Genomic DNA, 72,089 nt, shown 5'->3' with positions numbered 1-72,089 from the left:
CTTTGACTTCGATGTTTTGCATACTGCACAGTCCAAATATGTTTTGCATCCCTTCAAATTTAGCCCTTCTGCAAACTCTTGCATTTGCTCTAAAACTTTAAAGCTTGCATGGCCAAGTCTTCTATGTAGAAGATGAACACACGAATCATGCTCTGCAACATTCTTAAATATATGGGAACATTGAACCTTTTGTCCCTGCAATACATATAGTTTATCTGCCTTCTGCACAAATATTCCCATTCCTTTTGATGAGACACTTCCCATTTACAAAAATGATCTCAAAACCTTGTTTGTCTAAATTAGTCACACTTAACAAATTATGTTCCATCTCAGGTACACAAAACACATTGGTAAACTTTGATTCCAAATATGGAATTTTTACATTGCCTTTTCCGATGACTTTTGCTTTCTGGCCATTTGCCAAAGCCACAGCTTCTTGTGCTACTGGAACAAACCTGCAAAATAATTCAGTCAATAACAATTGTTTGACTTGCCCCATTATGTATTAGCCACTTGTCTCTGTTGTTGCTGTAGCAAACTTTTGCAACACCAGAATGTTCCTTTTGCAAATCAGTCCTTTTTGGTTGCACAAATGTCCTTCGCTGCAAATTGTTCCTCTGCAAACAGTTCCTTTTCAGATGTGTGTTTGCTCCACAAATGTAGCAATTCTTTTCTCGATGAGCAGCTCTCTGCTTATAAAATCTCTCCTTTGTTGCAACTTGGTCCGGGTCCGATCTGCTTGTTTCTTCTGCTCCGGAGACTTGCAGTCTGGAACCCCTCCTCAGGAATTTCACCTACTTGTGGCTGCTTCTAAAATGGCGCTTTATTTCTTCATTAAGCAAACATGCCTTTAAAGCTTCAAAATTTAATTCTTGCTCTTCTTTACACTCAAATATCGCAGAAACTGTGTCCCAGGTTTTATCTAAACTGTTCAACACCAATAAAACCTTCTGGGACTCAGGGAATTTAATCCCACGTTATTCTAAGTCCAAAAATAAATTTTGCATTTTATTTAAATGCTGTTCCACAGATTCACCTGGTTGCAAACAGGCCCTGTAAAGGTTTCTTGACAATTGCACTATATTGCATGAAGAAACATTCCCGTGCACAGCTCTCAACTTCAACCAAATCTCCTTTGCAGTCTTTAAATTTGCAACATTTAGAAATTGTTCATCATTTAAATTCAAGATGAGATTGATTGATCATGACTTTTCTGATGAGCACCTGCAACACTTGTGGTGGATTTTCTACGATAGACCACAGCTCTTTAGCTTTCAGCAAATATTCCATTTAGCAGCCCATACAATGTAATTCTTCTGCTTAAACAAGGCACACAGCTTTCCTTAAATTCCATTGCAGCCATTCTGCTAATTCTGCCTTGTTCTTATACTTTCTAAACACAGGCAATTTCTTTCTACAATGCAGTCCTTAGTAAGCTCTGGGCCCATAACCTGTTAGAGAATTTTAATTTCTCTATTGGTGAAAAAATAAATCAGAAGCTCTTACAGTTGACTGCATTTAGCTGATTCAAAATAACTTCTTTATATTCATATAAAAATATTTACAATACCATACATTCTTCTTCACAGCAACATAGCTCAATTGAAGACTTCTTACAGAGAGATACAGAGACAAACCTGAGACTGGAAATCCAGCTCCTTACTCAGTACCATTTTGCACAGAGTCAGTAGCACTTTCTTCACATTGGCTGACTGAGTTACCACATGAGTCTTCCTGCTCATGAATATTCCAACAGTTGTTGTTGTTGTTAACCCTGTAACCAGTGGTGAGATTCAAATAATTTAACAACCAGTTCCCACTGAAATCACAGAACCCTTTAAGAGGCGCATGCATAAAAACCAAACTAGGGCGGGGGGGGTGCCACATGCACTCCGCACCCAGGCCACTTCCTGCTTGTTGACCTCCCCGTTAGTTCAATGACCCAGCTGCCCGCCTGCCTCTTCCCTTTCACCCCCCTCCCAAGCCGGACTGCCATGCTATGAAGGATGAACCTTACCCAGTCCCTCTCTGCCGTTTCAGAGCCAGGGGGGAGTGACAGCGAAAGGCTCTGCTGCCACTGTGCAGCAACCACATCTGCCACTTGAAGGACTTTCTTCAGTCCTCACCACCCTTGGCGCCCCTGCTTCTCCCCACAAGTCACCTGCCCAGTGGTAGCCACCGCCTCCTTCTATGCTGACTTTCCTGTGGCTTGCACCATGATTGTGGGGCACAAACCTCCCCTGCCAGCTCCCTCTGCCAGCCTTGGTATCCGTCTCCCAGCCTTTAAAATCCAGAGCAGACACTCAAATCATACTGGTAGCTACCATATCCTCAGCTGATCAGGAGGAAAATATGTTTCTGGATTTTAAGGCAGAAAAGTTAAGGGAGGGGGACAATTTCAAAGGGCTTCCTCGAGAAAAAGAGCAAAGCTCTTCTGTTTGCCATCCAAAGCAGGTGCCGAGGCCAACCCTGCAGGAAGTGGATCCGCTTCTAAAGGGCTTTGCAGAACCATCAGGAAGAGGAGCCTGGCTTTTCTCACTCTGCTCCAGCTGGAGTATTTTCCTGGAGCTTAGCCTACTTCCATATGAAGCGTCCTTCCTTTCCTCCCTTCTGCTGGGAGAAAAGCAGTAGAAAATGGGGCTCCCATTTCCAGAAGGGAGACAGGAGATGCCAGCTGATGCAGGGTGGCAAAAAAGTGTGGTGGCAGTGACGGAGGGCTGGCGGAGGGAAACCAGAGCTGACAGAGGAAGGCAGCAGGGGAGGCTTGTGTAGATTTATCATAACCGGTTTATCGAACTCAACAAAAAATGAGGTATCGGTTCTACCGAACTGGTGCAAACCGGCTGGATCCCCCCACTGCCTGTAACCTGTTATAGGAGTGAACGATCGCTGGAACACTACCATGGCCATAACTTGGAAACAGAGTCATAAGTAGCTTTTGAGGAAGTTCTGTCATAATTTCAAAAGATCATTAAGCGACTGGTTGTAACTTGAGGATTACTTGTAGAGATACATTAACATTTTTGTCTGGACTATTTTCTTTAGGAGTGCACAGATATTGTATTTATGCTAAGGTGAGAGAAGTACACTGAGGAACTGAAGTGGAAAATAAGATATAGGAACTCGGTTGTCCCTTTGTATACTTATTACCATGGAAAATGTTCTAAGGGGTCCAGTCAGAAGGATACCACAGTAAAATTAGGAGCAGCTGAATATTCTATATTTGTTTCTTTTACATCTTGTTCTGAAGCATGCATTACAGGCTTTTATACACAGTGATTTCTGATTCACATAATACCATATTTAGGAAGGAAATCCTGTTTAAAAGATTTTTTCACCAACTCCCAAGGGTTCCTCATGCTAACCTTGTGCTGGCTATAAAAATAATATGTTTAAAAATAAGTGACAGATGTATATATAAAAGGCTTGCCAGCTGAGAACCAAACTAAAACTCTACTTTTATTTAGGATAAGCTCCACTGAACTCAATGAGACTTACATCTATATAGAAATATGTGGGATATCAGAGGATTGTGAATATCTTATATTCATTTCTCCATTGGCACAAGCAAGATGAACAGCATATTCATTTCATATAAATTTAATAAATAAAAATATAGGTGCTTCACACCCATCTTTAACATGCACATAACACTGTTTTTCATTTAAGCTGTTAAAGCAACAGTAAGCGGGGTATTTTTTGCATTCACAGAACTGAATCTGTGACTATCAAAGTAAACTGCAGAATGTAAAAAGGCATCCACAGATCAAAATATAAAGATGACTGTATGAAAGGACTTTGCTCATTTTTTTAATGTGACATTTTTATCACACTGCAAACATCTCTGAGGATGCAGGTTTCTAAAACAAAAATCAAATTTATGCATGTATGGAGAAATGTTTGGTGCACAAGCAGGTACATTTTTTAACATTTTGTTAAATGTGAAAAGAATTAACCTGAATGCTGAACTGAGTGAGCAGTCACAAGTATGAGATACTGAATGGCTTTCTGAGTGCCAAAGAATGAATATTTCTCAGTATTCTTGGAGAAAAAACAATTATGGTACATCACTTTGTAAACAGATCCAGTTTCCTAAGGAGCAGAATAACATGTCTTTATTTGTTCATTTAATTATAGTAATGTCTAGATTATTCTATTAGAAGTGGGGAGAATGCGAGTTAATCCAATTATTTTCCATTTAACCTACAATCCACCACACAGTTGGCCTTTCATGGACTAATATGTTTACAGGTTACATTTCAGGAGAATTAAATATTTAAAGAAAGAAAGAAATTTTCACCTAATTCATCACACTAGTGTTTACACTTAAATATATACAAGGAGTGGGAGCAGGAATCTGAGGGCAGTTTAACATCTTATTACCCAGGCAAAGAAGTGGGTTTTCCTACAGATACGCTAAACTGTTGGCTTCCATGCCAGGTTAGAGGCTCTCATATTGCAATTGGCTAAAAGCAATAACATCAAGAGCAAGACATTTTTACAAATGTCAAAAATAGAAAAACCACAATCATTTCTATAGCTTCTATGATAGGCATATCATCGCTACCCACCAGTTATGAAACTGCCTACTGGTGATTTTCTTGGCAATTGTCACATTACTTGGCATCTTCCATAAATGAGGAAGAATTAGTAAGAGGCTTTCACTAACTCCCCAGTAGACCACTATCATGTAGAGGTAGCAATTATTATATCAAGTTACAATGGTCATGGCTCCCTGCATCGGGAAACTCAACACCCTGGCAATGAAAACCACCACTTTACTAGTCAAACAGCCTGACATCTGCCAGGGTGAAGAGCACAAGAATAACATGCATGGCTTCATATCCCATTATAGGAACTATCATGAAAATTAAATGCAGAACTGGCTTCTATTTCTGTAGAACGTGATGGGAGTCAACATGGCATGGGATAAGAGATATAATTACCCCCATAAGATTTCAATGATTAGCTACCATGTTTCCCCAAAAATATAACCTGGCCATAAAATAAGACTTAGCTTGACCCTGGGCAAGCTGGATTGCTTACAGGGAGAGGCTGCACGTTGCAGGAGGACTGCAAAGAGCACGCCCGGATCCCTGCAGCTCCTGGAAGCTCCAAGCGCTGCTTTTCATGCCGTTTGGTTTCCCACTCCACCCCTACCAGGCTGATCTGGTGGGTGGGATTGCCTTCTATCTTCCCCACTGCTGCATTGGCAACTGACGCTGCCCTCCTGAGAAGTGGCATGGCAATTGGACGGCAGCCATACTGCGAATGGGGATAGATCATCCCCCCCAAAATGCCAAAACCAGCAAGGCAAACACTGTTTGCCAGACACAGCGCCAAAAACAGCAGCGCAAAAAGGGTGCACATGATTCCCTGCAGCTTCTCGCAAAGTTGGAATTGAAAGGCATGGGTGCTGATGGCAAGATGCCCACCTGCCTCACCACCCTGCCTCCCTGAGTCTCTGACACTCCATTTGCACCTTGGTGCCCTTCCTGCCGCTGCCCAGCATAGTCGCCCAGGGGCTTTAGGGGCTGGCCTGGCACAGGAAGGGCACGTGCCCCACCCGCCCTGGTACTGTACCTGGTCCGCCACCATGCTTTCATCACTGCGTTGCTTCTCCACCCTATGCACAGGCCCTGCCCCACCCCCATGTGCTTGCGGCCTACCGGTACAGGCAAAAAGTAAGCTCTCCCCAAAAGTAAATCCTAGTGCTTACTTCAGAGCCCAAAAGAAAATAAGACTGGGTCTTACTTTTGAAGAAACATAGTAATTATTTGGAAATTGCTATGGCAGAAATATGGAGTGTAAGCAGGATATGGTAGTGAAAAAGTAAGTTCAAAGTCCTGGAACATACCATTTTTGACCCTGGTATGATGCCACAAACAGCCCTTGTGCAGAATCTGGAGTCCTTTTAGACTCATAACTCCTGCTCAAAGAGCATAAGCAGTTACAGCTAGGAGGGCCTTCGCATAATTTCAGATTGCACACCAGTTGCATCTGTTCCCAGACTGGGAAACACTTTTCTCACTCATGTCCTGGTCATCTTCCTTGTATAGTACTGTAATATGCTCTTCATGGGGGGGAGGAGCATCCAGAAGCTTCAATTACGCAAAATGTAGCACTCAGAGTAGTTATATGCACACTTACATCAGTACATGCTAAAACTCTGCTCAGTGAGCTATACTGGTTTTCAGTTGAAATACAGGTGCAATTCAAGGTCCTGGTCATTACATTTAAAGCCCTACAGGGCATGAGACCAGGTTATTTGAGAGATTGCCTCTCCCTGGTAATATTTATCTGTCCCATCACGTCCAGAAGAGGTTTCTAAAAATCTAAGAAATTATTCTCTCCTTCCTTCACTCGGAATATATGACTGTCCCTGAAGAATTTATATTTTAAGCAATACATTTGAATTCCAGTTGATCTTCAGATTATAGAGAAGCAAAAGAGAGGGAAGAGAAATTATTCAACAGGGATTTAAAGATCTTGAATTAATGCCATCAGAAATTAAAGGAACAGTAAATGTACTGCTCAAAAAAATAAAGGGAACACAAACGTATAGGATCCTATACGTTTGTGTTCCCTTTATTTTTTTGAGCAGTATATATTCTCAGATGCATTATCAACATGCCTTTGCTAACACTGAATTGGGAACAGCAAGCTTTATTGTTTTGTGTAGAGTCAGGCTGGCCCCTAATGGTTATAAAAACTAATTACCAGCCTTGTAGCAAAATTTAAGAAAAAAGGTGGAACGAATTGAGCTTTATTGAACCATATGATTCAGTTTATATAGAGTTTATATCATTTGCATTTTATTTAAATGTTGTTCCACAGATTCACCTGGTTGCAAACAGGCCCTGTAAAGTTTTCTTGACAATTGCACTATATTGCATGAAGAAACATTCACGTGCACAGCTCTCAACTTCAACCAAATCTCCTTTGCAGTCTTTAAATTTGCAACATTTAGAAATTGTTCATCATCTAAATTCAAGATGAGATAAGCCAATGCTTGATCATGACTTTTCTGATGAGCACCTGCAAACACTTGTGGTGGATTTTCTACGATAGACCACAGCTCTTTAGCTTTCAGCAAATATTCCATTTAGCAGCCCATACAATGTAATTCTTCTGCTTAAACAAGGCACACAGCTTTCCTTAAATTCCATTGCAGCCATTCTGCTAATTCTGCCTTGTTCTTATACTTTCTAAACACAGGCAATTTCTTTCTACAATGCAGTCCTTAGTAAGCTCTGGGTCCATAACCTGTTAGAGAATTTTAATTTCTCTATTGGTGAAAAAATAAATCAGAAGCTCTTACAGTTGACTGCATTTAGCTGATTCAAAATAACTTCTTTATATTCATATAAAAATATTTACAATACCATACATTCTTCTTTACAGCAACATAGCTCAATTGAAGACTTCTTACAGAGAGATACAGAGACAAACCTGAGACTGGAAATCCAGCTCCTTACTCAGTACCATTTTGCACAGAGTCAGTAGCACTTTCTTCACATTGGCTGACAGAGTTACCACATGAGTCTTCCTGTTCATGAATATTCCAACAGTTGTTGTTGTTGTTGTTAACCCTGTAACCAGTGGTGGGATTCAAATAATTTAACAACCAGTTCCCACTGAAATCACAGAACCCTTTAAGAGGCGCATGCATAAAAACCAAACTAGGGCAGGAGGGGGGGCTGCCACATGCACTCCGCACCCAGGCCACTTCCTGCTTGTTGACCTCCCCCTGTTAGTTCAATGACCCAGCTGCCCGCCTGCCTCTTCCCTTTCACCCCCCTCCCAAGCCGGACTGCCATGCTATGAAGGATGAACCTTACCCAGTCCCTCTCTGCCGTTTCAGAGCCAGGGGGGAGTGACAGCGAAAGGCTCTGCTGCCACTGTGCAGCAACCACATCTGCCACTTGAAGGACTTTCTTCAGTCCTCACCACCCTTGGCGCCCCTGCTTCTCCCCACAAGTCACCTGCCCAGTGGTAGCCACCGCCTCCTTCTATGCTGACTTTCCCGTGGCTTGCACCATGACTGCGGGGCACAAACCTCCCTTGCCAGCTCCCCCCACCAGCCATGGTATCCATCTCCCAGCCTTTAAAATCCAGAGCAGACACTCAAATCATACTGGTAGCTACCATATCCTCAGCTGATCAGGAGGAAAATATGTTTCTGGATTTTAAGGTAGAAAAGTTAAGGGAGGGGGACAATTTCAAAGGGGTTCCTCGATAAAAAAGAGCAAAGCTAGGAGGGCCTTCGCATAATTTCAGATTGCACACCAGTTGCATCTGTTCCCAGACTGGGAAACACTTTTCTCACTCATGTCCTGGTCATCTTCCTTGTATAGTACTGTAATATGCTCTTCATGGGGGGGGGGAGCATCCAGAAGCTTCAATTACGCAAAATGTAGCACTCAGAGTAGTTATATGCACATTTACATCAGTACATGCTAAAACTCTGCTCAGTGAGCTATACTGGTTTTCAGTTGAAGTACAGGTGCAATTCAAGGTCCTGGTCATTACATTTAAAGCCCTACAGGGCATGAGACCAGGTTATTTGAGAGATTGCCTCTCCCTGGTAATATTTATCTGTCCCATCACGTCCAGAAGAGGTTTCTAAAAATCTAAGAAATTATTCTCTCCCTCCTTCACTTGGAATATATGACTGTCCCTGAAGAATTTATATTTTAAGCAATACATTTGAATTCCAGTTGATCTTCAGATTATAGAGAAGCAAAAGAGAGGGAAGAGAAATTATTCAACAGGGATTTAAAGATCTTGAATTAATGCCATCAGAAATTAAAGGAACAGTAAATGTACTGCTCAAAAAAATAAAGGGAACACAAACGTATAGGATCCTATTCTCAGATGCATTATCAACATGCCTTTGCTAACACTGAATTGGGAACAGCAAGCTTTATTGTTTTGTGTAGAGTCAGGCTGGCCCCTAATGGTTATAAAAACTAATTACCAGCCTTGTAGCAAAATTTAAGAAAAAAAGTGGAACGAATTGAGCCTTATTGAACCATGTGATTCAGTTTATATAGAGTTTATATCAGTTTATATAAAATAATCACTGATATTGGCCTAGAAAATTAACAGGTGTTTGTGGCAGCTGAGCCTGTCATCCAATTTTCTATTGGGTATGCATGTTGCACTAGGAAAAATGTCATTCTCCCAACATGTTCTTAATAAAAAATAAAAAGAATACAAGAATAAAAGAATACAATGACAATATATACTTGGAATTGGTAGCGGCAAATATTATTTTACTCTGTAATAGTAAAAATATAATAGAATGTATATAATAATATGAGAAACCAATGTGGCATAAATCAACTGTTCCAAGTCTTCTATATCAAACAATGTATTCAAATATTACTTTTGAAAACAATACACCAAATATTCTTGTCTAAATAAAAATTGCTGATGATATTATTCTGAAGAGATGAGTTAGCAAGTGGGGAATAACTTTGAATCATTCAGAATCTCTCAGCCCAGCTTAGTTCATATGATTGTTACAATAGTAAAAAAGAAAGGAAGATAACCTCTGCATTAGTTACTTGGAAAAAAGGAGACAAATGAATGTTTGTCTATAAATGAGTATGATTTTGCTTTTGCTGACTTGTATACCACTATAGAGATCGTTTATATTGCTATATTACTTTTCTACTAGACTTTGTTAATCATTATTTAAATTGGATATTCCTTCCTGAAAATTGCTACTGGACATCTTCATAAACCAGCCTTTCTCAATTTTAACTCCTCAGATATGTCAAAATTAAAGCTCCCATTGGCTATGTAAGGTTGGGAAACACTGCTATTGGCCACTGTTTCTTTGAGCTATCTGGATCCATATGTAGTCTGGACAGAAAAAAATAAACATCTTATGGTTATGAACTATTTCAAAATAGAAATACTGTCCCACAGCAGAAATAGGAATGGACTCAAACCCAAGACCAAGTTGATGTTCCAATTCAACATTCATATTGCCTACTTTGCTGTCTATGTGCATTCAGTTGCATATAGATCTACTCTGGTGTGTAAATATATCTCTTCAAAGTTATCACTCGTACTGTATTCAAAGAAAAATAGTGCTATTTTAAGGGCTATAATTCTACACTCATGATATGGGTATTCATAGTCATGTGTCAAAAAAGCCAAAATTGCACAACGATCAAAACTTCACACCTTGAGAAAAAGGGAATATTTGTGTTTCTTATCTAAAGAACATAGCAGACTTGAGACTTCGAGTAGTTGAAATCTAATTAATAAGAAATTAGTCTACAAAAATTCCTAAAAGTTCAGATTTATACTGAAGAATTCCTGCAGAATAATCCCTAAAGACTATTCCTAATTCTAAAATGTCAACTTCAGAAATAGTCTCTCGATTTGTCAAAGTGTTCATACAAACATCTTATTTTCTTTATTTTTTTGTTATTTCTAACATATCTAAGTGGCTTATTGTATCTCTAGTAAGCATACACCAATAGGTATTGTACAATGGGTTAATTATTTGTGTGTTAAAGCACTATTCCATGGTCATATAATAGACCATATATTTAGTTATTGATTGAGACTTCAAACTATTTAAGTGACTATAGTACTGTCAGCTTGAAGAAATAAATTGTTCTTAAAACCAAGCTTTATGTAGCAGAAAGTTCATTATCAACTGGGAAATACTTAAATACAGTTGGTCCCAGACCAACAATCACTTCCTTATTGGAGCAATTCTCTAGTACAATTAGCCTTAAAATACTTGTATACATTCAGCAATGGAATGCTGCACATAATCTAATATCTTATATAAAATGTACACATCTTACTTTTCAATTGGGAGTCACATCTTTATCATGTTAAATACTTGTGCTATGGGCCCTGCGGAACATTTCAGGAATGCACCAAACAGACAGGCAGAACAATTTAAAATTAGGATATGCATCTCTGTCTCACATTGGCCCACCAAGCCTTAGTCTGGCTAGAGACATAGTTGAATCCTTGTTATAGCAACAGATCAATGATCTAATAATAGTGTATTACAAATTACATCCATACAACTTGCATGGGTGGGTTATTTGTGGTTTATTGTTTTATGCAAATACTATATAACCACACTGCCCAGTGCTGGTGTATTGGCTAGATGATATAAACCTTTAATTTGCCAATTATCCTTTTGCATATGTAGAAACGTCTTTGCTTATTAAGGTATCAAACATGGTACATACATTCAAGGCACAGCATTGCCTTTCAAGTTCTAATACTAATCAAATGTTCAAAATGGACAGGAATTCAAGCAATGTTCTTAAGGTAAGATTTCAGGCTGAAAATTATAATATAGGCTGAAAACATTCCACATTTTAATTTCCAATGCTAATTGCACCCATTATCAAATTGGACAAGGAAGACGTAAATGCTATCCTTTAGCGTGTTTCAAGAACAAATGATATTAAAATGAAAGTTGTGGATTCTTCCTAAATTAACAGCTGAACTGTAAAGTATTACATCAAGAAAATCTCTCAATCAGGTCTAGCATTTCAGCACTTAGTGCCCCCCCCCCCCAAGATACATTGCTTTCTTGACAAGCAAGCCGTTAAAATCAATACAATAGATTTTTTTTTCCCCGGGACGTTGCACTTCACGGTTCCCAATAGTCTTCTATTGAGATATCAGGCTGATAGAATTTCAGAGTTCTTATTCACAGGCAGCCGGGTATACTTTGAAAAGATGGCAGATAATAGCCTAAATAGTTTCAGAAAAACAGTTTGTCTCAATGTCATGTCATATGGACTATTTATCCCCCCACAAAGCCTATTATTTTGTCATCGTTAGGAAAAAAAAATTGAACGCTAGAAATAGCAAATACTCCACAACACGAAGTAGTTTTAGATGAGGCGGGGGGGGAATAGGAGAAGACCATTTACTCAATTTAATCTTAAAAATACAAATCAGCAAAACGTGCTTTGAAGCACAGCATCGGCCTGTCTCTCGTCGCAACAAGCATAAAAAAGTAGATCCAGCTCTTTGGAACCAATAAGAGGCGGTGGAGGGTAGGGACTATCGTGTGCTTAACCAATGGGCAGAGTCGTTATGATTGTTGTAGGTTGTTTCAGTCCGCAACTGAATGAGGAAGTGGTGAGGTCGGAGCGGGTTGGTAGAAGTCTAGAGCCGGGAAAGGGGTGGAATTCAGGGTTGTTTGGGGACCTGATGGGTAGTTAGTGGTGTTTGTGTCGCAGAGGAAGCCCCGATCAGATGAAAGGAAGGAGACTTTCCACCGGCGGTTTCTTGGATCAAGTGATCTGTGGTGGGGAATATGTGTGTTAAGTGAGGAACCGGGAATCAAGAAGACGGAGGGTTGTAGGGTTGAATTGAAATCCTTCTGCTCCGAATCAGTGACCAGTATGTGCTTAATATTGAAATCTGCAAGTACCGGAAATAAAACATGACAGGGATATCTTAATTTCAGTTCTCACTGTGAGGAATTGGCTAAATCAGTGTGGATCGTCTTTCTTCTTTAAAAAGGACGAAATTTTTTGGCAACTTGGTCTCTCATCCTCTTGAATCTGAAAGGTTGAGGAAAAAATAGGGAAAGGTGGCTAAATGGATTAATGGCTTTCCTGCACTTCTCTATTACAGCCACTCAGCCTCAACAGAACATTACACTTGCAGCAAATGGGTTATCTCTTTTACTAATCCTTGCCCTATCTCTATTACCTCTCTTTCAGATCAAAGCAGTCAACTGGCTTCTCTCCAAGGTAATGAGCAATAAGTCCTAATAGATTTTATATGCCCAAAATTGTACTTGGACAGTGCCAGAATAAGGGGGATATATTGCTTTGGTATATGGGCATCAGGCTGTCTCATTCAGGGGCCTAAAATTAGTTAAAAGAAGTGTCATGGAAGCACATGTTCGAACATGTCTACACAATTACTTGTCTTTCCCTTAAGATGGCCAAATGCAACTAAGGAAATAAGATACAATTCTACTTTTTAAGGTAACTGGTGGTCCTTTGGATGTTTCTGAAGTACAGCCTCCAAACTTCCTCACCTTTAGGCTTGCTGACTAGAAGTTGCAGCTAGAAGCATCCAGAGGAGCATGGCTCTCTCCTTCCTGTCTGCCTTTTAGATAACTCTTGTTTGCATTGTAGTTATTGTGCAGCCTGTAGGAATGTTTCTGGATGTGCTTTTCTCATATTAGCAGTTGAGCTAGCTGAACTAGCACTTTGATATGAATTGGTTACTGTGTTTAGAAATGCATAGCCAAAAAGAATTCATTCTTTGTTGGGCTAAATTTCATTTTGAAACATGACAGTAGAATATCACAAGATAATAAACTGACCGCATATTCTAGGATGAGATAGAGTTATACTTCAGTAGAAAAAAATTGTGCTACTTTTAAAGAGCTGTAGCTCATTGCCAGGATATAAATGGTTTTGTTTGGAATTGTATGCTTACATCTTCTTTAGGGAGAAATTTGTCATATTTTGCAGCATTCGGGTCTTTTTTTGAAGAGATAAACTTCCTGAAGTTCATAAAACATGCTAAACCATTATGTAGTTTCTTTAGTTTTATTTTAATAAATCATTGTTGAGCAAATCACGGCTGAATGATATCTGAACATAGTGTATGATGTATGTGTATAATGGCTGAACAGTGTAAAACTAGATGATGTTTCCTTCTTACAAGCTAATCAGTCTGATTTTGAATTACTATCTAATACACGCATCCTGGTAAACAGTTTCAGTTCCAGTGAAAGCAATATCTGGGTCAAGGGCTGTTTTCCTCCCTCTTTCCTGAATGATGTCATGGTGAGGGTAAATGCTTGGTTTCCATTCACAGATGTCATATAGCTGTTAAGGAAGAATTGCTTCTTGAGTGTCTGGAGTATCTTGAAGTGATGCCTCCTTGATTGCCGCTGTTGAAGGCATTCCCCATTGAGAGTGTATTGAAGCACTATTTATCAGAGCTAGTGTTATTATTATTTCGCATCACAAACATACTGTGACATGACTGCTTGCATATGTTCACCCACAGATGTCAAACTCGATAGGTTATGTGACTTTTCCGCCTGCCGGGGGGGGGGCACCAGTTTGACACCCCTGTGCTAGCCACTTAGATGTGCTTGCTCCAACGATGATTTGATTTTCCTATGCTTTTTCTTTTGGAGAAACACCTGGAATACATCTGGAATCTGTGCCACATGTGAGAGTTCTTTCAAAGATCCATTCTGAGTTAGCTTTCCAAATGGGAAAATACAGGAACAAGAAATATAATTTTCTCTTTAGAGGGTTGGAAAGAGGTAGTGCTTAGAGATGGGATAAAAACTTGTTCCTGGAAGCCTCTCTAAATAAGTATAGGACCGGTTGAGGATCAAGAGAAAAAGCCATAGTTAAGATATTGATCAGATAAAAAATCTGAGTCGGAGCAGATGTAAATTTGAAAAAGAGTGTCCATTGTTGTCATTAAGATAAAGGGATGGAATGAAGTGCTTTCAGATTTTCAAGATTATGTTATTATAGTCTTACAACAAAATTAGTATGAGCTTGTACGTCTTTGATTTCCACATTTGATCTATTTTAGAGAACTGACACTATCTCATAGTTCTCAGACTAAAGATTATAGGCTTTATAAACAGCTATAGAATGGTGGAGAAAATAAATGTATTATTTACAGGTTAAATGTAAGAGAATTCTATGATATTCCATGCTGTTTCTATGATGAATTAGTTTGTATAAATTAAATGCCTAAGTAATGCTTTCTTTGGTTCAATTTCAAAAGATGGAAGCCTTTAACAATTGTACTGGACCAGGTGGAGATTTGGAACAGCAAAACTGCAAAAGTGAACATTTCTTCTATTTTGCCTATGGTAGTAACTTGTTGCGGGAAAGAATAATGTTAAGAAACCCTTCTGTGGTTTTTCTTACCATAGCACAACTACTGGTTTGTACTGTCTTTGACTCCTTCTTTTCTAGAAACCGATATTAATAAGAAATTAATACTTAAAGTTGTAACTATATAATGTAAGGGATGTATGTTGAATATTCACCTCTGCCTCTGTTGAGTTTGTTTCTATGATTATTTTTACCAGGAAAAAAAAAGGTTTAGCAATGTTTACCCATAATGTTTGAAAGCCAGTTAATTGCCCAATTATCTGTTTGTTATTGCAAGCATTCAAAATACAGATTTCAAATCAATTTCCAACTACAGAAATATGGCTCATTGTGACTTTTTCCCCTTTTTGATCTCATTTCTAATTATTTTTTTCTATAGATGGAATTTTAATTAGGTATGTGACCTAAGAAACAATTTTTCCAGTCTGCTTGTTTTGTCTTTCTAAATGTTGTTTCATTCACTACATTATAGAAAAACAAGAAACCTAAAACTGGAGATGACTGATCTTCCTGTTTTAATTCACAGGATTATAAACTTGCTTTTGGTTCTCATCAAGGGAGACTAAGTCATCAGTGGAAAGGAGGTACAGCTACTATTGTCTATAGCCCTGGTGAAGAAGTATGGGGGATAATATGGAAAATGAATACTAGTGATTTATGTTCTCTGGATAGGTGCGTTTATATTGTTAAGATCTTATTCTGAATGTTTGTTGTATACCTCTCAAGATTTGTCCAAGCTAAAAAAAACCTCTAATTACAGAGGTTCCCAGTATAGGTAGTCCTCGACTTACAACAGTTCATACAGTGACCATTCAAAGTGAAAAAGTGGCTTATGACCATTGCAGCATCCCCATGGTCATGTGATCAAAATTCAGATGCTTGGGGACTGACTCATATTTATGACTCAGGGTATCTCAGGGACATGTGATCTTTTGTGACCCTCTGAGAAGCAAAGTCAGTGGAAAAGCCAGATTCACCATGTTGCTGACTTAAAAACTGCAATGATTCACTGAACAACTGTTGCAAGAAAAGTCATAAAATGGGACAAAATTGGTTTAACAAATGTTTCACTTAGCAACAGAAATTTGGGGCTCAATTGTGGTTGTAAATTGAGGACTACCTATATTGGTATCAAAGTAAAATGCTTATTACAATTTGACCAGTATAATTAAACTTCGAAATGGACTCCTAGCGCTTGCCACATATTTTAAAAAATAATCTAGGGCTTGGTTTATTTATATCCCACCATCCTTCCCAGATTTCCAGATGATACCCATGTTATTTCTGCCTCCAATTTTATCTGCACAACTAGTACTGTAATGTCAGTGGAATTGAGAAATTGTCATCTGATGAGCTTCTGTGGCAGAGAGGTAATGATAGCGGTAGAACTGCATGTGGATCTTTCTAGTTCTAGCCCTAACTCTATTTAATTCATTTTGAAAGCATGCTAGGATGTATGCTTGGCTGGACCACAAATAACAGAAAATGAAAGGAGAAAATATTGCTGTCCTTTGCTCAAGTTGGTATTGATCATACTGCCTTGTGACATACTGAAAATAACTTATGTGAACTTTCATCTTAACTGGAATTGGGTTATATGTGAACTTTTCAAGCTTCTAGAAGAAGAAAATGTCAGGTTGGTTTTGAGTATAATTTCCACAATTCCTGAAGTTGGCCATGGAATTCTAAGTCCTGGGAATTGTAGTACAAGATGTCTGTAGAGAATCTAGTGGTCTAACTCTTTTTTAGACCCACATAGACTACACAAAGATAGTGCTGATCATATCTCCATTTGAACAAAAGTTAGAGTGTTAGTGGACTATTATCTCATAGGATTCCAAGGAGCAGTTCTAAAAAAATGGTATTAAAGATGTTTTGTTTCTTTTGTTCTTTCATGTACATGTAATTTTCATTGAGCAGCTGAGATTGCTATTTTCTGGATGCAGCCTTAACTATCCAATATTGGGCATTGTTTGCCTATTGTTTCAAGAATGATTGAGAAGTCTTTTAAGTCACTTACTAAGAGGTGTTACTTAATACTTTACTGAATAAGTAGCTGTTTCCAGGGGATAGATATTTACTTGGCATGGCATTTCTTTTTCCATTTCAGACAAGAAGGAGTAGAAAATGGCATTTATATTCCAATTGAAGTAACAGTTCGGACTCAGGATGGGAAAATAGTTAAATGTCGTAGTTATCAGATGAATGACTATGTCCACGATCTTCCTTCTCCACAATATCAGAGGGTACTGTATTGCCTTTTGCAATTCTATGGACTAAGGACTCATTTTCCTCCGGCAGTTCATCATCTATTGTAGAACAACATGCATAATATAAACGTAATAGAAGGAAACTAAAAAAAAGTAGTTTCACGTAAAAGATTAAACTAATTTGAATACTGTTGCAGTTAACTAATATGTGAGTATATTTGATTTATGACATTATTATCAAGGGTAGATTAATAATTATATGTACATAGCTGGACATATTGATTAATAATAAATTTTATTGCAAGCACTAAAGCTTTGCAATACAGTTTCCTTTGGCAGCATAACTCAGTTTCTTTTTTGTATAGGACTTTTACTCAGAATAAATTATAAAAGACTACTCTATGTTTACTATAAGTTCTCTTAAGCCCCTTTCTCTCTTTTTCTCTCATTGATATATATCTACGAAAGATTTGCTGCATTGAAATAAGGTGCTTCCATTTGCGTGTTACACTGGGGTTTACTGCTTGGTACAGGGGTCTAGCCAAACTTATTTTTCGTTCCTGAAAACTGGCAGAAACTGATCAGACATATGAAGTCAACATGCATCTTTCATCATGTTGGGCTAATGCAGTGTTTCTCAACCTTGACCATTTTAAGGCATGTGGACTTCAACTCCCAGAATTCCATAGCCAGCAATGCTGCTGTGGAATTCTGGGAGTTGAAGTCCACATGCCTTAAAATGGTCAAGATTGAGAAACACTGGGCTAATGGATTCTCAAAAACTGCTTCCCATTATTGTAACCATGGCTGTAAAGGAGGGATTTTCTGAAGCTTTGTACTTTTTACTGATCCCCCAGAAAAATATTTTAATAATCCTGTTGCCTTGAATCCATTGCAGAGCCATCTTAGATTGAAATCTTCATCTTACGTTCATATTTTTGTCCAGCACATAACTGATAAGATGTTTGGACTGTAAAGGATTTTGATGTAGAATTGGTTGCAAGGCTGAATATAGGTAGTCCTCGACTTACAACAGTTCATTTAGTGACTGTTCAAAGTTAAAACAGCGCTGAAAAAAGTGACTTATGACTATTTTTTATTGCAGCATCCCCAAGATCATGTGAAAAAAATTCAGATGCTTGGCAACTGACTCATATTTATGACCGTTACAATGTCCTGGGATCATTGATTACCTTTTGTGACCTTCTGACAAGCAAAATCAATGGGGAAGACAAATTCACCTAACAACCCTTAACTTAACAACTGCAGTGATTCACTTAAGAACTGTGGCAAGAAAGGTCATAAAATGGGACAAAATTCGCTTAAATGTTTCACTTAGCAGCAGAAATTTTGGGCTCAATTATGATCGTAAGTCGAGGATTACCTGTATACGTGTGGTAGTAAGAAAATGAATGGGATGGTTGAGAATATATTTTCAAGTAAGTTGACCCTGTAATTCCTTCCAACCTACACTTATCATTCTTGTCCATGGGGAATGGAAAGGTGGGTCTTCTGAATTCTAATCTGCAAAGCAAAAGATGAAAAAAAAAACTACCAATATTTTGTCTCTTCTCTATTCCTGTTTTTTTTTTTACCCAGGGGAATGGTGACAAAGAGGCCATGTCCAAACATTTCTGAAGATAACCTGCCAATATTTATATACGTGTGTTGCAGTGTAAATAGCTGAACTTGTATAACCTGCTATGAAATTTAATAAATGTTACTGCATGTCTGGAATAGTCTTGCTGGCAATCAGTTGCAAACTTCAATGTGGTAATTACAGATTAGCTTCATGCCAAGACAGTTATGCCCTGATCCTTGCATTTTGAATCTTTCCACATTATACTAACAGAGGCTGTTCTCTTATCCTGAAACATGCACAAGTCTATTCCTTTTCATTATATGTGCTTCCCATAATACTGGACCAACAGAAACATTCTTTTACATTCTAATATATAACTACAATTTCTGTCCTTTTCCCCATCATTCAGCTACTGAACTGTAAATATATAAAATAGAAATTATTTATGTTACTCAATGTCAGCAAGCATTCCCTTGCCAAGCTGATATTTTGGATTTTTTCCCCAAAGTATATACCTAAATTTTGATTTACACAAGTCCCTCCCCACCAAAACCCTGCCCTCTTGGAATTTGTTGGATTCTATGGAATGAATTGCAAGTGCTTTTGTATCTGTGTTGCTCAATCTACACCAATACCAAGAATGGTTTATACTGACTTCTTGATGGAGCTAATGAATGCAGCCAGGTGTCTCTTGTCACTATTTAATCTTCAAGTGAAGTTTATTTGAAGCAGCTATAATACATTTCCTCATCCTTCTTCCATTTATTTGTGTAAGTAATAGAAATCTAATGATGGAACCTTTCTATTTTTGTTCTTATAGGTCATCTGTTTGGGTGCAAAACAGAATGAATTGCCAATGGATTATCAAAAGAAATTAAATTCTATAGAGACTAACAACTATGCAGGACCTGTACCAGTGTTTGAAGAAATTAAAGCTGCTCTCAGTGTGTCAGGGAAACAAAATAATGAAGATCAATTTTAGCATAACTTGCTTTTACTGTCTTGGAATCTTGTGTGTCTATTTCTCTTGTATTATAATAGCCTAGATATATTTAATGTCAAAATGACCAGGGGATACCATATATACCATAAGGTGTAATATGATCCTTGATTATTCACTAATATAAAATTCATTGTTTTCCTTTAAGCTTTTCTGTTTCTGTATTCTCTGCAATATTCTCTGAGATTGGGAATGGTTTCCAAATTTTGCTTTAATTTGCAAGTTTCTGTACCGGTTGAATCCAGCTGCTAAAAGGTTATTACAGGCAATCTTGGATATTACAGGTAGCCCTTGTTTAACAATTGCTAGTTGAACAACCATTCAAAGTTACAACAGCACTGAACAAATGCTAGTTATGACGTTGCAGCATTCCTATAATCATGTGATTAAAATTTGAGCATTAGGCAGCCCATCCACCTTTATGACTACAGCATGAGCTTCAACTCACTCCACTTGTCTATCTCCCATTGTAAAGCTCAGCTGTCAAATGATGTTTCATTTACTTAGCAATGGAAATGCCATCCCAGTCTTAAGAATCCAATTAGGGTGGTTAAGCAGGGACTAAATATATGTTAACTTTGCTATGATGGACCGTTATTATCCCAGCCTCCAGTAATCAATCTTTTTAAACAGTTGATTTAATCACAACTTATTTTTCTGTATTAAATATATATTACTGAACTGGGAATTGTTTTTTGCTTTGTAAAAATATATATACTATTTATAATTCCATGAAATTCCCTTTTCATATTAGAGATGTCCCTATGTTGGACAATAATTCTAGGGTTTAGAATTCTTAGAAGGAATTGTAAGAAAAGATATTTAATACAGCTGCAGGACCTAATAAGATAAATCAAAACTATCTTTTTTTATAGATGCAGGAAGTCTTGTGCAGGATATTATATGAGTGCCCAACATGGATCTTTGTAAACGAACAAAAAGCATTAACTAATTCTCACCCCTTCACCTTGACCAGTGAGCCTTTCAAAACAGTTTTATTTTAAAACTTAGTAGCAGAAGTGTTCAAAGAGCAGCCTATAATGATATTCTGACTGACATTGGGAGTCAGGAGCCAGACTAGACAATGGTTTGTAAAAAATGTCTCAACCCACAGGAGGGAAGACATGGCTTTTGTCTCAGAAGGGACCCCATTCTAGTTTTGCAACGAGCAAAAGGAAACAAAGGAAAATACTTTTGATCTTGCAAGAGGCTGTTAATCTAAGCTCCCATGAAATCTAGGGCTAAGTATTAGTTGTCTTGTAGGGTAGCTGCATACTGTGATCGTATGACCTACAGGTAAGGTTTAAATTTTATAGAGACATAGACTACTTGCTTTTAGGCAACGTTGCTGGTCTTAAGAACAAGAACTATATACTATGGGAGCTTCCGGTGGGAGGCGTCGGCGATGGCGGCTAGCTTTTAGCCGTCCAGCTGGGGAAGTGTTAGAGCCGCGGAGCGCAGCGCGCATCAGCTGGCCCGCGGCTCGGAAATCCCTTCCCGGGCAAAGGGAAGGGATAGAGAACGCCAGAGTAGAGGTAGAACCCCTGAACCCCCTCTGGATTTATTTCTAGAGGGGGTGAAAGGAGTGTTCCCTCGGAGCTCTTGATGATCTCCGCCTCCCAGCTGTTTTTGCTTCCTTGGAAGCAAAAGAAACCGCCGCTTCTATCTCCGTGTTTACAGCATTTTGGTGAGTAATTTTTAAACGGACGGAGCAGTTTAAAGGACTTTTTCTTATAGTTTAGGTGTTTATTTTTTTATCTTTTGATTTTTACTATTTTTCCTCCTTTTCTTTGTTATACTAGTGAAAGGACTTAAGATGGCGTTTTGAAAGTGTCGGAGTTTTTTGTTCCTTTCTCTTTTGTTTTACTTTCCCTTTTTAAGGATTGTTTTTTGCTTTTGCTTTTGCTTTTGGCTTAGAATTTTTTTTTTGAATTGTTTGCTCTTTTATTAATTATTCTTGGGATTTATTCTGGACTTTTAATGATTATAGTTTGTCTCTTTTTAAAAATTCTTTTTTTCTTTTTTTCCTCCTCCCTTTTGGGCTGGAGGGGAAAGGGAAGTGACAATTGTGCTTTTTAAAATGGCTTCAAAGAGGCAGCAGCCTTCCTCAGTACCCAAGGTTATTTCTTCTCCTATAACTTCCACTGCACAGCTACAACAACAATCTAAACATGCACCACCGGCTCAGACACCACCCTCCCCTCCTCTACCTGGACTTTCAGTGCAAGAGGTTAGAGGCATAATGGGAGAGATTGTAGTTCAAATGAGAGAGGAAATGACTCAATTTGTTTCACAGATTAAATCAGAAATTAAATCTGATCTCAAAGAAGAGATAACGGGGATAAAGTATAAATTGCAAGAAAATAATAATGAATTACGACAAGATATACTGGCAGCTGTTTCAGGTTTGGCTACTGTGGTGGTTAAGCTCGATGCAAGGCTTGAGGAAGTGGAAGACAAAGTTGACTCTTTAGATGACACAATTCAAGACGTGGAAAGGAAGGTGGACTCCTCACAAGAAGATATTTTGATGTTTCAATACAGACAAATGGAGTATGCTCTGAGGATTAGAGGCCTCAAGGAAGATATGAATCAAGATTTGAGGGAGGTGGTTCTTAGTGATCTGGCGCTGGCTTTGGATATGGATAAAGGAGAATTACAGAGAGAAGTAGAAAAAATTTATAGACTCAACTCCTGGATTGCTAAGCAGAAGAATTTGCCCAGAGATGTGGTGATTTACTTTACAAAGAAGTCCCTGCGGAATGAGATTATACAAGCTTTGTACAACAAAAGATTTCAGATTGCCGCCCAAGATGTCATCATTCTAAAGGAAATCCCATCTAAAATTTTAAGAAGTAGGAAAGACTTTGCTTTTTTAACCAATGAGCTTAAAGCTAGATCGATGCCATTCAGATGGGAAATTCCGATGGGTATCGTTTTGAGCCATGCTGGGACACGTTACAGATTGAACACAGTTGATAAAGCTAGAGATTTCTATACTTCTGGTCCTGAGTGCAGGCTCAACTTCATCTGGTCGGAAATCTTTGAGTGCTAAGGAACCTGAGCAGCAATCTGAGGCACTAGATTTGGTTTCCGCAGGGATGATAGAAGTGGCAAAGCAACGCCAAACGGAGGCTAAAGAGCAGAGGATGACTCGTGCCGCTTATAAGCGTAAAGAGAAAGAGCAACGTAAAAAAGAGCCCAAAGAGAATTCTCCTGGAAGTGCATCACCGCCGGTGGGAGGAGCAAGACCCAAGAGGTATGCAACACACGCAGCTCTGTCAGAGTTTGATGGTGTCTTCTCCAGGCTGCGTGCCAAGGGAGATGGCAAAGTTTTTGACCTGGAATGTTAAGGGATTGAATTCTCCTCAGAAACGGAAAAAAATCTTTTATTATTTGAAACAACATACCAATGATGTTATTTGTTTACAGGAAACTCATATTCTACTTAAAGATCAGAAATATTTAGTTAATGCTCGGTTGGGATCTCATTTTATATCTCCTGCACCTGGGAAGAAAGGGGGAGTTGTTATATATGTCAAACAAAACCTGCCAGCTTGTCTGGTAGAATCAGATCCCCAGGGGAGATATGTGATGATTGAACTTGGTATGTATGGTAAGAAAGTACTTATAGTTGGACTTTATGCTCCAAATCAACAACAGGAACAATTTTATAAACAGTTACACCAAAAAATAACTTTGCTTGATTATAGATCGGTGGTATTAATGGGTGATTGGAATGGTGTATTAGATACACAAAGGGATAAGAAAGGTTCCTCTCCTTTTCTTAAACAAGCAAGGCTACCTAAAGCCTTTTTTGATATGAAAGAAGACTGGGAATTAAGGGACTATTGGCGGGAACGTAATCAAGAGGAGAGAGACTTTACTTTTTTTTTCTGACAGACACCAATCTTTCTCAAGAATTGACTTTTTCTTGATTACCACGGATTTGTATAATAAAGTAAAGAATGTAAAGATTTTTCCTAGATCACTGACGGATCATAGTCCAGTTTGGATGGAGTTGATTCAAGAGAAAGAGGAAAGAAGATCCTGGCGAGTTAATGAAAATTTGTTTAGACAAGAGAAGAATGTTCAAAAACTAAAGGAGTGTTTAAAGGACTATTTTGCTTTGAATATGTACAAGGGGACTTCAATGTCAATGGTATGGGATGCAGGTAAAGCATATATGCGCGGTGTTTTGATAAAAATGAATAATTTTTATAAGCGAAATCAGATTCAGAAACGTAGAGAACTTGAAGATGAAATTAAACTAAAAGAAAGGGCTTTGATTCTAAATCCTTCTGATGAAAGTAATAAAGAATCTGTAAAGTTATTAAGGTCACAATTTAATATGTTGATAGCAGATCAAGCTGCAACCAATTTATTATTTATGAAACAAAATACATTTTTTAATGCTAATAAGCCGGGGAGATGGTTGGCTTATCAATTAAGAAAGAAACAGAGACAGAGAATAATAGAGAAAATAAATTAAAAGGGTAAACTAGTTTCTCAGAAGGAATTAATTAAAAAATCTTTTTTGGATTATTATCAAAACTTATATAAATCTACTAATGTACAATTGTTAGATATAAATAAATATTTAGCTGAGGCACGTTTTCCTAAACTGACTGAGGATCAGAAATATGAAATTAATGGCTTAATTACTAAGGAGGAAATTGCCTCAGCAATTCAACAATTGAAATTAGGGAAAGCACCGGGTACGGATGGGTTAACAGCTGTTTATTATAAAGCTTTAATGGAGGAGATGATTCAACCATTAAATGATCTTTTTAATGGTATGTAAATAAGACTAAAATTTTACCTAAAAATTTGTCGAGTCAGGAGAAGCAGATTCTGGTTAACTCGACAGGTTTTGAGATTGTTAATAAGGTAAAATATTTGGGGGTGATGCTGTCTGTTTCTAATGCAAAACTATTTAAAAATAATTATGAAAGGTTGTGGGTCGGGGTACAGAAAGACTTGAAGAATTGGGAAAAGCTGCAATTATCCCTCCTGGGAAGAATTGCAGTGATAAAAATGAATATTCTACCCAAGTTTCTTTTTTTGTTTCAAATGTTACCAATTTTGAAAAATGAGATTAATTTAAATGAGTGGCAGAAGGGTCTCAATAAATTCATTTGGGCAGGGAAAAAACCAAGGGTTAAGTTCAAAATTATGCAAGACTTCCGTGAGAGGGGCGGACTCAAGGTACCAAATTTGAAATTATATTATGATGCGGTGGTTTTAACATTAATTAGTGACTGGGTAAATTTGACAAACTCTGAGATACTTGATCTAGAGGGATGGGATTTACTTTATGGGTGGCATGCCTATTTAATATTTAATAAAAAAATAGATTGGGCTTTTAAATCTCATATTTTAAGAATTTCTTTACTTAGGATCTGGAGAAACTATTATAAAAGTGATTTTAAAGTACCATTATGGGCTATACCTTGGCATGCGATAGAAGGAATAAAAAGAGGGGTTAAAATGGATATGGTGTCTTACAGACAGTTACTAAAATGGGATGGACAAAACTGGCAATTAAAATCACGGGAAGAATTAGCACAAGAAAATTTTACTTATTCTTGGTTCCAATATAGGCAACTACTAGATAGATGGAAGATGGATTGCAAGGTGGGTTTTCTTAGAGAAGATGAAAATCTTATTAAGCAACTGAAGGATCAAAGACAAACCCACATTAAGAGAATTTATGGGGTTTTAGTTGAATTGGACTCAGAAACGGAACTAATTAAAGATTGTATGATTAGATGGGCGCAGAACTTGGGTGAGCCAGTTTCATTGGACACCTGGGAAACTATTTGGGTGAGAAATGTCAAATTTACTCAAGCACAGAAATTAAGGGAGAATTTTTATAAAATGTTTTATAGATGGCACCTTGATCCACAAAAAATGTCTTATATGTATCCTGACGTGCAACCCAAATGTTGGAGATGTGGTTATAAGGAGGCTTCTTATTATCATATTTGGTGGTCATGCAGAGAGATAAAAGCATTTTGGATTAAAATATGGTGGAATATCAAGAGAATTTTTAGAAGGAGGGTAAAATTTACTCCGCAATTATTTTTGTTAGGTATTGTTACAGATTGTGATACAAAGGAGGTTGTATTGATGTTAAATTTGATCACAGCCGCGAGGCTGTTAGTTGGACAATATTGGAAGAAGGAATCTTTGCCTACATTGCAGGAATTGTTTTTTAAAGTAGCTTATCTGGCGGAAATGGCAAAGATTTCGGCTTTCTTAAAGCAACAAACGCAAGAGAAGTTTTTTGCTATTTGGGACAAATGGATAAAATTTATACAATCTAGATTGGGTATACAAAAATATCATATAGCTTTTTCATAAGTTTTATTTTCATATATATTATAGATATCTTTTTTTATATATATAAATATAAAGTTTTTATTTTAATTTTTATTTTTATTTCTTAAGCCTATATTCTGCTCTGGGAAGCTCAGGGGGGGGAAGGGAGGGTTTTTGGGAGGGGTGTGGGATGGGTTTTTTTTTTTTATATGTATTGTTTAATTTTTTTCTTTTGTATATGTTGTTTTTTGTTTTGTATTGTTTTTGTTTTTCTTGTAAAATTTATAAAACTTTTAATAATAAAAAAAAAAAAAAAAAAGAACTATATACTATGAAGTGAAATTCATAAAATTTCGGGTGCGACGATCTCTACCGTCTTCCTTCAAGTCCCGCGGAGGGCCTGGCGAGGCTGACCCAGGCCAGTTGGGAGGACTCGGAGGGCTGTCCTGGCAGGGATCTCGGGGGCGGGAGTTTCGAATGAGGAAAGGCAGGGCGTGGAGTCCCCCCCCCCCTTTGACGCTCAAGTTCCCGCCGCGCCCGCAGGAAACCCGATTGATGGGCCCCGCCTCTGCTACTTTTGCCTTCGCCAGCCCTGCCTATCCACATGCAGGTACGCTTGAAGTGTGTCCCGAGGTTGGTGGGAGTGTGCAGAACGTGTGAAATCAGACGGGTAAACAGGAAAGGAGGCCCCTGGGGTTGCGGGGACGGTAGGAAGTTGGACCTGAGGCCTGGCAAAGAAGGGTGAGTAGGGTTCAAATGACTTTCGCTTCATTGTAGTTGGCGCTGCTTCCACCCTCGTTGGGCGAGGCGGAGAAACGGGGGCTGCGTTAAGCATCTTGCAAACAGCCCAAATGCAACTCGGAAAAGGAGAGGTCGGTGCTCTTTTCGACACCGCTTAAGCCCTTCTCTACAGATCCTTGAATAGTTCTGAGCGTCGGGAAGAAAGTTGCCGTTCAAATTGGTACCTGGCACTGGAGACGCGCGCGAGTTAAGGTATGTGCCTTAAAGGTTCAAAACGACGAAATTGTTGATGGTCTAAGAGTCTGACAAGTGAAGGCATCTGTTCTCTCTCTTGGGTAGTTGCAAAAGGGAGGCTGTTAAAAGCGAAAGTGCGATTCCTACTTTGGAACGCCTGGCAGGAAACAAATGTGAACCCTTCATGGAAACGGAATAGAAGATATTGGGGGGGGGGGGAGGAATGTCAATTTCAGCTATCCGTGAACATGAGCAGGAGGAATGAAGACCCAAGAGAAAATTCTTGAGAAGCTTTTTCTGAAAGCAGCTGATAATAAGAAGGAGAGGGAAACAACCTTTCCCAAAATCAGTGGTGGGCTATTTCCTTTTCTCAGAAAGCCACAGTTTATTTAAAAGGCTATTTCCTTTTCTCAGAAAGCCACAGTTTATTTAAATATTGTCTGAGTTTCACCTGACATCAGATGCTAACAAAGTATGTTTTGATCAAAAGGTGGGATGTAGATAAAAATGATGCTTAAAAGCATGTGCCAACCCTCTCTAAATGAGAGCTCTGAAAATGTATTGGGCTGAAACTATTGTTAGATGCAAGTGGTAGCAAGATGTGTGATCGGGAGCCAGCATTGTGAAGCAGTGGCAGACTTATTGCTGATAAGAAGATAGTAAGTCAAATTCTATAAGGCATCAAGGAAATAGAAGGGAACTCTCTAGAGCAGTGGTTCTCAACCTGTGGGTCGGGACCCCATTTGGGGTCGAACGACCATTTCATGGGGGTCGCCAAACAACGCAGTCTGCCATTTTCCCCCCCTTTTCCTTAGCTGTGCTACTCCCTTTTATTATATTGGCTTTTGAAAGCCAATAGAATAGACTCTCTTGAATAGAGTCTAATTCTATTGGCTTTCAAAAGCCAATAGGAATTGTCCAGGCTGTCTCTGCCCTGCTGAGCCCGCCAAAAGTCCCATTCTGCAAACGGTGTTGCACCAGTTGAGTAGTCCTTGACTTACGACCGGTTGAATAGTTCTCAACTTATGACCGGTTAGGGGTCGCGGCATTAAAAAGGTTGAGAACCACTGCTCTAGAGTCTAGGTCTAGGAATATAATTCCAGTGGCAGAATGAGATTTTAACTTTAATTCTTAGCACAGGATCATAGCCACACAACCATGGAAAGGTGCATGAATTTTGTGGGTGACTTAACAGGTGGTGGTGAATAATCTACCACGTGACTCAAAATTACAAGCGATTGCTGCTGCAAGGTATTGCTGCTGCAAGGACACGAGCTGAGTGCAAGCTGAGATCTTAAGAAGGGGACAAGGCAGAGAGACTATTCCAGAAGACTGCAGAACTAACCTAATGTACTTTAGGGATAGGCAATGTAGTACTTAGCAGATACTTAAGACTACAGTACTAACAATCCCCTGTCTTTAATTGTATTAATTGAGGCTATTGGAGAGGAAATTCAAGACACCATGCATGCTATAGGCTAGTGCAGTAGTTAGACAATTGGACAAGACAGACCCAGATGAAACTCTATTTAGTCATGAAGTTGTCGGACTGAGTTTTAGTTTGAACTAATCACTATCTCTCTTAGGTAACAATGATTTCAGCACCACAACAGCAATCACAGATGTTAACTTTTACCTTTCTATCAGCTGCCTGCTTTCTAGAACAGGGGTCCCCCACTGGGCCGTGGACTGGTACCGGGCCGTGGCATGCCACCAACTGATCCACACAAACAAGCAAAGCCCCATCTGCGGGATGCAAGCAGCACACAAAACCACACACTCTCCGGTCTTTCCATGATGCCCAAAAGGTTGGGGACCTCTGTTCTAAAATAAATGTCTTTAAGCTATAAATTATGGTTAAACAGTTCAGCAAGACTATAAGCTGAGCAAAAGGCTAAGTAGAGTTTCTTATTGGCTAGGATGTACATGGAATGGATTTAAAGCTCTGAGTTAAGAGGAAACCCAAATTAGTCTTAACTGATTTAATTTTCTTGAGCATCAGCTGTGAGAAGCACTGTCTATATTGAAAAAATACAGCTCATCACAAAGACTCAGTTCACACAACTGATTCTCACTGCTAAATAATTTTATTTGAGAGCTTTCAGTGTAGAAAAGGTTTCCAAGAAAACTGGCTCCTGTGATTAAAAAAATACTTTATTTTCTTCTTATCCATCTTTCTCTGTGTGTAAAAATATCAGCAATGGAAAAATAATATTAAATAAGAATTGGAAACAACTTTCCTTCTGTTGTTGCTGTGTAGATGTAAGAATGACAACTCTCAGGATTTCCAGCTGACATAGGTTGGTACTTGATGGATGCCAGCTCAAAAATGATAGATATTTTGTTTTTAGCAAGCTTACATTTGAATTGCCTAAAGGATGGAAGGATTTAGCCCCCAGCTTTAATAATGGAATGAAAATACTGTTTCTAAAAGTTAGGAGCCTATGATTTGTTTAGCAGTCTGAATTTATAAACTTTTTCTTAATGTTACATTTTAACATCTAGCAGTTGGGCTATTAGAGTTTTTCTAACTGGAGGGCTTTCCCCCTCCCCACAACGTGGAAGAATGAACCTAGAAGAGCCAGTAGACTGTAGTAATCAGATTGTTAACTAGATATGGTAATATATTCAGTGATTCAGATACTTATTCTAAAGCTCTACTTGGAGCACGCACTGTCTTTCAACTCTTCCTATGTCACATATTTGCTATAAAAATAAAATAGGGAAAAGAAGATTGGCAATTCAGTAACTAGATCATGAATGACCATGGGAGGCCAAAAAAGCAGTGAGAGCACAAGCAACTTTCTACTGGCTTCCTCAAAAACTTTGCTTGTGGGAAGCTAGCAAGGAGCACTGAAAATCATGATCATGTGGCCATGGCTGACTGTGTGACTGCAGGACACGGCAGTCATCCGTAAGTGTAATCATGTGACTGAGGAATGGCAACCATTGGAATTTTGAATCCAGATTGTAAGTAACCCCAGGGAAGACCATCCTAATGTCAAAAGGTTGCTAAGTGACTGGTTGGAAGTCAAGAATTACCTGTGATTAAATAATTAAATATTTTGAATGTGCCCATTGTATCTCTATTCTCGGGATTTTTTTCCCCCTTAGACTTCTCACTCATTTACTAATATGTATATAATAGAAGATGTTGCTTAAATGAACTCCTCCCTGTATAAGTGCAACATGGTTATTGCCACAACAGTTGTGTTTGTTCCCCTTTTTTTCTTCCTTCTCTGTTCTGAAAAAAGGTTAGCTAAGTGGAAGCAGGGTCTGAGTAAATCAAGAAACTGATATATTTTTCTAAAATGACCAGAATCTTTTTCTGACAAGAAGTGAAAATTGTTAATGAAATTAAAGTAGTTCCACTTGTCCTATGCTCATAAAAACTAAAATGTGAGTATTTTAAATGTCTGTCCCTTAAAGAGTAAACCAATATAAAACAACTGGAACATTTTTTTTTTTTTTTGCCTACCATGTTTTATCAGTTCAGCTCCTGTGGCTTAAAAAAACATGGTTTATGTCTCAGTGAAACATATTAAGCCCTACATGTGAAGCCAGCCATTATGGCTTATTTGGTATATTAATTATAGTTTACATTAGCCATTGTACAGTGTTAACAGTAGTAGTTAAATAAGTATGAATAATTTACTTCCAGATGACTGAATCTAGATTTAATCATAATTAGGGTAGTGATATCACTGAAAATATGGGACAAATCAGAATTGATTTCAGCAGAACTGTTTTAGAGGTGGACATACCACTAGCGAGATGACCATTGATTCTCCAACCTTAATCTATAATATCAGAAATTGAAATTTTATTTACAGCCAGGGGCCTGCAATATAGTACAACACTAAAACAACAGCTAAAATCAAGCTCAAATAAAAGCAATAATGCTCTAAGAACATGCCAGTCAAACTTTATATAGATGGAAAGTAAGCAAAATAAAGCAGCAAGATAAAGTAAAGAAAGTAACTATACATTTATAAGGTGGGGGGAGAGAGAGCAATGTCTAAGTCTAAATCATTAGGTGTCCTGCTGGAGAGGGTGGCTATAATCAATTTAGTGAAATGAAAATAAGTAAATGGGTAATACCGGTAGGTGTTAAAGCCACAGCCAATACAAACTATGTATAAATTGAATGTTACCTTCCCGCCTCCCCAGTCTCTGCGCCTACTTAAATCTTCACTTTAGGTCAGGGATGTCAAACTGCCGCCCCACGGGCCAGACACGTCATCTGGAAGCCGCGCCCACCCCATTGCTGGCAATGGCAAATGGTCCCAATACGTTGTGCGACGTCACGTGACATTGCGAATTTGACATGTCTGATTTAAGTGTTATGGCTTATAAGCTATACTTTATTGCCTAACTTTGTATATGAACCTAGGCCTTACTTGTTCAACAGATCATGATTTAGTAGTGAGTGAAACCAGCTCCCCATTTACCCTGCAGGAGATGTGCCAAGCCCTTTTTTCATAGGAATTTGGAGATAAGATAATGATGAAGAAGTTAAGAACATTCTTGCAAAATATATTAGCCAATATGTCTGTTAGATACTTCCAAATGTTTCTTTTTAGTTTTGGTTGTATAACAACTATAACCACCTAGCATTGCCAGGTTTTAAAAAGCTGAATGTTATAATATACTATTATCTTTGCAGATTCACCAAGGTGAGGCATTGATTGTCTGTCTTGTTGAAATCGGCCCTTAACATATGTAGCTGCCCAAGTATGAGTTTGGAAAGCACAGCTTCTTATCATCATAATGGCAGAGCAACTAGCTGGTAAAACAAAAATCACACACAAAGGTACAGCAGGAGGAGATTCACTGTCCTTCGTAAACTTACTGAAAGTCCATAGAGAATTGCTAGTCAATCGAATCCGCAACACCCAGTGTTTGATTGACAACTTGATTAAGAATGACTATTTCTCCATAGAAGATGCAGAGATTGCTGCACAGTATTCTACACAAGCAGACAAGGTACAGTATATATTTTATTTCAGACTTTGGCTTAAGGGTAGTTTAATCAATAAACCAGGGGTGGTTTAATAATAAATCATGGCTTAGTACACTCTATAAACTGTCTTTACTCACAATTATTCATAAGGGCAAGTGAGCAAGGCTGGCTGGAGGAACTGGAACTGATTTTTTCATTTGTCTTCCACCAAATTAGGGATTAGTGCTGGCAATAGATAAAAGGAATTCTACCTAATCTTTAATTTTTTATTCCTGTCTCAGCATGTTTGATAGAAGGCATTTCCTTAACTTGATGGACTAATAGCATATATTTTTGTATGCTACTGATTATGATTATTTAAAAGACTATTGTAACAAATTGCTGTTGTTTATATAGAAAGGATCCAAAGCTAAAATTCCTTTTCCTCATAATCTTGACTTGTTTTGGAAATAATTTTATAGACAAAGAGAGAGTGTAGTGTTTCTTGCACTATCATACACATGAATAATTTTTCCCTTCACTCAATATTCCAATAAACAAAAAATCTGGATGGAAAGAGAATATCTATAGTTATTCAAACAATGAGAGAGAGAAAATGAACTTCTGGAAAAAAGTGTCCTTTTAAATGCTTTTCCCTATCTCTTAAGAATTAATTTCTGCAGAGTCTGATGATCTTTGAGCTGTTTCTGTAGTTAATAATTATTAGTTTCCAGAAGGTTCTGGCTGATCAGCTTGATGAACCAGTTAAGCAGCATCTGAAGCTTCAAAACTTTTGCTGTTATCTGTCAAGAAACTGATACACAGGAATCCTTCATTATAGATTTTCCTGGCTTCTGATTACTTTTTTTTTTGTGAAAATGCATTTATATTACCAATGTATATTACCACATGATAGTGATCTTTTTCTTTTTCCTATTAATGTTCCTGAATTTTTATTTTATTTTACATAGCTCTTTGTATTGTTACTTGCTTAAGGACATAAAATATATAGAAATAAACAGACTGGCCTGGTTGCCAGCTTCTCCTTTTCCTGAATTCTTGTGTAGGCATCATACTTGTGTAGGCATCTGAAATGGAGAGTTCTTCAAATGTAATATGGAAGCTTCCTTTGATTCTAGAAACTTTTTCAATCATATTCCGTGGAAGCTTCTATAGCTACCGGTAATAGTAAATACATAAAGACTCTCATGTCCCGTTATAAATATATTTGTACATGTGTGTGTGTGTGTGTTTGTGTGTGTGTGTGTAATAAAATAGTATTCCTCCAGAAATTGAGGTATATCACTTGTAGTTCCTGTCTCACTTGTCTTAGTGTAACATCTGGAATTCTCCAAAACTTATCACCAAATTATATTGGATGTTAGGAGATTGCTAAATATTCAGGGAGCAAGCACACTAATTGTAATTTAATTAATTGTAATTATATTAACATTTATGTAGAATGAATTTAAATTTGTTTACTGTTATAGCCATTTGTAGCATCAAGCAATTGTACCATGTATGATGGTGGTCCAGTGAATAGTTACATCTAGCCTAAATAATGCTTGAGACTTTTATCTCATCTTTACCTAAGGTCCGTAAAATTCTGGATCTAGCCCAGAGTAAAGGTGAGGAAGTTGCAGAGTATTGCCTGTATGTCCTGCAACAAGCTGATGATGCTTACTATGACTTACATCCCTGGTTGGAGGAGATTGGCTTCCACCCATCAGAAGTCATTTGTAGCAAAGCTGTGGAAAATACTGACCCAGGTAAGACATCCAGTTGCCCAAGTCTGTTCTTTTTCTTTTAATTTTTAAAATTAGCTTTTTCAATGTGAAAACCAAAGCATGATGATGATGGTGGTAGTGGTGATAATATAGAAAACTAGCCAGATAAAACCAAAACTAGTTAAAAAGGGAAGATAGACAGGTAGTCCTCAACTTAAAACCATTTTTTAGTGACTGTTTCAAGTTGCAACAAAATGACTTATGACTGGTTTTCACATTTACAACTGTTACAGCCGTCCCATGGTCACATGATCAAATTCTGGCACTTGGCAACTGGCATATATTTATGGCAGTTGTACTTTCCTGGGATCTTGTGATCACGGTTTGTAACCTTTCCAGCTGGCTTCAGATAAGCAAAGTCAATGGGGGAAGCAAGATTGATTTAGCAACTTCATGATTCACTTAACACTGCAACTGTCATAAATATGAACCAGTTTCCAAGCATCCAAATTTTGATCACATTACTAATAGATTACTATAATGGTTGTAGGTGCAAAAAATGGTCATAAGTCACTTTTTTCAGTGCCATTGTAACTTCAAACAGTCACTAAACAAATTATTGCAAATTGAGGAGTGCCTGTATTGAATTCCTTATAACTACTTGACACAAAACAAAATGATAGCATTATAACCATCACAAATATATATATAATTGCATATAATTGTTATTTTAATATTTATTATTGCAATTGGGTTCAGAATAAAGTAATCCTGTGGCAATTTGCAAGTTGGAAATATGCTAGCCTATGGAAAATGATGTTTAAACCTAATACACCTACATAAAATATCATCAGAAGAATTGTTAACCAAAGATAAAACTTTAGAATGTTGGAATAAAATCGAATACTACTAAAAGCAAGTCTAAATATTGCAATCAATCAATAACTGTGTATAAACACAAATACAATAATATGTACATTCACAAATGCACATATGCAATATAGTTTTCCAAAAAGAGTTTATAAACTTTAAAAAGAGAGCAATAAAATTAATGTGCATTTAGGATATGTAATGTGTGATAGTGTCGTACATGTGAAATTACACTCTGTATGTTTGGGGGGAGTAAGCTCAATTTCCCGGCACACATTTACAGCAATTTACTTATGTGGAGGAAGTCTATATGTGTAAAGAGAAGTTTATGATCTAAATGCTTGGTATTTATGAGTGCATGTGTGTTTTTTACTATTATTTTTTGAGTGCCAGTGCATAATTTTTAGAGTGCATAACTGCTTTGAAAATTCTCAATGTTCTAGAGAAACATGAAAGAGTAGAACACAATTTGGCTCCTAGTGATCTTTCTGTTAGATGAACTGCCTTAAATTTTCATTTAATAATATTCAGCTTTATCTTTAGTCAGCAGATATCAGCAGAAACTTAAAGATGAATTGGGTCGAGAAACAAAGTTCGTCATGTCATATGCCCAAAAGGAGGACATGTTGCTTGAAGAAATATATTCTGCCAATATTATGGAGTTTCTCAGTCACAAAAATGAGAAACTCAGTAATGTGCATGCCTTAGAAGATCTACTTACTGACAGTTTTGGGCTGATCAATGAAAATGGAGAGACCATCTATGTCTTTGGGGATGCTGGGATTGGAAAGTCCATGTTACTGCAAAAGATGCAAAATCTCTGGTCCAAGAATGCCTTTGACATAGGGGCCAAATTCTTCTTCCGTTTCCGATGCCGAATGTTCAGCTGCTTTAAGCAAGAAGAAGCCTTTTGTTTAAAGGATCTTCTCTTCAAGTATAACTGTTTCCCAGATCAGGATCAAGAGGAAGTTTTTGACTTCATTGTAAAATTCCCTCATACTGTCTTGTTTACATTTGATGGTTTTGATGAAATTCATTCTGATTTTGATCTCAGTAGTATTCCTGAAATCTGCTCTCCCATTGAATCTATTCACCCACTTGCTCTTCTGGTGGGCCTCCTCAGTGGAAAGCTTTTGAAGGGATCTAGAAAAATTCTGACAGCCAGGACAGGGACAGAAATTGATAAAAACATTGTTCGGAAGAAAGTACATCTCCGAGGGTTTTCCAATAGTAACCTGAAAGACTATACTAAAATGTTCTTCAAAGATGAAGGATGTCAAACTTTAGTTCTGAATCAACTGGAAGCCAACCCAAATCTAAGCAGTTTGTGTTCAGTGCCATTGTTTTGCTGGATTATCTTCAAATGTTTTGAACATTTCCACTCTGCGTTTGATAGCCATGAACTCCCAGACTTTACTGTCACTCTAACGGACATTTTCTTGCTTATGACTGAAGTCCACCTGAATCGTATTCAGAAGACAAATTTGCTAAAGAAGAACAACAGAAGCCAAGAAGAAACATACAGGTCGAATAAAGAGAAATTGTTTGCACTGAGTAAAATAGCCTACGTGGGGATGCAGAAATCTCTCTTTGTCTTTGAGCAAGAGGAAGTCCTCAGCAACCTCCTTGAGCAGGATTTACATTTAGGATTTCTCAGGGCAGTTCCTAATTATGAAGATAATATAGACCAATCTTCCTATGAATTCCTGCACTTGACGTTGCAGTCATTTTTTGCAGCTTTTTATCTGGTAACAGATGAGAAAGTGGGGGCCAGGGATTTGCTGCAGTTCTTTGCTGAATGCTCCATGCGAGACACTACTGTATCTTCATGCTTGCCTCTTTCCTGGTCAAAACATTACCACCCAACAGGAGGAGATCCTTTCCGAAATAAAGAGCATTTTCATTTTACTAATCTCTTCTTGTGTGGCTTGCTTTCCAAGGCAAGGCAGAAACTCTTGAGGCATCTGATTCCTCTGAGGACAGTCAAGAAGAAACGGAGGATTCTTCTGGCCTATTTTTTTGAAAGCATGAAGTCTCATCTGAAGGGTCTCTCTCGGGCAAGGCTGAAAGAATACAAACAGGTGCAAGTAATGCCAAACTTTGTTTGGATGCTGAGATGCATCTATGAAACTCAGAGTGAGAAAGTTGGTAAAGGGGTTGCCAAATGCATGCGTGCCAATTACATCAAGCTGACTTACTGCAATGCCTACTCTGCTGACTGTAGTGCCATTTCCTTTGTTATGCATCATTTCCAGAAACACTTGGCCCTTGATCTGGACAATAACAACATCAATGATTATGGAATTAAGCAACTGCAACCTTGCTTTAGCCATCTGGCAGTACTCAGGTACAGTAACACAATGATTTAATAGGTACTGATAAAAGGAAAAAAGCTACTTCTCCTTGAAAGAATCGGGGAGCAGACTTGTTTCCAAATATCATGGGTAAATAACATGGGTAAGTTTGACGTAGAAGAGAAGCATTTGAACCTCATCTCTTTATCCTTCCTTTTTTTCCCCCTTCTCATCTACATAGTGCTGGTAAAATTGTCCTTTGAGTGACTCTAGAATGTCTTAAAATATTACTTGTAGGAATTATAATCAGCTTCTTTTAGAGATTGGTTTACTTGTTTATGAATAAACTGCTTCAGTTAGTGGAAGAGAAAAGAAAGAGGCCATTTTGTTCTGTATTCAAACATTGATTAATGGTATTGCAAAGAAAGCTAAATCTGCTAGTGCCTCTTTGAATTAAAAGGATCATACTTCTCCCCCCCCCCGCCCCCATAAATGATGCTGTGAACCAGCTACTTTATCACATGTCTTTCTTTTACTTCAGGGTGAGTGTGAACCAAATCACAGATCAAGGTGTGAGAGTGCTTTACGAGGAGCTCTCCAAATTCAAAATTGTATCTTATTTGGGGTATGTACAAAGGATGAGCTCAGATACTCATTATGTGAAGGGCGTGTTCCAATTATCAAGGGGAATAATGTGAAAGAGTAATGACTCACATATTTCTAGATTATTACCAGATCATTTGATCCATTACTTGATTGCTATCAACACACATTTATTTATATCCTACCTTTAGTATTTTTATATTTAGTGCAACATAAGGAAGTAACAGAATAACAATTGGAAAGTTATTGAATGTAGATGAATTGAAGAGCACTTGCAAAACTAGGCTGAGGTGCAGTGAAGGTGCAGTGCCCGATTCACTACATGCTAATAGACCCATTCAACTTTTATTTGCAGAGGTTGAATTTCAGTGTCCACAAACATCCAGCATATCAAACTGATAAAAAGAGAATATATGTAGCTCAGGATTTAACTGTGGAATCTTTGATCCTCTCTGAGCTTAGTTATTTGCTTGCAGGTATTTCATTACTCAACTAGGTAACATTATCTCTGCTAGTTTGTGTGAGATTTGCTCTCTGTTTATATACTATAGCTTGCCATGCCAGTGGAATTGATGGTGGTAACGAAGTTGGGGTGGTGCTGATTGTGTGTGTGTGTCTGTGTGTAGTAATTTTCCTTGGTCAAAGAAGTAAATACAATTGATTTAAGAGGCAATGTTTTAAAACGGAGGTGTCAAACTGGCAGCCCACAGGCCGGATGCGTCATGCGCAAGCTACGCCCCCCCCCGGTTCCCCAAAGGCAAAAAACATTGTGAAACATCATAATATGTCACGTGACGCGATTATTTGACACCTGTGTTTTAAAAGAAAGTTATGTACCTCCTATCTTGTAGTTTCTGTTTTAATGGGGCAAACCTATACTCGTCCACTTAGAAAAAATTGCCTTAAATTTAATAGGTTTTATTCTAACGTCAATCCAAAAAGCAGTACAGGTAATCCTCGAGTTACGAGTGTAATGGAGCCTGCCAATTCCGCTCGTAACTTGAAAACTCATAGAGTAAATCTTGTTTGAGGCACAAGATCATTCCCTTGCTCATTAAAACGCATGCGGCTCGTTAAGCAAACATGAGGTACATGAGGTGGAGAAGGCCATGGAGGGCCTAGTGGTGGAACAGGCCCCCAAGGCCTTCCCGACCCACTAAGATACTGCATGCTTCCCCCTCCCTTCCTGCTGTGCCAGACTCACCTGGAAAAGATCCGTCCCCTCTCTGCCACGGTTCCTGCTACCGCCCAGATTTGAGGCTGTAGAACACTTCTGCGAACCCCCCCCCCCGCGGCCCAATCCGGGCTCAGAGGCCTTTTCCAGGCTGGTGCTACCTGGATTTGAGGCCAGGGAACGCTTCCGCGCACCTGCGTGGCCTGATCTGGGCTCCAGAGGCTTTTTCCAGGCCCAATTGGGCCATGTGGGGGCTGCAGAAGCATTCCATGGCTTCAAATTTGGGCAGCAGCAGTAGCCTGAAAAAGGCCTATGGAGCCTGGATTGGGCCGCGGGGGGAGGAGGGGGTCGTGAAAGCATTCCACAGCCTCAAATCTGGGCAGCAGCAGCCTGGAAAACATTTCCGGAGCCCAGATCAGGCTGAGGGGGGGCACAGAAGCCTCCCCCGGCCTTAGATCCAGGCCGCAGCGGCCTGGAAAAGGCCTCCAGAGCCCCAATTCAGCCTCCGGAACATGTCGAAGCATCCCCCAGCTTCAGTTCTGTTCTCTGTTGCAGAGAACAGAGGCCTAAAGTACCATGGGATCATGCGAGATCAGTAGCGTGAGATCTCACCCCACTGATCTCGCGTGATCTTGTGTTACTTTAGGCCTCCATTCTCTGCGAACAAACCAAAGGCCTGGAGTAGCCAAGAAAGTAAAGGATCTTAATCTTTGCAGGATGAGTATTGAAGGCCTGGTGCCTAGGGGCGGGGATGGGGAGGGAAGGAATAACCAGGGTGAATGTTGCAGAGCCTCTGCAGTCGCTTGTAAGGGCGAACGACTGCTGTGGTGCTGCAATATTTGTAACTTCGGGACTTGCTCATAAGCATTAGGGGCGCTTATCACGTAACTTTGAACGAGCGTTAAGTGAACGCCCGTAACTCAGGGATTACCTGTATATGCATCAAAGCTACTGAATGAGCAACAATCCATAACAAATCTTAAGAGGTCTGAAACTGTATGGAACTGCTTCTTTAATTTTTATTGATTCTTGTGCAAAGGAAATAAGCTTATGTCTCAATTAGCTTATAATTGGGAAATTGTATTTGTACTTTTTAAAATATATATATATATATATATATATATATATATATATATATGCTATAATTAACTTAATTAATTAATACCCTGCTATTATTCCTTCCAAAGCTTATATAACAACCAGATTACTGATATTGGAGCAAAATATGTGGCAAGACTCATTGAGGAATGTCCAAGCCTCATCTATGTTAAGTAAGTATATCTCTCATCCTTATACCATCCTAGTTCTCAAGTGATTAAGCCTTCAAAAATGGACTCTGCCTCTTCAATTACTCCAAGATTTTTCCATATAATCCTGCTGGATACAAAGGTTAAGTATCTCTGAGATTTGAAGCAATACAATTGTGCAGTATCCAGAGCCCCTTACATGGTGAATCTCGTTTGCATTACTCTACCAGCAGCTGCCATGATGGAGTGGGAGAAGAATAGGCTTGTTTGAACCCAGGGGTGACTGCTTGTATAGCAAAAAAGTACTTCTGAGTTACCCAGTGAGATTCTCATGAACACCAATATGCCCATAAATATTAGCCTTGGTACCCTCCTGCTGCCTGACCCCATCTGACTTTAAAAATAAATATTAGATTCTTTTAATTGATGATGATGATGATGATGTTATCCATTCAATCATGTCTGACTCTTGGCAATTCTATGGACCAGGTTTCTCTACATCTTCCAATCTTGCATTGCTCCTGTGAGTTGTTCTAAGCTCTAGCTAGTGTCACCTTTAATGGTGTCCAACCACTGTCCAACCACTGTGTTGTTTGGCAGTCTGGTTTCCTTTTGCCACTACTTCTTCCAAAATAATTGCTTTCTCCAGTGAATTCTCCCACATGACAAATCCAAAATAAGTGAGACTCAGTTTTGTGATTTTGTCTCTTTTAATTAGCAGTGATAAATAAATGAGAAATGCCACGCTGCAGTCTTCTTGATAGAAGATAACTGATTAGCAAAAAGTTCACCTATTTCCTCTGTTTGGTTTGGTGGTTTGTAGTGTAATGTGTGTACATGTATATTTATGTATGTATGTATGCATATAGGTGGGTAGGTAGGTAGGTAAATATCAGTCTTTTGTTAGAGTAGTATCTGCTACCCTAGAAAAAAATTGTTGGGATGGATAATAAGTATTTGGGTGGAGTAAGGAGATCAGTGAAGGGGAATAATTTTGGTTAAATGCATTTTTTTCTGGTTAGACCCATCATGGTAAAAGATATAGGAAAGAGTGAATCTTCCTATAGGAGCCATTTTATGAGAACATCCATGCTCTATCTTGAAAATCCTAAGATGTTGAGGGTCTTAGCTTGACTATTATTAGCCTTGCAGTTATCATTGGGTTCTTCTCAGATTAAATTATCACATGGGGGTCCAGTTAATCAAAATTTATCTGACATCTGGTAGAAGTTGAAGGGTAATTCTTATTCCAAGATCACTGGCCAGAGAGGATTTGGATGATCAGTGTTGAGCCACCAGCATGTAAGTATAACTCCTTGGCAGCTTTGGTGGGAAAATTCTCTTTTTAGATTAATTGCTGATATTTCTGGCATGAGAAGCCCCCCCAATAAAGGACAATGAGACAGTTCAGGAGTGGCTTTGGATTTGTTAAATCCAAGCTGCACAATTATGTCATCCTATATTTGAGGATTATTTGTACAAATTTGCATATATTTTATATCACTTCACTGTACCTCATTTTATTGTACTTTATTGTGGCTGATGCTCATGTTTGATATGGTCAATTGGCTAATCAGTGAAGTATATCGTATTATGTAAATGTGAGTAACCAGAAGTATCCCTGCAGACTTCTCTAGCAGTCCCACTCTATGAATGTCATGAATTGACAAGGTTTTGTAAGTGGCAGAATCAGCCACTCAATATACAAGTAATCCTTGACTTATGATTGATTGTTCAGCAACTGTTCAGTTACAGTGGCACTGAATGAAGGGACTTATAACCTTTGCCAAAGTCAATAGCCTCTACAGTGCTTTTGCAGTCATGCGAACAAAATTCAGCCACTTAGCACCTTTATGAACAACTGCAGGGATACTGTAGTGACTCCATATATATCCCCCTCCAAAATGGTGTCCACTTCTGGGATGACACCACATGGCCTCCAACGTATAGGAGAGCTGAGGGGTGTATCATTCATTGTGGGTGCTTCCAAAATGGGGATCATTTCCTATGGGACTATTATGTAGGAAGGCCATGCGACCGAGAGACTTCTTCCCAAAGGTATACCAAAAAGGTATATGCTCAATCTGTGACACGAATGGGGTTGGGAGGAGGGTATGGTATCCATAGGGTAGGAAGCAGGCCCAAAGCCTGTGGAGACCCAGTATGGCAGGAAGCAGAGGGTACCTCTAAATGGGAGATGCCCTGGCTACCTTTGAGCTAGAGAGGTGCTGCAATACAAGCCTGGGCCTGCACTGAATCTCCCAGGGCCTCCCCCACTCCTAAGGAGCCTTATGCTCCACTTAACCACTTGCCTGGTTACTTAATGACTACAACAGGGTGAGCAAAGACTGGGGTTAGTAAGCAAGGCAATCACATGGGTACCTCACTTAATGACCATAACTTGTGACTTGTAATGAGCAGGCTTCGTTATGGTTTTAAGTCAAAAACCACCTATATCTTATTTAACCATATTCTTCCCATATGAATATTTCCCAAAATTATTTTAAGATTGATTTTAGCTAGGATTCATCAGCTTTAGAAACTGTTTCCATATAAGCACGTTAGTGCAAAGAATGAAAGACCTTGTTCAATATTTTAATTGCCTTATTTTAGAAGGATAAGCAATTTCTTGTACCCATTAGATTACAATTTAATTTGTAATTAAATCACAAATTAATTTACAATCCTTCCAAAAAAGCCTCCAAGATTCAATTTGCATATGGTTTGTGTAATGTACAATATCTGTTTAGTTTTAATGAATCAATTAAAAATAGATGATAAGCCCACTTAAAAGTCTTCAATCATTTGATAAAGCAGCCCTTGTCTATTCCTTCATGGGTTTTTATGTAGGTAAAACATAAAATTGGCGGTGGAATTCCCCAGGCTTATGGTGCTGGGGGATTTCAATTTGCCGTCACTCGGCGAATCCTTTGGTGTGGCTCAGGAGTTCATGGCTTCCATGACAACCATGGACCTGACCCAGATAATTCAGGGTCTGACCCATAGGGGAGGACACACGCATGACTTGGTATTCCTCTCGGGGCAGTGGAGACGTGATTTCGATTTAAGGGGTATAGTCACTTCTCCCTTGTCATGGTCGGATCACTTCCTGTTGAGGTTTGATTTCTCGGTCCTACTCCCCCACCGCAGGGAGGCAGAACCGATTAGGTGGTTCCGCCCCAGGTGTTTAATGGACCCGGAGGGGTTCCAAATAGCGCTTGGGGGTTTTCCTGATTCCCTCCTCCACGAACTGGCTGAGTCCTTGGTCGCTGCTTGGAATAAGGCGGCATCAGGGGCGTTAGACCAGATCGCGCCTTTGTGACCTCTCCGTGATTGTGGATCCCAGAGGGAACCTTGGTTTACCGAGGAGCTACAGGAGATGAAGCATCAAAAGAGACGTCTAGAGCGACGCTGGAGGGCTAGTAACTCCGAATCCGACCGGACACTTCTAAGAGCCTATATTAGGACTTATTTAGTGGCGATACGAGCGGCAAAATGTTCGCATTTTTCCGCACTTATTGCGTCTGCAGACTCTCGCCCCGCCGCCCTGTTTAGGGTGACCCAGTCCCTACTTAATGTTCAGGAAGCTGGGGAGCCCTTACAGGGTAGAGCGGAGGAATTTGTGCAATTCGACTGGGGCAGGTCTTAGCTCAGTTTTATGGGATGAATTTGAGTCTGTGACCGCTGAGGATGTTGACAGAGCGGTGGGAGCAATGAGCGCCTCCGCTTGTTTATTGGACCCGTGTCCTTCCTGGTTGGTCTTGGCTGTCAAGGAGGTGACACGAAGCTGGCTCCAGGTGTTGATCAACGCTTCGTTGAGGGAGGGGTCTTTTCCACAATCCCTGAAGGAGGCGGTTGTGAGGCCCCTGCTCAAGAAGCCTACCCTGGACCCGGCTGATTTAAATGACTTCTGTCCAGTCTCCAATCTCCCCTTTGGAGAGAGAGTGGTGGCGCTCCAGCTCCGACGGTCTTTGGATGAAGTGGATTATCTAGACCCTTTTCAATCTGGCTTCAGGCCCGGCTTCAGCACAGAAACCGCTTTGGTCGCGCTGATGGATGATCTCTGGCGGGCCTGAGACAGAGGTTATTCCTCTGTCTTGGTGCTACTTGACCTCTCAGCAGCTTTCGATACCATCGATCATGGTATCCTTTTGCGACGACTCGAAGGGGTGGGAGTGGGAGGCACCGTTTTAAGGTGGTTCTCCTCCTGCCTCTCTGGCCGGTCGCAATCGATATTGGTGGGAGGGCAGAGGTCAACCCCGAGCCCCTTGAATGCGGGGTGCCACAGGGGTCGGTCCTCTCTCCCCTCCTATTTAACATTTATATGAAGCCGCTGGGTGAGATCATCAGACAGCACGGGGTGAGGTTTCATCAGTATGCTGATGATACACAGTTATATATCTCCTCCCCGAGCTCTCTCAGTGAAGCGGCCGATGTGATGGGCCGTTGCCGCGAAGCCGTGAGGGTCTGGATGGGGGTTAACAGACTCAGGCTCAATCCTGACAAGACCGAGTGGCTTTGGATGTTGCCTCCCAAGGATCATGTCGACTGTCCAGTGTTGACTCTTGCGGAGGAAAATATACCCCCTTCGGAGCGGGTTCGCAACTTGGGTGTCCTCCTTGATCCACAGCTGAATTTGGAACATCAATTGACGGCTGTGGCTGGGAGGACCTTTGCATAAGTTCGCCTGTTGCACCAGTTGCGACCCTACCTGGACCGGGAGGCTCTCCTTACAGTCACTCACGCCCTTGTCACCTCACGTTTGGACTACTGCAACGCGCTCTACATGGGGCTACCCTTGAAAAGTATTCGGAGACTACAGTTGGTCCAGAATGCAGCTGCGCGAGTGATAGTGGGTGCTCCTTGATACACCCATGTTACACCTATCCTCCGTGAGCTGCACTGGTTGCCTATTGGTCTCTGGGTCCAATTCATGGTGTTGGTCATTACCTTTAAAGCCCTATATAGCTCAGGGCCAGGCTATTTGCGAGACCGCCTACTACCTCATAGTTCCCTACGTCCGGTTAGATCCCACAGGCTGGGCCTGCTTCAGGCCCCGTCGGCCAAGCAGTGCCATTTGGCGGGGCCGCGGAGGAGGGCCTTCTCTGTGATGGCGCCCAAGCTTTGGAATCAGCTCCCCCCGGAGATTAGGACCGCTCCCACCCTGTTGGTCTTCCATAAGCTACTTAAGACCTGGCTTTTCCGGCAGGCCTGGGGTTTATAAAACCTTACCCCTGGATGATTGTTTTTGTATTGTTGTTTTGTTATGTTTATGTGTTTTTTATTGTTAGCCGCCCAGAGTCCTTCGGGAGTGGGGCGGCTTATAAATTTTAAAAATAAAATAAAATAATAATAAATAAATAAAAGCCCATGAAGGAATAGCCATGGTAAAAATTCTTAGTATTCCAGTCCTAAATGATTCATTAATCATAATTCCAGGGAGATTTCCTATTTCCTTCACCCTCAAGAAAAAAAGAATATATCAGAGTTGCTTATCTATTTTTCATTCCAAAATGTTGATTTTTTCAAAAATTTCCATAGGAACAATTTAAGAAAGCTAATTGTATAGTATTTGAACTATATTTTATGAATAGTAAAATTTATGAAGTAATATTTCTTGTTAGAACAATAAAGCAAAATAGTTGCAATAATACAGTTTTCAATATATATTTTAAAAAACAGGTCATATGACATAAATTCAGAATATCCACAGTTTCAGAAATAGAAAAAAATCTTGCATTTGGTCCATATGAATGGATGGATATTAAAAGAGCTACTGAAGCTTGAATTAGTTCACTGAGAAGTCTACCTATTGATCAAAATTACTGTAAGCACTCTGCTTTCAAAAATTCATAAAAGAGCAGAAATAGTACACAGTATGAATTAAAAGCATATTGTACTAGTAAAAAGCAAGTCATTGTGTTTAGATGCACTACTAAATCTTGGCTGAATGATATCAAGAGCAGACTAGTGTGCTGGCTTTTTCTTTGAAGAATGTTGGAAGTTTCCACTTTTTAAAAATTAACTACTACTTAGAATGTGGCAAATGTGAAACTGTGATTAATCATAACTGCAAAGTAGCAAAAACAGCCTAAGCTGGTTTAGGCATGTCTTCTCTTGCTGGATAGTTCTCTGCCAGTCACAGCAAAGATATAATTGATAGATATTTGCAAGCTGATGTCAGTTAGAAAGGAGAGGGACAGCAAAGCCAGATGGCTTAAACACACATCTGAAAGCAGGACATCAGCATGGAGCAGTAAGCCAGAATACAGGTAATAAAGAAGGATAAGGATTGGAAATGAGATTATCAAATTATATAGTGTAGGAATGGGGCATAAGGCTAACTGAAAGGTGAAAAGGCCAGTTTTTTCCAACACAATGTTAGGTATCTAAAACAGCATTGAAACAAAAATGTTTGTTGATTTGATTTCCAGGAAAATAATTTCTTTGCAGGATAGGAGCAAACAAAATAACAACCGAGGGAGGGAAAAGTCTTGCTTATGCCATCAAGAAAAGTAAAACTATGCATGAAATTGGGTAAGTATGGGATTTTTTTTTTTTTTTTTGAAATGTTCTGATCAGAAACCAGTACAGGTAGTCCTCATTTAATGATGCTAATTGGAACCAGAAGCTTTGCCATTAAGAGATATGGACATGGCTCTGTGACCTTGCTGCTTAGTGACAACACTTCCAGGAGTCCAGCTGTGGTCTTTAAGCAAGGACCACATGGGTCACTAAATGAGGACCTCACGTGACCGTGACTTCCTACTTCCAGCTGACCTCCTCATTAGGTTTGCTTGTGAGAAGCTGGCAGGGAAGGTCGCAAATAGTGACCATGACTGTGGGACACTGCAATGACCATAGGTATGAGGTGTGATCATAACTGCCACTCATTCAGCACCTTCAGAAGTTTGAACCATCGCTGAACAAGTAGTCATTAAACAAAGACCATCTGTAAATTCATTTTAATATTTATGTTGCTAAGAAGTCTAACTTTATTAATCCTCCTTTCTAATCCCATTGTTAGCTTCCTTTGTCTCCTATGTTTTAGAACTTTAAAAAAGATATCTAAATTTATTTATTAATTATTCACTGGACATAAAAGATAATGTATAAACAAAATAAAAAAGAAACGAAATAAACTGCACAGAAGCAAAAATAAATTAAATTCTGCATAATTGGGAACTATATTGGCAGCAACCCCTAAATAAATTTGATGAAAATTCCCAAAAGCTAATATCCATATAGAATCTCAGGATTGCGAGCTAAATTGGGACGCCAAAAAAACAGAAGAAGGGTGGCAAACTATTTTTGCCAAGAAAACTATGGGAGTGTGTTTACAGAATCACTAAAAACTGAACTTGATTGAAAAACTTTTTACATTTAAATATACTTTTGCAATCTTAAGGAGAAATACAAATTATAAGTATCCATAGTCAATTAATATGTTCAAAGAGAAATTTGCATAGATGGGGGATCTCTCAGGAATTGGTTTGTTGATGTATCTAAAAAATATCCAAATCAAATGTGAATAAAGCAATCTGTACTTAAAAGGTTGCTCAATATGTTGTGCTACTATATTAACTTTTCAGCCAAAGCTATTTTTCATGCATTTAAATATAGTTATAGTAAAGATGGCAATTAACAATGAAAATTTAATTAATTTCTAATTTAATTGGAATTGTATAAGCGTTAGTTGACAGAGCTCACTAGCTGACCTTGGGCAAGTTTTTCTCTCACAGGTTAATGTTGTAGGGATAAAACAAAGGGAGATGAGACTTTAGTCTTGAACTTCCAGAGAAAAACCAGGAAAGAAATGCAACATATAAAAATATGCACTTGCAAATTTGTTTTCCAAACAAATGAGTTTAGATTTTTAAAATTCATTCTGTTGTACAGTGTCTATGAAGATTCTCAGTCATCCAGGTCATGATTGTCCCAAAGGTGCTTTTTCAAGGAGCAACTGATTTCATATCCCTCCCCCTCTGTTGAACAATCTCCAGTTTACAACACAGTCCTTTCAGCAATTCCAAGAAGGCTCCACACCCATTTGCATCACTCAGGTGACTTTTACGACACAGATAAACCTCCAGGTGGCCTCAACAATTGTCTAAAAGAATGCAAATGACCAGAAGTATAAATCCTTCCATTCCCCACAATCCAGTCAGAGCTAAAGAAGCTTCTTGGACGAGAAGCAAAACGTCTTCAAAGAAAAACAAGAAAGTCCAGTTGTGTCTTGAAAAAGCACCTTTGGGACATCAGGAACAGGTATTCCTTGATTTATGGCCACAATTTGGGACCAGAATTTCCATTGTAAATCATTGCCATCATAAGGTGAGTCATCTTGTGACTGAACCTGATTTTACTGCCATTTTTATGACAGTCATAAGAATCGTGGTTATAATTTAAGCCATGCAGTTGTTAGTGCAAATCCAGCTAAGCAATAGTTTTTGTCAGAAATCAGCAAAAAACATTACAAATCTTGATCACAGGATATTGCAACAGATTGTAAATCAGTTGCTAAGTACCCAAAATATGATCACATGATTGCAGGGATGAGGCGACAGACATAAGTTCAAATTTAAGTTGTAACTGACTTTTTCAGAGATTGTCATTAATTCAAGCCATCATTAAGAAAATGGTTGTAAGTGAACGACTACCTGTATCTAACCTATAGATTATTGAAAAAGCCACAGTTGACCTAGTTCATATATTATGCTATGCCTGAACCAACTACTCCCATCCTAAGCACTTCCCCTGTATGAGGACTCCAACATCCTGAATTCTCAACTAGTATTATTATAATGTGTAAAGTTAGAAACTAGGAGGTGTGAGTTCTAGTCCTGCCTTAGGCATGAAAGCCAGCTGGGTGACTTTGGGCCAGCCACTCTGCCTCAGCTTAATTTATCTTAAGGGCTTGCTACTGTGGGGAAAAAATAGGGATAGGAGCATTAAGTATGCTTGCTGGATTGAGTTATTTATAAAAATAATAAAGGCGGGATTTTAAAAAATATTTTAAAAAGCCCGTGATGGTAATGTTCTTTAATGTACCTGGTCTTTTTGTCTTTGGCAGAATGTGGGGTAACAAGATTGGAGATGAAGGAGCAAAGGCTTTTGCAGAGGCATTGAGAAATCACCCCACTTTAACCAATATCAGGTCAAATATTTATGAGTAGACTGATATTCATGCCACATGTCCCCCCAAAGGCCCGCTAGATTTCAGTATTGTTCAATGTGCATTGCAAAACTAGCATGAACCTTTTATGCAGAATCTCAATATACTGGTGTCACTTCGATGTTACCTCTCTTTTCTTCTTCATCCTATCCTCCAGAGCAGCGGTTCTCAACCTATGGGTCGCGACCCCATTTGGGGTCGATCGATCATTTTTCGGGGGTCTCCAAAGGCGGCAATCCGCCATTTTCTCCCCTCCGGGGGCGCCGCCGCGCATGGGGGGCGCCGCGCATGCGCATAACATTTGTGTGACGGGGGGCACCGTCACACAAACGTTGAGAACCGCTGCTCCAGAGCATTACAAAGCCATTTTTTAAATTCCCCCCAATGCCTTTTCCAGAGCCCTACTTACACAGTTATAGTATTGGAAGAAATGCAAAGCCTGGCTAGGTAGAACAACCAAATACTCTTTGGAGAAATACCTTTGCGGACAGTTGGGTCACCTTTCTGCAGGCCTTGGATTCTACTCTGATCATGATCACTCAAAATTGCTATTAGAATTTCCTCCTATTTTGAGATAATTAAATATGAAAAATTAAATGGGCATATTAAAGCTAAAAAATAAAATTTCTCAAAGTTGCCCAAATATCCTTCTACCAACAGAAAATCTCTTTTCTGCCATCAAGTAATTGTCTCGATTTTTGCAACTTAGATATGATAGCCCAAAACATGAATTATACAGTCACACTCTGGGATCCCCCCCCCACATATCAGTACAGCTCTGAGACCCCAGTAGATCGACCAGTTCAAAAGAAGACATGAGCTTTTTTGAAAAGGAATTTTGGCACCTGTGGAAGTCTAGACCTTTTTGATTTGACAGCCCGGAAAGGGAGGCAGGCACCAGTATGTGCACGTGTGCAAATGGACCGTGTGCATGCTCAAAAATGAGCCCCATACGCATGTGCACAAATGGGTTGCGCATGAGTGCATGTGCATACATAAACAGCTGTCACGGGTGCATGCCCACATGTAAATGGCCACACACGAGCACATGCCCACATGCAAATTGGGCTGTGTGGGTGCTAGTGCTGCAAATGGGGTAGCACTAGCACTGGCGGGATGCTATGGGCGGCACTAGTACCTAGCGCTGGTGGATGCTCAGGGCAGCACTAGTGCCGGTGGGATGCTCGGGGGCAGGATTGCACTAGCGCCAGTGGGATGTCAGGGCAGCACTAGCGCCGGTGGGATGCTAGGGGTCGGGTGGCACTAGTGCTGTTGGGACACTTGGGACGGTGTGCTAGCGCCAATGGGATGTTTGGGCTGGCGCTAGCATGAGTGTGAGCCACAATAGTGGGCCATGTCCCACAGATTGGGGACCCCTGGTCTGGAGGAGCTGATAAACATTTGGCAATGGATTTTAAAGAATAAAGTAGAGCATCAACCATTTAAAACCTGAAATGTAAGTGATGTTTTACAGTGTGTCAGTTAGAAAATGATATTGTCAGTCTACATTTGACTATACAAAAACCCATTAAAACAAAATAGGCATTAGCATCCCCTCAAAATTTAACAAGGAGACTTTTAAAATATAACATTACATCTGCTGGTTTAAATAAGAAATATAGGCATTTCTAATTCCTCCACAAGATGGCAGGCTTTACGGGATTTCTTTTGGATAAATGCTGTCATTTAGCTATGCATATTTTTTAAAAAGGCAGACATGTAAGCTCAGTGGCATAAATACACTCACGGTAGGATGGCTTTCATATGGAAAAATATAAAAATAAAATTGGCTTCATTGAAGGAACATTCCCCCAGAGGAACCTATGCATTTTTTTTTATTGAAAGTTTTTTAAATTTTACAAAACAAATCCCCTCCCCGAAACCCCCCCACCCTCCCATACCCTCCCCCCCTCCCCAAACCACCCAAACCCTCCCCCAACCTTCCCAGAGTACAGGCTTAATTAAAATTTTTCAAAAAAAAGAAAAGAAAAACTTAAAACACATATAAATCCTAAACAAATCTAAATACCTTAAATTAAATAGGTTATCTTCTCTAAAAAAATAATAATTACAATCCTTAAACACATTATAATATACTCTAAACATTTTCTAATATCATACTTATAATATTATTCATCATTCTGTATAAACTCCCTCCAAAACACAAATTTAAACATTACTTTCTTTGAACATCTATACGTACAATATAAATCTAATCTCTCCCTCTTTCTTTATCATAAAACAAAAAAAAAATAAACATATAAACCTTCATTATACCATTGAAACAAAACACTTTGAATACTTAAGCTAAATACTTAAACTTAAACTTTAAACAAATTATCTTCTCTTAAAAATAATAATAATACTCTAAACCTTTTACTTATATTCCATCATTCTTTTAAACTCCCTCCAAAATACAAATTTAACATTACTTAAAATTTAAAACATTAAAATCCCCTTATACGGATTTAAATCTTTACCAATAACAAATACCATCTTAAACACATTGTAATATACATCTTTACCAATAACAAATTGCTTAAAAATAATAATAATAATAATAATTAAAAAAAACCCAAACATTGAAGACATTGTAATATACTCCAAACCTATTCATAACATACTTATATCAAATAAATACCTAAACAAAATACTTAAACTTAAACTTCTTATCTAAAATTTTCATTCAGTCTCCATATCAGTCTCTCTTGCCCATAAGCATCGAAAGAAATGCGTTAAAATCTGCCCTTGAAGATCGCTCCCAAAAATTTGTAAGTCCTGGTTCTCCCACAAACTCAGGAACCAATACCTGTGAAGCTTCCTCAAGCTCCTTCTTCTGTTGGTCTTTCTCTTTACGTTTATATGTTACTTTTTCTTTACATTTATATGTTACACAAGTCTCAGGAACCAATACCTGTGAAACTTCCTCAACCTCCTTTTCTTTACGTTTATATGTTGAACAAGTTGTCTTCTGGTCTTTCATCTCTTGTGGAACTTCCTTGAGCTTCTTCTGTTGATCCTTTTCTTTACAGTTATATATTGCATAGGTTATCTTCTGCTCATCCATCTCTACTTGTTGAGGCCTCCCATTTTTAATTAATATAGGCTCTTCAGACTGCAATTCTGGCATTAAAGGTTGCTCCAAAGAATTTATAAATCCTACTTCTCCCTCAGATTCAGGAACCAATACTCGTGGAACTTCCTTAAACTTCTTGTGTTGATCCTTTTCTTTACAATTATATGTTGCACAGATTGTCTTCTGCTCCTCCATCTCTACTTGTTGGGGCCCCTCAAACTGCAATTCTGCCTTTTTTTCTTCCAAAGCTTTAAGCATGGTAGGTGACGATGAGCATACCCCCAGGACCGAAGTATAAAAATCTTTTGCTTTAGAAACAGTATTAAGACTATAACGTATCCCCAGGTAGCTCAACACCATTCCAGTCGGAACATCCCATCTAAACAAAATTTGTCTCTTTTTAAGTTCGTCTGCTAAAAAAGCAAACTCCTTTCTTCTTCTTAAAATTTTTTGTGGGATCTCCTTTAAAATTATAACATCTTGTAAAGCAATTTGAAACCTCTTCTTATAAAAGGCTTGTATAATTTCATTGCGCAGGGATCTTTTCCCAAAGTAAATTACCACGTCTCTTGGCAAATTCTTTTGCTCTGCCACCACAGAGTTAACTCTAAATATCTGATCAATTCCACTAAGTATTTCCTCTTCTTCTCTATTCAGAATCACAGCAAAGTCCTTTGCCACCATCTTTCTCAAATCTCCTTGCACAGACTCATGTAAACCTCTGATTCTTAAGGCATATTCCATTTGTTTATATTGAAGCATAAGAGTCTCATCTTGAAAGTTTTTCATCTCTTTTTCCATACTTTCAAATTTTTCCTCCATCAATTCCAATTTTTCTACTACCTCTTCTACACGAGAATTCAACTTTTCAAGAACAGAGGCAACTCCTTTTAAAGTCAAAACTATCTCTTGCTTCAAAGTCTTATTTTTTTCCTCTAAAATCTCTTTCATTTCTCCCCTAATTTGAAGTATAACATCTCTCATCATATCTTGCATGTCCTTCACCATTGTTGACTGTGGCAAGGAAGAAGGTGAAACTATTAATTTAGATTGTTGCCCTGATGATAACACCGAAGAAGAAGCCACCTTGGAAGCTGTAGAGATTACTGGATGCTTTGGAGCCATCTTAAAAAAAAACTTTACTCCTTCTTAAAAATTGCAAGAATTAAGCAAAAAAAATAAGAAATTAGCTCCATAAATTAAAAAAAAAAAATCCTTGAAGAGGGGATCATTATGATAAAATAAAAAAAGGGAGTTCAAAAAAGAAAAAGGAGAAGAAAAAAAATAATTAAATAGAAAAAATCCATTCCATTTTTTAAAAGTACCAAAAAGTACAAAATACAAAACACAAAAATTAAACAAAAATAATAATACTAACACTCCATTCCAATCATAAAAAAAAACAAAAAAGAAAAAAGGAAAGGGAAAAAAAAAGAAACACCAAAAATGCTTCTAAAATCCATAAAAGCCGATCGCCATTTTCTTTTCACTTTCATCAAAATAAAAAGAAAAAAAGAATAAAACATCATTCCAATCATTAAAAGGAAAAGAAAAAAAAAGAAAAAGGGGAAGAAAAACACCAAAAAAACCTACCGATCACCATTCTAGCTTCCCAAAAGAAAAAAAAGATAGAAAAAACACCGGAAAGTCTGCCGATCGCCATTTTACTTTCCCTTTCAGCAAAAAGTAAAAAATAAAAAGAGGGAATATAAACGTAAAAATAAATCTTTAAACAAAATCCATATAAAGTCAAAGAAAGCAAAAGTTAAATCCTATAGTCAACTCTGTCCGCTTCTAAGAAAAACTCACCAGATCTCTTTAAACGCGGAGGTGGTTGCAACGGCTTGTTTTGTCCCTAGGAACAAAAGCAGCTGGGAAGCGGAGACAGTCTGAACTCCATGGGAGCACTCCTTTCACACCCCCCAAAAAAATATTGGGGGTGCGTAAGTGGCTCTACCACTATTCAGACAACCCTCTTCCCCCCCCTTTGCCCGGGAGGGGGATTTTGAACCGCTGAACAGCTGGTGTCGGCTGTTCATAGCGATTCATTACAATTACCCAGGAGGACGGCTACAAAGTACCTATGCATTTTTCTAAGGTGGCAGAGGTAGGTAGGACAAGAGATCACGACATCCAATTTTAATACTTATTGACTAAGCTAACCATTAGATGACAGCACAGATACCATATTTGCTGTCATCATCATTATCCAGATTTTTGGAGCCCAGGTCTTATTATCCTAGGACACACCCAATGTGTCACTCCAATAGAACATCCTAAACCATCATTGCTTCCATTTCTTACTAAGTATAAATCCCAATAATTGGGACAGGCCTGCTTTTTCCTGTCACCTTCTGCATTCCTGTCCCCTATAGATATTTTGAAACTACAACTGCCAGAATTCCCAGCTAGTGTGTAAAACAGCTGGAGAGGAAAATTACTGAATCTAGGCCCTGAGAATATACTCAGACATGTCACTCACCAGATACCTTTAGAAAGAGACATAATCTTATTAATGATGATGTACATTCTGTAAGCAAAGACATTTTCCCCCTAGGTTCCAATAAAAATACTTTTGCCCAAGGGCTCTGTTGAAGAAAGAACTCTTGGTGATTTCTACTTCATGCATGTTCAACCGGCAACCCACAGCCCACTTGCTGCCCTGAACAATTAGTTATGTGGCCCCACAAGATAATAAAATATTAAAAAATAAAGGAAGTTTGTTATTCATATACATTAACTATAATATATATGTGTGTGTGTGTGTGTGTATGTATGTATGTATATGTGTATATATATGTGTGTGTGTGTGTGTATGTATACACACACACACATACATACATACATACATACATACATATATCCTAAGACAATTCCTTTTCACTCACTGCAGCTCAAGCAAGCCAAAAGGTCAGACAACCATGCTCTACTTGGAGTTAATTCAAGTATATGAAAAAGGAAAAATCTGTGTCCTTCCATTTGTTTTTGTTCATATCACAATCAAGGATTTGCTATTGTTACAAAGAAATGAATCGTCATTAGTGCTGAAGAAGAGAGATTAAATTATCTTATTTTTAATCACTGGCTACCAGAGTATGGGGTTCCCAAGGTTTGTTTCTACCAAGTGAGATGTTTTCTTTTGAACAACAGACCTTCATCCTATTACTTTCACCCTTCATTCTTTAAAAAAAATGGATAAATTTTAGACAAAAGTTCTTTGACCTGACCTGAAGAAATATCCATTCTTTCCCCCTTATTTCCTTCAGAATGGTCTTGTGGTAAAAATCTGTCCTCCCTGTACGGCCCAGCAGGGGGGAAAATGCTCTAGATCAGTGGTTCTTAACCTTCTTGAAAGAATCGCCCCCTTGAGCCAAAGAAGAAGTTGTCATCGCCCCCTCCCCCAACATAACCTCTCAATCGCAACATAGAAATAATTCTTCAATTTATGCAAACACTTTTTTTGTTTTCTTTAAAATTGTCATCAGGACATACCGATGCAAATAATTTATTTCCAGTCTTTTTCCCATATCTCCCATATTCTGGCCAATGGCGTGCCACTGTGTGGGTAGAGGCTGCTGCGCAACGCACATGAAGATAAGCGATGCGTATTCACATATGTATGACATTCTGTACTGATGCTAGCTGGAGGAACATTTGAAAACACAATTCAATCCACTAATAGCGAGCAATCTGATGTGTTCGTACGACAGATACACAGCAATTCACTGAACGAAAAAGTCTCAAAAGTGTCCCCAAAACTTCTTGCTCCATCCCCTCCATATCGCCCCCTTTTCGTTCCTTCGCCCCTGTGTCACCCCTTTTCGTTCCATCGCCCCCCTGAAAAATGAAATCGCCCCCTGGGGAGCAATATCGCCCAGGTTAAGAACCGCTGCTCTAGATGCCCATCCCAAGAGAAATTTTTGGATTAGAAACCAGAGAAGGAGAGTTTAGGGTCCTTCCGGAAGAGCTTGTGCCCTGAGCCAAATACGACCCTCCCCTTATTTCCTTCAGAAAAAAATGGTAAAGATGCTACTCTCTTGGACGACATATTGGCAGGAAGTTCTTTTATCTAGTAATGGTAGCATTCTTTTTATTAATAAGAGCCAACAGCTCTGTTTTTAGTGAGTTGTTCTATTTCAATTTTATGAATATTTGAAAAATCTTTATGTAGTGCAAACCACCTAGAGCCCTATGAGTAAACAGCATACAAATATTTATGGAAGAAAAGAAAATGTTCCAGAAGGAAGTCTACCCTCAATTACTGTTTCCAGAATCTTGATGATTTCTAAGCTTGGGAATTCCCCCCCCCCCCCAGTTTTTGTACTTGGTTTTCAGAAGAAAACAGATGTGATTTGGGATAAATGTTAAGTCAGTAAACATTGGTAGACTGTTGTGTATTTGTCACATAGTTAATCTAATTTGTTTATTTTTAATCTCTTTTTTTCACAAACAGCTATTCAAAGACTTTGAAAGGTTTTTATTTTTCCAAAGCTCTTAGGGTGGTTTGTAGTGGCAATAAAAAGTGTGACTTGAGGAATTGGTTAATGAATTTCATTAGGGCACTTATTTTCCCAAGACCAGTAGCTATTATCAGTGACAATGGAACTTCTAGTCTGAGAACTTCATGTCTTTTGGTTTCCCAGTCAGCTGAGGAATGACACTAGTAAGCAGTTTTGATTTCTCATCTTCCTGATCGTTTTTTTTTTTTTTAGAGAAAGGTTTGATTAGAAAGGGCAGATACGATATTGTTGCCATTACGGAAACATGGTGGGATGAAACTCACACATGGAACACACAGCTAGAGGGATTTAAATTATTTAAAAGAAACAGACCAAATAAAAGAGGAGGTGGAGTTGCTCTCTATATAAGAAATAACTACATCTCCACAGAAATAAAGTACAACAATGATAAAACTGTCTTGAATGCATTTGGGTCAATATAAAAGGGGGGGGGAATGATATTGCCATAGGTGTATACTACAGACCACCCAACCAACAGAGGAATAGGATGAACTTGTTGCTAGTCATCTACTAGGATGTAGAGCACATCACAATAGTTAATGGGGAGACTTTAACTCCCTGACATCAACTGGGAGACAAACTCCGCACCAAGTGGAAGATCAAACAGTTTCCTGGCAAACCTAGCAGACAACTTTGTCTCCCAAAAAGTAGAGAAGGGAACTAGGGGATTAGCCATCTTGGATCTAATTCTCACTAACAGAGATGAAATGATAGACGGTGTTGAAGCCATAGGAACCCTGGGAGGAAGTGATCATGCAATATTAGAATTCAACATTATAGAAGCACAACCAATAGAACACAGTCCAACTAGAGTCTTGGACTTCAAGAGAGCTAATTTCAATAAACTTAGAGAGGGCTTGGGAAGGATTCCATGGATGAGAATCCTCAAGGGGAAAACAACTCAAGAAGCTTGGGAATTTTTGAAAAATGAGATAATAAAAGCACAGTCTAGCACAATACCAACAAAGAGGAAAAATAACAGCTCTCAAAAGAAACCAGCATGGCTGCTAAGAACTCTCTTCAAATTGAAGATAAACGGACAAGTAAGAAGTGGAAAGAGGGGAACATAACTAAGTCAGATATCAGCCAACATAGCCCGCCGCAAAGATGAAGTGAAGAAAGCCAGGCTCAAATGACTGAGGCTTGCGACCAAAGCAAAATAACAAAAAAAGCTTCTTTCAAACATGTAAAAAACACGAAAAACGTGACGTAAATGATTGGTCCGTTAGTGGGTGAAGTGCAAGAAGGTGACGCACAGGGGAGAACGCAGACACTATTTAACTCATTTTTTGCATCTTCTTTACACAAAGGGAAAAAACAGACCAACCTATCAAAAATAGTGCCACAAAAAACAAAACAGAAACACAAGTTAAGATAGGCAAGAAAATGGTTAGGGAGCACCTGTCCAGCCTAGATGAGTTCAAATCGCCAGGACCAGATGGATTACACCCCAGAGTTCTCAAGGAACTGGCAGATGTGATATCGGAGCCACTGAACTATATTTTTCAAAGATCCTGGAACACAGGGGAACTACCAGAGGACTGGAAAAGAGCTGATGTAGTTCCCATCCTCAAAAAAGGAAAAAAATGGATCCAGGAAATTACAGACCTATCAGCCTGACCTCAATACCTGGGAAGATCCTGGAAAAGATAATCAAACAACGAATCAACGAACACCTAGAGGCAAACAAAGTCATTACTAAAAGCCAACATGGGTTTGTCAAAAATAGATCATGCCAGACAAATCTTATTGCATTCTTTGACCAAGTGACAAAATTAGTGGATCAGAGGAATGCTGTGGACATAATTTACTTGGACTTCAGTAAGGCATTTGATAAAGTAGATCACAACCTACTACTTGACAAGATAGAAAAATGTGGGGTAGACAGAACCACCACCAGATGGATCCGTAGCTGGCTGACCGGCCGTACTCAGCGAGTGGTCCTCAATGGAACTGCATCTATATGGAGGGACGTGTGTAGTGGGGTGCCCCAGGGCTCTGTTCTGGGCCCAGTACTCTTCAACATCTTCATCAACGATTTGGATGAAGGGATAGATGGGGAACTCATCAAATTTGCAGATGACACCAAGCTGGCAGGAATAGCCAACACTCCAGAAGACAGGCTTCAGATACAGAAGGATCTGGACAGACTTGAACACTGGGCACTAACTAACAAAATGAAATTCAATGGTGAAAAAAGCAAGGTTCTACATTTAGGCAAGAAAAACCAAATGCACAAGTACAGCATAGGTGGCACCATGCTCAATAGTAGTAACTGTGAGAGGGACCTCGGAGTCCTAGTAGACAATCACCTAAATATGAGCCAGCAGTGTGCGCAGCTGCCAAAAAGGCCAACACAGTGCTAGCTGCATTAACAGAGGGATAGAATCAAGATCACGTGAAGTATTAATACCACTCTTCAATGCCTTGGTAAGGCCACACTTGGAATACTGCATCCAGTTTTGGTCACCACGATGTAAAAAAGATGTTGAGACTCTAGAAAGAGTACAGAGAAGAGCAACAAAGATGATTAGGGGACTGGAGGCTAAAACATATAAGGAACGGTTGCTAGAATTGGGTATGTCTAGTTTAACGAAGAGAAGGACAGGGGGGACATGATAGCAGTATTCCAATATCTCAGGGGCTGCCATAAAGAAGAGGGAATTAAGCTATTTTCCAAAGCACCTGAAGGCAGGACAAGAAGCAACGGGTGGAAACTCATCAATGAGAGAAGCAACCTAGAACTAAGGAGAACCTTCCTGACAGTGAGAACAATTAATCAGTGGAACAGCTTGCCTCCAGAAGCAGTAATGCTCCAACACTGGAAGTTTTTAAGAAGAGACTGGACAGCCATTTGTCCGAAATGGTGTAGGGTTTCCTGCCCGAGCAGGGGGTTGGACTAGATGACCTCCAAGGTCCCTTCCAACTTTACTACTATTACTAGATACATTTATTTGTCTCAAGGGCAACAATCTTGTGATAGCTATATCGGACCTTTAGTCCTGCTTCTAACTGCAACCTAGCTCTAGAGGTTCTGAATTAGTATTTTTCTTGAAGATGTGTGAACTTCAACTCCCAGAATTTCCCAGCCAGCTTACTTAAAGAAACACTGCTCCAAACTTGGAGAAAAAAAGAACAATACATTTTCCCTGAATTTGTCATTGCAGCCCCTGAAAACAGCAGGACCACTGACCTCTCTTTGAACTCGCATCAAGTGCATAGAAAATGAATATATGAATATAGTTCCTGGACTGCTCAGGAGACACAGGTTGAGGGACTTGGGAGCTGTATTCCTTTTCATATTTTCAAAACAGCTTGCCCTTTCACTTTGCTCCTGTGCTTGTCTTGCAGCCATGAATTTCTTCATTGATGCAGCTTGAGATGCTATGCTCAATATATTGTGAAAATGTGAGAGACTTTCTTTAGTTAGCTGTCTACAGCTAATTATGTGTTCTGCCAACAACTAATTGATGGTTACCAGGATCCATTTGCAGTACAAATAGAACTTAGGAAATCTTTCTAGTTTCTTCTTCTGTATTAAGATACCTGTAACTCCCTAAGATAGCATCTGCAGAATTTCATAGTTAATTAATTTGTTAAAAGTATGATTTAAAACCTAATCAAAATAGCTATTGCTGTTTAGTACTACTTTCTGGATTTTTAAAACTCTTTTTCCATCATTTTGTTTCACAGTCTTGCCTTTAACGGCATCACTACAGAAGGAGGTAAAAGCCTTGCAGAAGCGATGAAACACAACAATGGTGTAAATATATTTTGGTAAGGAACTTGGAGGAGATGGGGATAAACTTTACAGAGTCTTGAACATCCTCCTTTTGCAAAAATGGAGGAAGAAATCTGCTTCACAGCATCCTAACCTTCTGGGGAGGGAGGTTAAAAATGTCTTTCTGGCATGTTTGATTTCAGAAACAACCAGAAAAGCTAAGGTCCCATTAAGCTGGATTGATGTATAAGCTTACTCTGAACAACCTATGAAACTTTGGCAGTTTGAGAAGGGGATAGCTTGAAAGATAGCGAGAGATCATGTGTAAACCTGCCTCGATTATGTGTTAACCTGGACATCTTGATAATTTCAAGCTTGGAAAGGCCATGCCCCAGATGGTCACTATCTCTGTCCATCTACACAAAGTAAAACAGGTGACCTGAAACTGTACCCCAACTGATGCAATTCCAGTTGCCAGTATGATTTGGAACCCTACTTTATTTGGCATCCAAATCACATAGAAGACTGCAATTATGCTTATTTTTGGATTAAGCAATATCTAAGCTTTGCTGACATCTGCTTACTGGTTGTTATCAGAAAAAAAAGACACAATTCATTCTAACAGTTGTACTGACTGTATCCCTAAAGCATGTTTTAAAGCTGCTATCAAAAGGAGGCATTCATGTGGAAAGAGTAAACTGCCCAATTTATTTTCGCTGTCAACAAAGAAGGAGAGGAAAGGGGAACTGTGGGCCAAAGCATCATAGGGAGATGAGATCACAACAGTACCCAAGTTCTGGGGACATTAGCTAGGAATGTTGGCCAATCTAAAAGACAAATCACAAGAGGAAAAAGAAGAGGAAAACAAAGATACGCAGGCCATATTCTTATAGTTTTATAGACCCTATTACTTTTGTTATTATAATCTCTTGAGAATGGAAGCAGGGCTACTTGGATGATAACATCTATGAGCAATTGGGATAGAAGATTTGAAACAGAAAGTCTCTCCTATTATATAGGCTTTTATGTAGTTCAATACAGTCCATTTGTTTTGTATTTATTAGACTTTTAAACCATGCCTTTATTATTTTTACACATAACTCAAGGCAGTGAACATATACATAATATCCCTCCTCCTATTTTTTCCACAACAACCACCTGGGTGAGTTGGGCTGAGAAAGAGTCACTGGCCCCAAATCATCCTTTCAGATGGCTTTCATGCCTGAGGCAGGTCTAGAACTCATGGTCTTCTGGTTTGTAGGTCAACACCTTAATCCCTATCCCAAAGTGGCCATGAAATAGGAGTTTCTGATTTCAGACCTTCTGTTGTAGCACGCAGTACAGGCACTCTAAATTAGAATTGCATGTTAATGTGGTCGTTTGGAAGGGATAAGCTAAGGTTTCCCAGGTTGAAGAGAGTAGAAGAGTGGGTACTGAAAGAGTTGAGCCTGTATTCCCAGATCTTGTAATAAAAAAACCTTTCTTCACAAACCTGGAATCAAGAAGAGAAAAAATATCATTGTACTAAAAAAGAGGAAGAAACTGGCAGCTGAGAAAGAAACTGTACTTACTCAGGCTTGCCAAAACAAGGAAATATGCCTGAAGTAAAAGTTGGTGGCAGCTTTAAAAATGACAATAAAGGAATTAGGGCTCTTTCCTTTAAAAAAAAAAAATCCATTCCTAGTGACAAGGAACTTGGGACAGAAAAAAGCATCCTCTCCAAAAAATGTCATTGAAGCAGTTAGTATAAAATATCTTAAAACAATTGATTCTTTTTATTATGCCAAATGATTTCAGTTGTGCACTCAGACTGAAAGAGAACAATTTCCGATTGCTAGATGTTTTTTTATTTCACTCAGATCAGTCCTGAGCCAATACAATCAACAGCAAACTGAGGGAGTTACGATACATAAGATTTTCTTGCTTGCTTCTATATGAGACATGTTAACTTTTGTTGATGGGTTGCAGAAACAATCTGATGTATTATCTTCTACTATATCATACTGTACTGTACTATCTTCTTGAGATGCTACAGTATATATATTGGAAGATTATAGTTGGTGTTGGATTATAGTATCGTGGTAGGATTGGAATTCTTGAAGTCGGAGTTGTCTGAGATTATTGGTAGTTATACTCTGCCCTGTTTGGAAAGGATGAGGTTGGCACATTAGTTCTGCTTATGATACACTTCTCATCTGGGCAGCAGAAGTATGAAACACTTAAGTCTGATATGCTTAGTAAATAAATAAAAACCAGACCATTCTGCTCTTTTATTCTGCTGGAGTTCTAACAATGAATTGCTGATTGTGACCAGTACAATAAACAAAAGTTGTCTCTAGAACAGCCAGTCCTGTCACTACCAAAATGGGCAGATGGCTTTTAAAGATATCCTAAATGGTGCCCAGAATCTGGTGCAAAACTCTAGGGAACAATGGCTACAGCACTTGAACAATATGAACAAGAAGTTACTAGAGGTGAGACAGAATATATTTTTCCTTGGTGCAGCTACAGTCATTAGGAACTGTAAGTAGGTACGTAGATACTGTTCCTGATTCATCTGAATAATGTGTCAATAATAACATATTGAGGGTACATCAGAAATGAAAGCAAGAACAGAATCATGAGGAGAGGCAGAAGAGAGTGACCTGTTATAGGTCAGGATGGTCAACTGCTAGAACTTCAAGGGAGCATTGTTTTTGAAGTGAAAATATAGTGCAGTTTTTTTTTTTTGTTACTAGTCTTATATGTCCTCAGTATTCACATCCCATGAATAATTGAAGGTGATCCCTGCATTTAGATATTTTCTTTCTTTTTTCTGATCTATGGGCAGAAATAGGATCATGGCTTAGGAAAGGTAATAAGTCCCTGAGTTATGCTGTATTTGTAATGCTTTTCTGGAATGACTGGAAAAAAATATTTTCTTTGAAATGCCACATCAGATCATTGGAATATATCTACAGGGTAATTGAGGGAAAGCTAACTGGACTTGCTGATGTTTACTGGAAATTCTTAGACCCCTTCATTCCCATTTTTACCCCAGGCATTTTCCAAATCTTCTTTGAGTGATTTACATAGTTGTGTATAATAACAGTGACAAAAACAAAAAGTTTTCAGGACACATAGAAATGACTTTGAATGAGGGAGTAAGTTGGTTCTCTGGTCTGAGTGACCTCTTACTTTCTCAACCAAGCAGTGAACAAAATGAAACTGTGTCATCTAGTTATGCTTTCAAAGGCAGTTATACACAATAGAAATTGCATAGTGCTTGGCAGACAGACAGATTGGACTGAAAAGAGTTTTCTTTAAATCCATTTTGGCTTGCCAGGATTTTTGATAATATGGTATCAAAATTAGCAACTAAGACAAGAATGACAATGTTTTTAACTGCTCAACTATCATTCATTCACTTGACTGAAACCCTTTTGTTTTGTATTCTTGACTAGGCTAACAAAAAATGAGTTGGATGATGAAGCAGCTGAGAGTTTTGCTGAAATGGTAAAGGTTAACAAGAGATTGGGCCATCTGTGGTGAGTTACGCTGGTTTATGAAGAACGCATTTTTAGTCATGGCTGGGGGCAGTAAACCATATTTTAAGCACTAATAATAATTCTGTAGGAAGATCCATAATTGGTTATTTAAAGTATTTTGACTGAAAGATCCATTTAATGTTATATATTTTTGTATTTATTATTTGCAGTCCACGCTATCCCAGTGGATATCAGGACATGTTACAAATGAGAAAATCAAGAAAAACCAACATATGACAAACACAGAAAAACAACACCGAACAGTAATATCCTCATTACTGAAGCAAAATAGGGAAGACCATTTGATGGTCTTTAAAACTGTTAGTTGTTAACACAGGTGTTAAGTAACCTTTCTGGATGCATACCCCATTTGGAATTTCAGAAGCATGTCACAAAATGGCCCCTTCAGAGAAGCATACATGTTCACAAAATGCACATGGGCAATCTCCAAGCACTTTCCTAGCAAAATAGGTGAGCTGGCTCTCCATCCTTATCTCTAATGACAGACCTCAACCAGTGGGAAGGGAGGCAGGGGCGAGTAGCAAAAATGATCACAAATCACATTCTATCCCTTACATGCTTTTTGTACATATGTACAGATAGGTGAGGCTTATGACATAATGCTTCATCATTTTGGCATCATTATGGTGACAAAGAGGTGCTGGGGCTTCTAGGCTTCTCACCATCCCAGCTCATTTGGTCTTCCTTCAGGGTAGATGAGCACATTACCAGCATGAGAAGCATTCTTATAAATAGGACACTATAAGCTGCCCTTTGCTTTGAAGTGTGACAGCTTCCTATTTATCCATCTGTCTATATTTAAATTAAAATCAGGTGGAGCAGAGAGCTGAGCCTGGCAGGCACCAGCTTGCCTATCTCTGCACTCGTAAGATACCAAGTTTAGATAATCAACTGAAATGGTGGCTAGACATGTTGACATCATCTTCTTAAAAGCCAGGGATAAATTAGTGTTACCACTTTACATATGATTACATTATCAAAGGAGTAATTCTTCTTATGACTATTGTTAACTAATAGTTTGGAAGTCTGATGCCAGAGAGGAACAGCCAATGGTGGGATTCAGCCAGTTCGCACCACTTCAGCAGAACCAGTAGCTAGTTTTTTGTTGGCCAGGCCTAGAATGGACTTCCGGAAGCAGCATCCACACAGAGAACCGGTTGTTCATAAATTTAAATCCTACCACTGGGAGCAGCCCATAGACTTGAAATATTGTAGACCTTGAATCTGTCTCTCATCAATTCTTTTCTTCATCCAAGTTTCTGTCTGTCCCATTTTATACTATTGAGTTTCTGTCTCATACTTTCTCAGGACTTAATAATCTTTTTGTAAACCCCACCCCCCCTTTAACTGCTGGCTCACTCTGTCCCTACCCCAAAGACCAGCTCTACACTCCTTCACACATTTAACTCTGAAAGAAATCATATGAAAAGACGAAGGGATGACGAGGCAAAAAAAAAAAAACATTCTCCAAACTATACACCAGTTCTAAAAGTTTAATTCTAGTTCTTAAGTAATGTCCAGTTCAAGAAGGGGGAGAGCCTGATTGAGTTGATTTCTCAGCAGACTGGAGCTATTGCATTGCTTCCTCTTTATTCTCTTCTTTTCTCCTGCCTGATAAAATGGCTGTTGTTCTGCAGGCTGATGTACCTTTGGGCTCTGAGCTAGGTGACTCAAACCATTAGGTGTTTCTATGAATCAAACTGGCCACCAGGGTTAATAAATTTCAGTAACTTAGATGTTATTTCTTCTTCTTCACATCTGTCCCTTTGCTTGTTTTTACATTTCTGGTCTGCTTTTTAATTCAACTCAATCCTCAAGACCGTTTACAAAAACAAGAAGCAGAACAAAAGACAAACACCAGGCAAACAAGCTCCAGTAAAAACAGTCATTAAAAAGATTTGTACAAGGCCATAAACAATAATGGGGGGGAGGCTGCCCACTCATCATTTGTTTGTTATGCCTTAAGTCAGCAACTCTGTGACTTTCTCACCAGTATGACCAGAGGCAGGACAGGAAAAGATAAAACAGAATTTCTGGGTTCAGTTGGTCTGCTGGACTTATGACTGAATTTAGATTAAGCTACATCTAGGTGTACTGCCTTTCTGCCAATGCACTCAATCAAGATGGTTCACCTCTTAAGGGATAAGGATAAGTAAAAGGATAAGTAAAAAGAAAGATGAAGAAAACAAAGAACAAAGTGGACTCAATGTAGAAATATTTTGTAGTGTTATATGGCATATCTGCATATCTATATGTGGCCAGGGCAACCTCCTCATTTGGCCATTAAATCTGGAACCTGCTAGGGAAAAACTACATGGCAAAGCTCTACACAAGATGCCAGGGACTTCATGTAATTGGAAAATGTGGACCTCAAGGGGAAGAGCCAGGGAACAATGGGTCTCAGTCTAGCCAATGAAAAAAAAAAACTTTGGGAGGTTCCTGCCTATGAAGAAGATCCACCTGCTTCTCAGACTTGTCCCACCCAACAACATTTAAAATATCAAAAATGGGGCGTGATTTTTTTAAGGTGTGTTGTAAGAAAGAATCCCATTGAGAAGATAACCCCTGCAAAGCCCTGTACCTCATGATCATTAATCTGGCCACAAATGGAGGATGAGCATGGCATACATATGTGACTGGAATAGACAAGGTTCTCAGCTGCTGCAAAGGCAAACTACTTTTAAATTACTTTTAAAACATAGTCCAATTTAACTTTTCTTCAAGATCATCTTTCATAGGCTTCTGACAGAGTAGATGGTTAGAATCATATTTAATGATTTATTTAATTTAAATCCAACACATCTAGAAAGCACATGGATTATTAAAGCTGGGACAGAACCTAAACAGGAAGGATTTTGTCTCTGCTAGAAAAGATGCTCCAGTTTATTGTATCCTAACCAACTTTATAAAGCTATGCAAACAGTTCATAAAGGCAACTAGGTTACTGTTCAGAAAATATACTCTAAAGATTGTTTGGCACCCAAGAATTTCTTGTTTGCTTGGACTTGCTTGTCCCACTTTTTATTTCTTTGTGTCTGAAAAGCAGCATTTACCCAATGATGCTCCAAGATCAACACTATTGAGCTGTGTGTGTTCATATGCATACAGATAGTCCTTGACTTACAACCAGTCCTTTAACAATTGTTTGAAGTTAAGATTGTTTGGAAAGGTGTGTTTTATTTTCAGTGCTAATACATCATCCATTTGCTTTTAACTGGTTGCTTAAAGCCCCACAATCATGCAATTGCCATCTGTAATTTCTTTGCCAGCTTTCCCAGAAACTGTTGTAGCCAGCTAAAGAATTTCCCCTTGCTGCACGGGAGTGGTGGTGAGGTGAGGTCCTTCATCAGGCTGCAGAAACTAAGCTCAGATCCCACAAGTCTGAGTTCCATTCCTGCACTCCACTGCAGAATTCCCTTCTGCACATAGATGAGCTGCCTGCTCTCTTTTGCAGGTACTTCCTTTGCTTTGCCCACTTAATTTGCAGAGTTGCTTAATGACTGCAACTGGGAGAGGCAGGATCATAATTGTTGAGAAAAGCAGTCATGTGGGCATCTCACTTAACCACTTCACTCAATAAGCCAAGATTCTTGTTCCAATTATAGTTGTAAATCAAGGATTACCTGTATATATAAAATTCTAAGCATCGTTGTCTAACCAAGCTAAGAAACTGGCTATCACAGTTTCTTTTCCCTCCAGTAACAAGATCACAATTAGCTTAGCAGAATCTCTGCAATCAAATCACTTAGCAAAGCAGGCTAGTTGTCAACCATTATGTTCCAATGATTTTTTCCAATGACTATAGAAGATGTTTGCCTATATCAGGTTAGGATTTAGCCTGGTGTCCTTCAAGGATTTCATCTTTGCTGATCAGATAAGAAGAATTATGCTTCGCTGTTTTTTCCTGGCACATACAAATGGGGGGGGGGTCATCTATTTCTAGTGAGTGCTGTTATCCTGACTCAGAGTTCAAAATAGGTGCATTGTGGGTCCTGGTCATTCAACTCATAGCCCTGAAAATCAGTCTGGGAGAAGATACATTTATTCCCACCACATTTTTGTTTTAAAGCCCTTCTTCTCTTACCCTTTCAACTTCTTTTGAGCTTCACATTAGAAAAGATGCAAGTAGCATGTCATGAGATGAGATACAAATGAGGCAAGAAGGGAAAACAGTCTCCTACTACAGTCATCCTAGTTGACAACTCCCCAGAGCAAGTCTTTGGAGACATTCACTGAAGTGGTTCTCAGCCAGCACAATGTGGCCAGGGAATGGCCTTGTCAAGCAGTTGTGTGGAATCAGCCGGCATAATCCCCCCAGACAGCTGCTATGCTCTGCTCACAAAGGAGTTAATAGTACAATTAAGCTCAGTAATCTTGAAAGAAGCTCTTGCACTTTAAATTGAAGAGGCTTGGAGCCTCTTGGCTCCACTTCTATGGCAAGATTGTCTGATTCCAAACAGGCCAGCCATGCAGATGGAAATCAGAAACCATTAATTCCTGGCTAGCCACCAGCTTCATTTGTCAAGAAGAGGGTTGATTTTCTACATCAGACGCACCAAGCTCTGGCCAAGTGCATGACAGGCAGGATGCTACAAAATAGGCATTAGAGTTTGACCAGTGCAAAATATTTGTCTTCAGCCTGTTTTCTCCCTCCCCCCCCCCCAGGCTTATACAGAATCAGATTACAATTCGAGGAGCCAAGAGTTTAGCTGATGCTCTCCAGGACAATACAGCTCTCAAAGAAATCTGGTAAGATCTGACAAATGACACCCACCAGTGAGACTTCAGCTCCATGCCCTTTGTGGAAACCCCCCTAAATTGAATATTTCTCCTCAGAGAAGGAAAGCAAGAGATGTCCTTGGCCTCTTGTTGGAGCAAACTACAACTCCCAGAAACCTTCATCACTGACCCAATTGCTGAAACCTGCCAGGAGTTAATCATTTAACAATATAGGTAGTCCTCAACAATAGTTCATTTAGTGACCTTTCAAAGTTACACTGAAAAAAGTGCCTTATGAGTGTTTTTCATATATATGACTATTGGAGAATCTCCATGGTCACATGATTGAAATTCAGACATTGGCAACCGACTCATATTTATGACAGTTGCAGTGTCTCAGGGTCATGTGATCACTTTTAGCAATCTTATGACAAACAAAGCTAATGGGGAGCCAGATTCATTTTACAGCCATGTTGCTAACTTAACAACTGCAGTGAATCACTTAACAACTGGTCGTAAATGGAACAAAACTCACTTAACTGTCTCTCTTAGCAACAAAAGTCTTGTGCTCAATTGTGGGCTTAAGTCAAGGACTATCTTTTTTGGATCATCATAGGTATAAACTAAACATGCCTGTAGGTGTTTTCTATAGGCAATTGCATAAACTGACTCAGTGCTTTAGCTAAAGTAAATATACCTATGTGATGCCTATACTTATATTTCCTTATCATTTTCATGCTTTATGCAATTGATGATCCTATAGATGTTTAGCCCACAATGAAGGATGCTGACAGCTGTAAGCTATCAGCGTCTGGAAGATTACAGATTTGCTGTCCCTATTGAAGAGAGAGAGGGGGGGAGGGAGGGAGGGAGGGGTTGGCTCCCTAGATGGTGACTTACTGCCTCATCCTTAGTTAATGTTGCTTAATTAATTCCACTCCAATTAACTGTATAAAAATCTGATGGAAGCAGAAGAGATCCAATTTCATTTCTGTTAAATTGAGCTCACCTCACAATAATTAAAGTAAATTCTTGCTGAAGAAGAGGAACCTTAATATTTTCCTTAAAACAGAAGAATTGATCAAGCATTAGTGTCAGTATCCCCCTGGCAATGGCTAAGCATGGGGAATGTATGAAGGGCTGTTAGTGCTCTGAAGTGTTTCCACATCCTCCAATCCAAACAGCCATATCCTAGAAGAAACAAGCAATGGAAAGACCTAGAAAAAAAGCTAAGGAGAAAGAAAAGGAAACACACTTACTGATACAGCTGTAGAAACAGCTTCTTTTTAAAACCATTTTTTCTCTTTTCCATTTTCAACAGCTTAAACGGAAATCCAATAAGTCAAGAGGAGGCCAAAGTCTTTGAAAATGAAAAGAGACTCATTGGCTTCTGAGAAACGTTTTCCAGGTTTGATGGTAATTGTCATGCCAGGACAAGTATAGTTTTGGCAGTGCTCAGAACAATGCCAGCATCCTGAGCAAAATGGACCTAACACTTGAACAAAAAGATGGGCCCTCTGTGCATGTCTTGAGACTGATGTTTGAAAGGAGGATTTTGCCTTAGTAATTAACCTGTTCTATCCTAACAACATTTGTGTTGGGAGCAGGCTTGGAGATACATCAGCAGAAACCTGGTTCAGAAAACAACCCTTAAAGCAGCAGCCCCCAATCTTTCAGGCACTAGGGACCGGTTCTGGGGAGAAAGGCTTTTCCGCGAACTGGAGAGGGTGTGGTTTCATGTGCTGCCTGCATCACTTGTTTGCATGGATCGATTGCTGGTATGCCACGGACTGGTGCTGGTCCATAGACCGGAAGTTGGGGACCCCTGCCTTAAAGGACACTGAAACTGGAGGATCAGAACTGAAGGAACCTGCAACTCATCTGAAAAAAAAAATCTGTCAGCTTGTCTGCCTTACTTCACCCTCCCTCAAATGTTTGCCCCATATTTTTTGTTTTTGCTGGGAGGAAGATATTTGGGTGCTGCGGTTGCTGCAGAATTAAATCCTCCAGTGAATCCCTTTCTCTTAATGAGACATAGCAAATTGCCTTCAGTCAGTCTTGCCTTTGATGCCAACCATGATGCTTTTGACTGGTGCAAAGAAACATGGCAAGATGGATTTCTCCATGACCTATTGCAGGTATTAGTTCTTAAGGCTTAGACCTGATTTTGCACTACCACCCCTTTTAAGGGTATGGGGAGTTTTGAGCAGAATTGCATTTCACAAAGGTTGTGGTGAAGAACAAATTTGTACAAAGTTATCCAAAGTTACTGGCTTCAAAGTCATGGGTAAAGCTTTTTTATGTGACCTAAATGAGATAAACAGTTTAGAAATGTGTTAACTGTACTAAAGGGGGCAGGGTTAGGGTTTGATCATCAGTTAACTTGCCATTTTGAAGCCAGGAACCATCCCTGTGACCATCCCTTGTTTTGCTACTAGCTCACTTGGAACTTCTGCCAATTTACTCCTAGATCTTAGAGAGAAGAGAGGAAATGCATCCAACATGCTCACATAAGTGGTCCTTAATTTATCCAGTGGTTTAGTCAAATGTTTGGGTTAGTGTTACAGAATGTTAAATATATTTTGTTCGTAAAAAATTCTCTGTTTAGTGTTTTGATTATCTGAGGATATTTAATAAGGGCTGAACCTCAGCCTCAATATGTTGGAAGAGAAGTATGATACAAATGAGATATTTGGGGGATGCTCCATTGTGGTATCTTTTTGTTCCAGTATTGATACATTCATTATTAGGGGGTTGGAAATAGAAATAAAAAAATATGAAAGATTGAACAATATAATAGTAATTTTGAATTTAATTTGGTATATGAAGAATTCTGCATTTGTATATGGACTATAGCTAAAAATGTTTTACTTTGATGGAAATATAGTTTATGTTACAGCTTTTTGCATATTCATTTGTTTCTCATGTGGCGGAATGCCACCAATCAAGGTTCAATTTATTGAAAGAATTATTTTCTTTATTAAAATATTTCATTTTCTGCTTCCCTTGATTTGTATTTGTTCTGGTTGCATTGTACATTATCTTTTTTTTCATATATGCAGTACTTTTTAAAAAGATATGTAGAAATGGTTGAATTAGCACCACTGTTTACAAGTCAAAGCAAACAGACTTAGCATACCACAAGTTTTAGTGAACTCATTACCATTGTTACCAAAAGGAAATAGGCATTCTCTTGCAATCTTAAAATAAACGGACACATTGAATGAATTGTTCTTTTGTAAATGACCGATTGGTAATTTGTTACATCACCTTAAAATGTGATTCTCCCCCCCCCCCATGGCACCATATATTGGAAATTAATTCAAAGCTTTCGTGGGGGGAAATGTAGAGATTGTGATTTAAGGCCAGCGTATAGCAGAAGCGTATAGAGGCTTTGGTTATATTAGTCATGATGACCGCAGCTGGTTCAATGAAAAAGTGTACAAAAGAGATGGTTTGCATCCATCAGAGAAAGAGACTGAGTT

The 72,089-nt window shown here is 38.9% G+C and overlaps 2 protein-coding genes across 17 annotated transcripts; both read left to right on the top strand.

The window, feature by feature from the left end:
• Positions 1-12,121: 12,121 nt before the first annotated feature.
• On the top strand, positions 12,122-20,370 carry GGCT (gamma-glutamylcyclotransferase). 10 transcript variants are annotated; one of them, XM_039336273.1, is made up of 6 exons: positions 12,122-12,141; positions 12,732-12,761; positions 14,785-14,946; positions 15,424-15,569; positions 17,008-17,143; positions 19,510-20,370. In XM_039336273.1, the coding sequence occupies exons 3-6, from the start codon at positions 14,785-14,787 to the stop codon at positions 19,669-19,671; spliced, it is 606 nt and encodes a 201-aa protein (XP_039192207.1). In that variant the 5' UTR covers positions 12,122-12,141; positions 12,732-12,761; the 3' UTR covers positions 19,672-20,370. The 10 variants fall into 10 exon arrangements, with proteins under 10 accessions (XP_039192207.1, XP_039192204.1, XP_039192201.1 ...); XM_039336270.1 differs by having other exon boundaries at positions 12,127-12,156; XM_039336271.1 differs by lacking the exon at positions 12,122-12,141 and adding an exon at positions 12,163-12,310.
• A 6,000-nt stretch (positions 20,371-26,370) lies between these two features.
• Positions 26,371-71,609, top strand: NOD1 (nucleotide binding oligomerization domain containing 1). 7 transcript variants are annotated; one of them, XM_039336258.1, is made up of 13 exons: positions 26,371-26,623; positions 26,791-27,006; positions 31,655-31,974; positions 33,525-33,699; positions 35,071-36,874; positions 37,363-37,446; positions 39,786-39,869; positions 46,299-46,382; positions 48,919-49,002; positions 60,310-60,393; positions 63,781-63,864; positions 68,551-68,634; positions 69,926-71,609. In XM_039336258.1, exons 3-13 carry the CDS (start codon positions 31,759-31,761, stop codon positions 69,996-69,998), a joined length of 2,856 nt encoding a protein of 951 aa, XP_039192192.1. In that variant the 5' UTR covers positions 26,371-26,623; positions 26,791-27,006; positions 31,655-31,758; the 3' UTR covers positions 69,999-71,609. The 7 variants fall into 7 exon arrangements, 5 of the variants coding, with proteins under 5 accessions (XP_039192192.1, XP_039192194.1, XP_039192196.1 ...); XM_039336260.1 differs by lacking the exon at positions 26,371-26,623 and adding an exon at positions 26,629-26,683; XM_039336261.1 differs by lacking the exons at positions 26,371-26,623; positions 26,791-27,006 and adding an exon at positions 26,635-26,754.
• The last annotated feature ends 480 nt before the right edge of the window (positions 71,610-72,089 follow it).

This window comes from Crotalus tigris, unplaced genomic scaffold, assembly GCF_016545835.1.
Source record: "Crotalus tigris isolate CLP2741 ecotype Arizona unplaced genomic scaffold, ASM1654583v1 scf7180000017666.27876245, whole genome shotgun sequence".
In the NCBI taxonomy this organism is placed as follows: Eukaryota; Metazoa; Chordata; class Lepidosauria; order Squamata; family Viperidae; genus Crotalus; species Crotalus tigris.
The sequence above is the reverse complement of the archived record's forward strand: the minus strand, read 5'-3'. Positions and strand labels throughout refer to the sequence as shown.

Excerpts from the sequence above, each read along its gene's own strand:
- GGCT (XM_039336264.1), top strand. The coding sequence starts at position 12,615 with ATGGCTTTCCTGCACTTCTCTATTACAGCCACTCAGCCTCAACAGAAC. Across the intron at positions 15,570-17,007 it reads GATTTATGTTCTCTGGATAG|ACAAGAAGGAGTAGAAAATG; the intron begins GTGCGTTTATAT and ends TTTCCATTTCAG. Across the intron at positions 17,144-19,509 it reads CTTCTCCACAATATCAGAGG|GTCATCTGTTTGGGTGCAAA; the intron begins GTACTGTATTGC and ends TTGTTCTTATAG.
- NOD1 (XM_039336258.1), top strand. The coding sequence starts at position 31,759 with ATGGCAGAGCAACTAGCTGGTAAAACAAAAATCACACACAAAGGTACA. Across the intron at positions 37,447-39,785 it reads AAAATTGTATCTTATTTGGG|CTTATATAACAACCAGATTA; the intron begins GTATGTACAAAG and ends TTCCTTCCAAAG. Across the intron at positions 68,635-69,925 it reads ACAGCTCTCAAAGAAATCTG|CTTAAACGGAAATCCAATAA; the intron begins GTAAGATCTGAC and ends CATTTTCAACAG.